At 29.7% G+C, this 50934-nt stretch overlaps 2 protein-coding genes across 2 annotated transcripts; one reads left to right on the top strand and one right to left on the bottom strand.

Moving 5' to 3' along the window:
- Positions 1–18142: 18142 nt before the first annotated feature.
- LOC122524166 (tyrosine kinase receptor Cad96Ca) lies at positions 18143–32129 on the bottom strand. The gene is made up of 8 exons (XM_043646266.1): positions 31060–32129; positions 22436–22686; positions 21654–21766; positions 20782–21205; positions 19837–20013; positions 19137–19487; positions 18611–18916; positions 18143–18527 (listed from the first exon to the last, which is right to left on the bottom strand). Exons 1-8 carry the CDS (start codon positions 31112–31114, stop codon positions 18291–18293), a joined length of 1914 nt encoding a protein of 637 aa, XP_043502201.1. The 5' UTR covers positions 31115–32129; the 3' UTR covers positions 18143–18290.
- Positions 32130–35647: 3518 nt separating this feature from the next.
- On the top strand, positions 35648–38318 carry LOC122524163 (non-homologous end-joining factor 1-like). Its single transcript, XM_043646260.1, is given in 5 exon segments — positions 35648–36346; positions 36416–36734; positions 36818–36965; positions 37049–37161; positions 37834–38318. Coding segments are annotated over 5 exon segments (927 nt in total). The 5' UTR covers positions 35648–36163; the 3' UTR covers positions 37998–38318.
- The last annotated feature ends 12616 nt before the right edge of the window (positions 38319–50934 follow it).

Here is a 50934-nt window from a genome sequence, read left to right as displayed (position 1 = left end):
CGTACGGCTTCCGGTTCCGATTTCAGCAACTATCCATGCGGATACCTTTATCAAGAATCGTTGACGTTCTACGGTAACAAAAATCCGGATCCAGTGGCGTGCAAATATGTGTATCCAATGTGTATGAACATACACGTACAATATTTATCACTGTTCCCCCCCCCCACCTCCCGTATATGTGCACAGGGTGTTCCGTTTAATACTTGGAAATTTTTATAGACCGTCTGTAAATATTATTCCATTTTTATTATCTATATAATATATATTCTTTACAATTCCCTTTTTCAATAAAATTTTCTTACATCAATAATTTCGAACGACACATATTATTATTATAAATTTTAAATAGATATTATAATAATAACAATTTCTAAACGGACCTTTTTTCTTATATAACATTATGAACAAATAATTAAAAAAAAAATATATATTTATATATAGGAAAAGTAAAATTAATAAATAAAAATCCAAAGATTTCTTTCTCTTTTAACAATCTACAATTCAAGTTAATTATATAATAGAAAAAATAATTGTTCGATGTATTTTTTACAAATGAAAATAACAATGTTAGAAATGATGAATAATACGTTATAAAAAAATAAGAAAACAGATATAGAAGAGAGTTGATAATAAAAGAAATCGCGCGCATGTGTGTGTGTGTATGTGTAACGTTTATCTATCGATTGCTGAACGAAAGTAAAGTCAACGTAGCAGAGAAGGAAAGGGGGAGAAAGGGTGATGAAAATTCAAGTAATCTTTATCACTCACTCCGATATCCTTCTCGTATTTGCGATCTCGTTGAGTAGAGCGTTACGAAAATCGTTGTCGTTTAACCCGAGTAAACTTCTCGTCTGATGTGAGTCACCGTTCTTGATGCATCAACTTACACACATATCTATAAGTACTTACACGTGTATGTAAATGCATACACGTAAGTATGAGAAAGAGAGAGAGAGAGAGTAATACTGTTGCACGAGGTGCAATAGAGAAAGAAGGGCAAACAACCAGCATGGAAACGGGTGGCACACACCAAGGGGGCGGCCTTCGAATTTATGGTCTTCGTGGTCTACACCATGGTATATATCGTACGCCATAAACCAAGCATATTAAGCGTCAAAGACATTTACGGTCTTTCCTAGTTTGCCCTGTTAGATAAGGATCTTCGTTAGTCATTCGGTTGTGTTTTCGTAGTTAAGGGGAAAAAAAAAGAAAAATAAAATGAGAGAGAGAGAAAGGAATTAAAATAAAAAAGAAAAAAGAAAAAAATCTCACTCGGAAAACCCTTAATTGCAAGTTTTTTTTCCCGACTAATTGCCCCCTCGCGAAAACGGGCTCGCGTTGATTTTAAAATAGCCCCCACCCTATTCCCCTCCCTTTGTAAAAGCTTCCACGATTATGGAAATTTTGATGAATTATTGATAATCAAATAGTCCCCGGTGAAAGGTTTAAACGTTCACTCGTACATAATAGTACCTTCTCGTTTCTACAATTTATTCATCCATTCCACGAAACGGAGAATAAAACTACGCTAAACGTTTTGCGTATTTTTCTTCAAATGTTCCTGAAAGAGAAAGAGGAAGAAAGAGAGAGAGAGAGAGAGAGAGAGATAGGATTTATTGGTAGGTATTATAAATGAGCATTCGTGGGTATTATACAGAGACAGATGCTTTTCCGAGAAATTCTATACCGAGAGATAAATTATATAAAAGAATGATTTAGAATCGTTTAAGATGAATATTATTTTATACCGTTAATGAGATAAGTACACGGTTAATTGTTGGGCAATATTATTTCAACATGAAAAATAATATTACGATTTCTCTGATAAAAGAGAAGACCAAAAAAATTCCTAATTTATGTTATACACGTTGAAATAATATTCAACGTTACAAATTATTCTCTTAACCTTACTACCCAAAGATATAAATGAACAAAGAAAAAAGATAGCGATCAAAGGTGAAGCATTGTAAAAATATTATTTTCATTTAAAGAGAATGATCAGAGGGAGAGAGAGTGTCCAGGTATATTATTTCGTTGAAATTGAAAGAAAAAAGAAGGAAAAATAATTCTTAAATATCGTTCATATTATTTGCAGTTATTTTCAACAACGCGACTAATTAATTTCCAATTTCTCTTTTCGAGTAGATAAAAAAAAAAAATAAAATAAAAATTAAAGTATTACGAAAAAGTCTTGATTGTTATCCCGTAATAAATAAAATAATAATAAATTTTTCACAAACTTTCTACACACACACACACACATACATTATATTAATATTATTAACACGACGAATATAATAACTTGACTTTATCTCTTAAAGAAAAAGAAATAAGATAAAGATTGAAGATGAAGTAGGTATTGCGAAAAGTCGTTATTCTCGTTGAGAGGGAGAGAGAATGTGAAGGGTTGAGAGAAAGGGAAAGGGTATAGCTCGTTAGAAAGGAAGCTTTTGGCGGTAGGAGTGCCAACGAACTATTATTTATCGATGGTTATAACGATCAGGAGGAGGACCTATTTTACGAGACTGCCTACGTGCCTCTGTCTGCACTTCTGTGTGTATGTGTGTATGTATGTATGTGTGAATGGTCTTTCGATTATATTATATATACATATGTATATACTATATATATATACATAGAGAAGAGAATGACGTTCGACGGACGCTAATTGCCCAGCCAAAGAAAACTAATTTACGGATGGAGATGAGTCCCGTTTGTCAAGCCCTTCTATTTGCACAACGAGAACGACATTCTCCGCTTTCGTGATCGTATACACTCTAATAGCTTTGCTAGTAGGAGTCATCGAATTGCTTGGAAGACACTCCAAGTTCGATCTAATCGATATCTAAAGTACCATTATACCTAGACCATTCCAAACGAGTCCTTAGAATTTTCTTTTAACATTGTATATTCTGTATATAGTTTGTCTATTCATTTTATTATCGTATTTTTTTAATCTGTTGTTTATATATTTGATTATTCGATTATAAGTGATTTTCAAATGATTGATTAATCGTATAGAAATTTTTTACGTATTTTTATCTGAATTTATTTGAATTTATTCACAAGTGTGGATGAAAGTAAGGTCAATTAAGATACTTTTTCATGTAAACTTTTATTCGTTTTTTTGTATATTTTTCTGTTCATTAGGTATTAAGAAACACCCTGTATATTTGCACTTGGTTAAAATAATTTCGAATATTATATCTTTACTATTTTCATAAATCTTTGAAATTTTTAAAAGTTTGCAAAAACGAATATATATATTTTATCTATTGTCCATTTTGCAATTTAGGTGCATACATTTAATAGATTTATTATTTGATTTAAAATGATATAAAAAATGATGGGAAAAAAAAAGTTCTATTAGAATACGACGTTATATAGTACATTTTCAGTACCTGGCCCTTTTCAACCATGATCATTGATATGCTAAAATGGATATAAATTCTTTTAAGAACCTTTTCAGCTGTCGTCGTATCTCTCTAGCTTCACTACGACTCGATAATGGCTGATAACTATCTAGGTAAGTGAAAAACCTATGACATTTGGGCTCTATATCCTCTATCCGTATAACATATAGAAAGCTAAATTTATTTTATATTTTGGTTGGGGAAATTATTATCATCGTCGCTTTAAACGACTCTCTCAGAATATTATAAACTGTTAGATACATTTTTATTAAAGAGAAAAAAAAAAGAAAATAATGATATAAAACGATTAAACGAAATAAAGTTTTATGAGAATAACTCGAAACAACTTTGCGATTTATGTATCACGACCTTTGAATGTTGTCTATCATCGAACACAGACGTATACCCCCTCCCCCACCCCACACACATACACACTAAAAGATATCCCACACATTCCGATAATCGTCGTTTAAGTTTAAGAATATTATTTTCTCGGAAGGAAAGAAGCTGGGTGAATAAGAGGTCTATCTGACCGACAGGGTCAAAATGTTACTCTCTCACGGATGATATGAAAGAAATATGTTCATGCACATGATTCTTATATATGAATATAAGTATAATTTGCATTCGTCGAAGGAATCGAGTGTAGTGGTCTAAGGAATACTCTTAAATGTCAAGGGTCGTCTGACGATAACTGATAAGCGATAAAGTTTCCCCTGTTTAATCAATATTCTTTGTAATTCCTACGGTATTAATAATATTCGAGAAATGATTAACGAGACAATTAAGTAGAAAGAGAAACGAGGAGAATAAGAGTGCTTGATTATGAGATGAACGTAAATTGAATCGTCGACGTTCCAGTTTTTACGCTCGATCTCCCTTCGTCTATGATATCTAATTATAAGTACACGATATAATATACATATGCATGTATACGTGTGTCCTAAATACATGTCATATCTTAAGTTTAAATGAGAATGAAAAAAAATAAATCAATCGTTGCGATATCATTAATTATTTATTCTTAAATTAAAAAAATTAGAATACGCGTTTTCGTTAGTTTTAAATGGAAATATTTTAATATCGATTTAAATACGCGCGTATTATAAAATCATTAACACCGATATAGGAATGTTGTAAATAAATTCTATTCAAACTAATAGGATTTTCTTTTATTTTGTAATAAAACAAATTGAAATAAAACATTTGAAAATTGAATAAATTCTAATTCACCGTAACACGTATCTCTGTAATGGAGTTAAATTTAATGCAACATTAATACGATAAATTTTAAACATCGTAGTGTTGAATGTAGAAAAAAAAAGGAGAAAAAAAAGAAATAAAAGAAAAGTACAACGCTTTAAATTTTATCGATCGGGGCCTTCGAGTATAATGCGAAGGCGTTAACAAGACAAGTTATTTTTTTTGGGGTCCTAGATATTCCATTGAAATTAGATTCTCATGTACCGTTAATTCTGAACTCATAAAGATCCCTGGTAGATAACAGCTGCACTACACACGACGAACACGCAGCTGATCGTTAATTATTTAACGTACATGAGTTTAACGGGTTAAAAGGAGTGCCGTGTAGTTAAAAAAAAAAAAAGAATACAAAAATAAAACAAAGTAGTCAGTAAAATTAACGACACCACAATATCTGCGTTAAATGTTCTATTTCAAAGTTTCTAAAAGTCCTACTTTATTTGACAGAATTAGAAACTAAGAAGACAACGCAACGTGTAACGATAGTTGTAACGATGAAAATTGATTTAAACGATCAACGATCGTACAAATAGAAACGAATAAATTAGAAATAGAAATAAGTAACAGAGAGAGAGAGAGAGAGAGAGAGAGAGAAGAAAATGATAACTGATAAAGAGAATAAAAAGGAAATAAAGTAAAAAGAGAGAGAAAGATATAAAATAGAAATGTAAGAGAGAAAAAGGGGAACAAAGGTAATGAAAGTATTGTTCGAGCTTAAAAAGAAAGAAACCTGCGTACTTGCTTGCTCTTAAAATCGTTGAAAACAATCCTTTGTTACGGCTACCAGTTCGAGTTCTTCTTCGATTCTTCGATAAGCTTTTAATTAAGATCCTACGGAAAATCGTTGAGAGATGATAAAAGTCAGATAGAGAGAGAGAGAGAGAAAGAGAGAGAGAAAATAAACGATATCTTCTCTCTCTCTCTCTCTCTCTCTCTCTCTCTCTTTCTATCCATCTATCAATCTTTTTATTTTTAGCGATAATAATTAAAAATACTTTGATTGAACAATACGAGAATGTTTGAAGGCTATAAATTAAAATTGGCAATGGGAAATTAAAAGAAAACTAATATCTTCTACTTACTTTCTTTAACTTTTATCTTACGGAATAATATAAAATTTCTACGAGGAATCGACAAGTCGTGTTAATTTGTATTTCGGAATGTTTTTTATTTCTTTTTAAAATATGTATATAGATAGATACGACAGTTACACGATATCTTATAACGTACGAAAAAAAAAAAAAATGTAAAGTAAAATTTATTGGATTGAACACGTTATAATAATGTTATAAATAAATAACTTAACTATATTACGCATGTGTGTGTGTGTGACGAAATTATTATTATTATAGCTGATGTATCGATAACACGAACATTTGTAATTAGTATGGTAATTCGATTGGCGAGTAATAATCATTGAATAAATAATTAACGGATATAATTATTCATGTTTGTTAGAGGAGGGAGACTGCACGCTAATCAAACACAAAATCAACAAGTTATTTTCGTGATTGGTATGTTCGAAATGATCAAAGGAGTATACCGAACTAATGGAAGATGACGAATCTAAAAATAAGAGAAAATAAAATAAAAACAAAATAGAAAGAAATTCAGACGCATTTTGACGAAATGCGCATTGGTAGTCCTCGTCGTACGTGTTTAATTTATTTCGTAGACGATCTAAGAATTTTAATTACAAATTTTGCGTTTATCTACATTTATTTAACATATTTTCGAAGAAAATGAATTATTACTTAATTCATTTAATATTTATTATCGTGGAAGCCAAATTATATATACTCTGCGCGCAATTTTAGTCATGAAATTATTTAGAATATAATAAATATAATAATAGATGAAATATATAATTTAGAAATGATTGAATAGCAAGATGTTAGCTAATTAGAAAGTTATAATTTATATTTTTCTAGGCTTGTTTATTATTTATTTATATCAATTAAAATGGTACTAATTTTATTAATTATCTAATATTATAATACGTAATATATATTATTTATAATTTATATAATTTTGAAATTTCATATCTTTAACTTTATATATCAAACATAATTTTGCATTATTTTTAATATTATTTTAATTATTTATTACAGTATCCACACACAAACCTGCAAACGATAAGGAAAAATAACGATGGAAAAATAATAATTTTTCTTCTTCCTAATATATATTTTATTTATATCATCAAACCAAAAAAGAAAGAAAAAAAAAACACAATTAAGACCTTACTTCGATAAAGCAAAAAAAGTATTTCAAAACTGCACATTCCAACGAACGAGATTTCATTCTCACCACCTCCATCAAAAAGAAATATCTGTCTCTCACTCGAATACTTTTCTCTCACTACTTTTCTATTTTTCGCTTTATCATTTCCTATTTCCCCCTGTCGTAAAACTGGTATGCACGGGTACCAATCGGGGATGATCTTAGGATACAAGAATCAGAGAATAAAAGAGAACGAAAACTGAACAAGAGTGAGTGAGTGACTGAGTGAGTTAGTGACTGAGTGAGCGAGAGAAAAAAAAATAAAAAGAGATAAAGATTATTCGACGTGTTCCTTCTTACAACTGCCCTGGAATAATATCACTGAGGAACGTTTGGTAAAGGCCTCCTTGCCGCGTTGAAATAATATTTTCACAAGGGCGCCTGTCCACGAGTCGTAACCCAGAAGTCGGCGTTACGATATCGCTGTTTTTCGACGAGCAACTTCTCTCTCTCTCACACTCTCTCATTCTCTTACTCTTACATTTTCTCTTTAAAGCTATCTCTAGTTTTCTCTCTCTTTCTCTGTACCTCTTTACCCCTCTTGAGAACGGTTCCTCGACTTTCCCGGTCGTTGACATTCCCCGGCAATCGATCCGCAGAAATTATAAATGTACGGATGGCCTTCGTTGGAGACGAACTTCACGAACTTCTCTCTTCCTCTCTCTCTCTCTTTCTGTCATTTTCTCTCTCTCTCTCTCTCTCTCTCAATCTCTCTCTTTCTGTCATTTTCTCTCCCTTTTTTTCTTCTCTCTCTTTCTCTCTCTCTCTCTCTTTCTGTCTCTCTGTCTCTGTCTCTCTGTCTTTTATATCTCATTTTTCTATGGGGCTTAACTCTTAAGATTAATTATGTCGAGTTTTATAATTACGTCGTTAGTATTGTGTCTCTTAAATATATTACGTGTATCTTCAAATTAACTCGATGTTTTATACTCTCGGTACTACTCATCTTCGTTTTAATAGAATTAACGATAAAATAAAATATCGAATTCGTGGAAGGGGGAAAAGAGACTGGCCTGGGAGAGTTTGAAGGTTTGGATAAAGTTTTATATTCGTATTTTAAAGGTAAAAATAAAATACATTTATAGAGATTTATTTCCGTATCTTCTTGTATCCACCCCCTTCTTCCCCCAGTTCTCTTCTTCGAATGGTTTAAGAACGTTTCCCGATCGATATGGTTTCAAGTTTATTGCAGAATATCGTAATGTGCTACTATTCCTGTTCAATTTTTCTTTTGTCCACGATTTTGTCATCGATTTTTGTATCTTCGATGTTAAAAGTTTTCAAATTAAAAATATATTCGAAAAATAATCGAACGTTTGTAAAAACATAGCAAATGTTTCTTATTTAACAGTTTCAATCGCGTTATTCATCGAATTTCTTTTTGTTTTTATTTATTTTCAAGAGACAATAAATTTTGATCGAATAAACGAATAATTGTTTTTTCTTTTTTTTTGATTCCAATTACTCTACGAATATTTCAGTTTTTCTAAACGTAAGGAAATATTTATCGCGAGAAATTATTTTCTTACTATTACTTGTCATTTGTTCTTATATTTTATTAAATGCGAACTGAAACGTTAAATTTTGTCCATCATTAATACTCATATCACTTTTCCTTCTACATATTCGCATACTGTATTCATTATATAAAAATGTTGACAGACAAACGAGTTGAACACTTTGCCAGAATTCTTTCTTCGTTTCTTTTCTTTTTTTCTTTTTTTTCTTCCAAATCCTTTCGCAAGTACCTTTCGTATTTTCCTTTTTTCGAACATTAACAGTCAAAAAAGAAAGTAAGAAGGAAAGAAAGAAAGAAATAGATAGAGAAGTGTTCACGGATAAATACGAGACTCTGGAAAAAAAATTTCAAGATCGTTTGGCCTGTCATCGAATGGAAACATGCGTGTTGCTGGTGGGACGGTTTTTGAAATTTCCATGACCGGAAGCCAGTAAGGGACTGAATTGTTCCAGTAAACGCCCTCTTTAACACACATTTTATCTCTTTCTATCTGTCTTTCTATCCATCTATCTATCCTTCTCTATTTCTACACTTCTTCTTCCCTCGTGTAAAAGAGAGAAACTAGCTAAGTTAGCTTGCTAGTAACACGTCTCGCTTCTGGTTTTTGTACCGGAGCATTAAATTTTACGATGACCGACCCGAAATACGATAGATCGATGTAGACCACGTGAACTGGTCTACGCAACCAACGGATGTCATCAAAAAATATATAATATTTTACCAATAATTTATTCATTATATCGATCGTATCGATTGTATTGATTTTTTAATATATTGATTGATTGATTTATTTATATATATATTATAATTTATATATTTTAAATATTATATTTATTAAATAACAAAGAGATTGAAATTAATCGAGTGTTTGTAGGTTTAATAATTTATTAATTGTATTAAATGTATTGATTTTTTAACGCATTGATCGATTGATTAAATATATTTATATTTTAAATATTATATTTATTAAATAACAAACAGATTGAAATTAGTCGAGTGTCTATAGATTTAATAATTTATTAATTGTATTAAATGTATTGAATTTTTTAACGCATTGATTGATTGATTAAATATATTTATATTTCAAATATTATATTTATTAATTAACAAAGAGATTGAAATTAGTCGAGTGTTCGTAGATTTGATAATTTATTAATTATATCGAATGTGTTGATTGATTCATTGATTATTATTAAATATACAATAATTTATTCGTTATAACGATTAATCGATCGATAATAAGAAGAATAATGTGATAATTATAAATATATTTTTAATATATCCGTAAAATATAATATTTATTTATTAAATAACAAAGAAATTAAAATTGGATGAATGAATGTGTGTGTGTGTTTGTAGATTAAAATTGATTGATATATCGATCGAATAAATAACTCATGTTGGATTTAGCCTTCGATCCAGCAGTTTGAGTGGATTCATTAGACAGGACTAATTAACATGTACGTAATTATAATTTGTGGGTCTCCATACGCAGTACAACCTCCACGTGGTGGAAACCTGGGTCGATATATTACAACCGATGTGATCAGATATTGTAATGTTGTAAACAATACAAGTACTGTCCGGTCTAATTAACTTCGTATTTACTGGCAGTTAACTAATCTTTCTATTCTTTTAACATTTATCTAATCGTCGCCTTATGCGCCTTATTCACAGTTGTAAATAATTCTATCACAGAAATTGATATTACGTTGTCTATAATAAATCAACGGAATTATGCGGTCTAGTTAAAATTTATTGATCATTTTTCGTTATTTAAAAAATACGATAAGTTTATTATAATAAACGATGCAACTAACATTTGAGCTAATCAATCGAATAATACGACGCGTTGACAAAATATTTGTATTTTCTTATTGGTAGGCTTAATATTCTCTCGGAAAAAAATTGATAGAACATTTTGCAAATACAGATTACGTTGTAATTAATTTTTCTAAATAAAAATAGAGTTCTTAAAAAAAAGAAACGGGGCAAGAGAGGAGAAAAAAGTAATCGGTTAGAATTTTAAAAAATTCATACAAAGTAATTAGGGCGAGAAATCTTAAACGCGTTAAACGATGAGAAAATGAAAAAGCTTAGCGGAAATAAAAAATAAAAAGAGAAAGAAAGAGAGAGAGAGAGAGAGAGAGGCCGATGGTGATGCGGATTTTAACGAGCAATGGAGAGAAAGAGAAGGAAATAGAAGGAAGAAAGAGAGTCATGGAAAGAGGGGGTTGGATGGGAGAGGGGGGGGCTGGTTTATGCATTTTACGGCGCCCACACACGTCGGGGGGTCGACGTATAATTTTAGCATCATCAACGCGGTCAGAAGTTCTTTCCTTCCTTCCTTCCTTCCTTCCTTCCTTTCATTCCTTATGAAAGTAAAAGAATACATAAAAATAGAAAAGTAAAAATATGAAAAAATGAACAAAAAAAAAAATCCGAGAAAGAAAGGAAGAAATAAGGGCCCCGTGACGGTTTGAATTGTGCGTGACCACGCAGACCGATTGATTTAGTGAGCTTTCGGGACTAAGCTAATTGCGGACAAAGCATTTCAAGCTGCATTTACTCTCGCACTTGAGCCAGCTTAAGCTCGTCTTACAAATCGATCGATCGTCCAAACCAACCCTGTCACCCTCCCCCCCTCCTCCCACCCCACCTTTACCCCGTTTTACCCCCTTCTTCCGCAGTTAGATGGTGTCGGACTGAACCTAAACCTAAACCCCCCATCAACGATCGATCCTCCCCTCTCATCTATTTCTCTTTTTCTTTCTTCTTTCCATTTGTTTTCCACCCTATCTTTTTTTCTATTTCTTTCTTTCTTTATCTATCTATCTATCTATCTATCTATCTTTTGATTTATCTATCAATCTGTGTATCCGTCTACTTGTCTCTTTTCATTTGTCTCTATTTCTAACAAACCTTATCCATGGTCCATTCTCTTTTTCCCCAACTATTCGTATTACTTTGTTTTTCTAATTATTTATAAATCTATGTATCTCTCTCTCTCTCTTTCTTTTCATTTGTCCGTACTTCTATTTTATTTTTTTTATTTTTTTTTTTTTGTTTTTCCAACTATCTCGGCGTCCGTGTTTCTTTCTAATTGCCCGTACGTTTATCTCTTTCTAATTATCCTCAATGTCCGTCTCTTTTTATTTTCTCAGCACATGTCCGTCCTACTTTTTTTTTTTCTTTTCTTTTATGTCCCATTACATCCACTTATTCCATTCACGACACAAAAACGTTTCAAATTCTATCTATCTCTCATTATTCTTTTCATTTCTTCTTCTTTGGTAACACGTAATTTCATGAATATTGGAGAAACACGCAAAATGACAATTTTGTTTTTCTTCATAGATTTGTATCGATTAAATCAATGCATTTGTAATATCTTGTTTGGAAATTCGTCTGACATTTGGGATCAATGTAATCTAGATGTTGTAACCCCTATGCACTTTAACGCGATAGGGCGGGTACAGCTGTTCGAACAACAGCCACTGTTCAAACTGCAATGAGAACGGGAACATCGTCGAGGACAAATTACTCCTAGGAGAGTCGTGTGCACGTTGATTGCTACGAATAAATTTTCTACAAAGATTTAGTTAGTTAGTTAGAAAATAGGATTAATTAACATTGCAAATATATACCATTTCGTCGAAGACGTTTCCATTCCAATTGATTTCTATAGTTTTCTATGCGTTCATCGAGGATCTCTTTGAATAATATTTTCATAATATTCAAATTTTATTTTATAAGAAATGTGTAATAATTATTTGATGTATTAAAAAGAAAAAAAAAGAAGTTTCTGTAATATTAATTTTTTATCTACACAAAAATTCGTATAAAAACATTGATTTACGTTACATTGAATTTCGCAATATAAATTTTAATAATTATTAGAGATACTCGTAGATTCGATTAATTTATAATATTATATGCACGAAGTTAAGATTAATATTTAATATCCGTGTTATGAATAGAGAGATTTTCAAGGAAATTAGTTAGTTAAAATAACACGAGTAAACATTTCAAGCATATTTCGCCGAAGACGTTGTGTAAACTTGGCTCACAATGTTTACGAGATATCTTCCATAATATTTCCAAGATTAAAATTACTTATTTTCATTAAAAAATAATACCTATTTTAATAATAACAATATTTTTCGCTTAAAAATAAAAACCCTTTAATCACAGCAACTACCGTTGTTGAGTAATGCATTTAATAAACTTAAAATATTTATTATAAAACATATAACATATAATGAATAAAATGAATAAATAAACATGTCAATTGATGCAATATTAAACACACGGTTTATAATTTTAATTAAAAACGTAGAAATATTCAATGAATTTATAATATCATATATATCACATCGAACTTAATATTATAATTGATTCCTTAGTCATCTTTCAATTATATTCACCTAATCGAATACTTTTGATCTTAAAAATGAATAAACATATCAAGATTGGAACCACGGTCAATCATTTCAATTACAAACGCATAAATTCAATGAATTTATAACGTAATATACGTTACATCGGAATAAATATTATAGTTGATTCCTTAGTCATGGTTAAACAATTCGCCTAATCGGATACGCGTGGTGATACGCAAAAGAAAGAGAAAAAGAGAGAAAGAAAAAGAAAGAGGAGGCGTGATATCGGGTTAGGATCGATAGAACAAGACGGACTGCATAGTGAAACGTGAGCGTATCCGTTCCAATTAATTCGATGGCTCGCAAATGGTGTACCTTGCTCTTACAGGCAGCACGTTTGAACAATGCGGGGCTGTGGGTCGTGCCCTGAGGTCAGGAAGAGCTCGTAAAAATGTTTCTCATTGGATCACGAAGGCGCGACAACGATCAACTAAACTTTTCCCCCTTTTTTTTCCTCCCTCTTCCATTCTCTCTCTCTCTCACTCTCTCACTCATTCATTCACTCGTACTCTTTCTCTTTTTCACTCTCGTTCACTCACTTTTATTCTTTACCACGCTTGTTCCTCGATTTACGCGGGATTATTCCTTCCTTCTATGGGGTTTTTTATGTTGTTTTTTTCTTTGACCACGGAAATTGAAACTACTATTATGCTATTACAAAGAAATGAAAAGAAGAAAACTGATATCAAGGTCTATAAGATATTATACTAATATTTATTTCATATATTTGTGATTTAATAAGTAGTCCATTTTGAATTGATAAGGAAAAATTCGATTATCTGTTTAATTTTAGTTTAATCCACTGTGGCATCGTTTTATTTTTTCTTTAACTATGGTATTGTACATTACGTTATTTTTGGATGATTTTATGGAATTTTATATTTGAACTTTTACAACAAATATATATTCATTGTAAAAAGAATGATGAAAACTGTCGAATTAATTGTCAATCATTGATGTTGACATAACTTTATATAAATTTTATTTTCCATAATCTAAACATAAATTCAACATCTTAGAGGGTCGAGATAAATTATGATAATCTCAAAAACGTATACTTAACGTTTCGAAGTTACTTACACTATAGTAATTAGCAGCTCATAATAATTGTTGGTACGTAGATCCTTTTATTTATTATTTTTTTTTTGTTTTGTTTAAAAACATTTTCAATGCTCAGCACGTATCGCGTCTTGTTTCGTTGAAACATCTACCCGCTTGCTAAAACTCTCGAGCACAATCGTCTTGAAACTTTATGCATATCGTTATGCCACGGCACGGTTAGAGTTCAGTACGAAGTTGAAGAGTTTGGAATATACTATGCGAGTCACGTATATATTATATAAACGTATACATATATATATGTATATATACATGTGTAGACGATTTGACAACGAATATTTACATCGTTTAATATACACCGATATGACATCGTCAAATCATTTATACAACACCCATCGTGTATTAGTATAATAATTACACCATTTAATTATCCTGTCGTTGCAATTTACACACCGAGATCAATTATTTTCTCGACGTTATTTAAATTATTCATTTGTTCAATAGACTAATACGATTGTGTCTCCTTTCTCTCTCTCTCTCTCTCTCTCTCTTTCCTTGTTAAACGAATATATTTCGATCTCATAATTATCATTTACAAAATTAATAACAAAGTGAAAATAATTATACGAATATACAGTATCGCGTCAATGAATCACGTACCATTGTTTTTGTCTAGCAATTATAAAAAATTAATTCAATAAATTTACAACGTACTTACGAAATTAATTTCAACGAATGATTTAATAAAATCGTGTCAATCTGATTAATAATAACAAAAATATTGTTCGCATTGATGTAATAATATCGTAGACTTGTTAATCATATCTCGAATCGTTTTATTATTTCGATAGGAATCATTTTGTAGACATATGCTGTAATAAATCATAGAAATCAGTTTTTTATTGGAAGATATTTCGTGAATCATTGACGATTTCATTTCGTAGGACAAATACCTCCACTTTGTGGTGTAATATTTACGAGTATTGAATGTATTATATATTTCATTCGAATATATTCGTTCGCATTCTCCTTCTCCCTTCACTTTCTTCATTTTACTTTTTCCTCGTCGTACGAGATTTTACGCCGGAAGTTGCAAGGAAAATTTATCGTCGCGAACGATATCGGATTTACGGGGGCAGCTTTGAGGGTAATTTACGAGGAACACACCAAGTGCCACTCGAATTATTAAATCCCACGCGTATGCGACAACGATAAAGTCATTTGATGCTTGTTACAGAATTTTGATAACCAAAAATAGAAATTTTTTATCATTATTAATGTATATTCAAATATACATATATTTTATTTTATATACTTAGTGGGGAGGAAGGGGGGAGGTATTAGAAATATTATTACATTATATATATGCATAAATCAACAAATCTATAAATCAATCGATCAATCAATAATAATATTAGAAATTTGAAAAATTAACAGAGATCTAATAACAATAATAATAATTCTACATACACGAACAATTGATAACGAATATCAGAAGATATTACCATCATAAATTATCTTTAATTTATTTTAATATTAATTATTTATTTATATATTTATATTAATATTATTATTTTAATTCATTTATATTTATAATTTTAATTTATTTTATTATCAACGCTGTATATTACATTTTCTATTAATAATAATAACGATATATAATATTCATATATAATATAATAATAATGAAATAATATTTTTTGAATTTAGACAAAAACACACGTATATTTTGGTAACGATCTAGTTTATCGATAATAGACACTGGAATACTCGATGAACGTCCGGTTGACAGATGAATCATCGACGCCTTGGACAAGAGGGGTGCTCGACGATTGACTTCGATTCGATTCGAAGTTGGTATACGGGGAGAATGTAGGAGACTTTAAGTGGGGTGGAGGGGGAGGGGGCGGAGAGGGTAAAGAGGAGGAAGAGGCGTTTGCACGCTCTATAAACGATTAAATGCACGGTAGCTCTTCACGTCCCGCGTGTCGAGTGACGTTTCTCTCAACAAACTCACACGTGCGACGTTTTCACTAAAGAATATAATGCACGTTTGCTCTATGTACACACATATAGCTGTACATATATGTATGTATGTATGTATGTATGTATTTGTATGGATAACTATATACATGTATTGTAGGTATCTATTGTAAGTATATATACTCTTCTATATATGTACATTTTATATAGGTATGCATATATGTATTTGTATGGATAACTACATACATGTATTGTTGGTATATACTCTTCTATATATATACACATTTCATTACACAGGGTTCATTAGTAATCATGATATCAATAGGAAACTTAAACAAGAATAGTTTGAAATTATTTGATAAAAATTTGATACAAAACATGTTAAAATAATAAGTTGTTTCACTTTAGAATTAAAATACGAAACAATTTTGTATTCCAACCATAAAGGGTGTTCTGTAACTAATGGGTACATGCGAACAACAGATGATTCCTCGCGAAAAATTATAATCGAAAATGTTGAATCAAATTTGTTCTTATTAATCTTTTTTTTCTTTTTTTATTATCGTAATAAATATGTTTGCAAATTTTGTCTCAAGTATTTGTGAAGTTTACTATATATATATTTTATGAAAGAGTGTATAATGAAAAAAAGAAAGAAAGAAATGAGAATACAAAATCGTGATCACTGCACACACATTGTTTTATTGTTCACGAGGATGAACACGTTAACTCCTGGAAAAGCAACGAGCACGATGACGATGACGATGACGATGACGATGACGATGACAATAATGAAGACGATATAGCTTCGAGGTGCGTATACACGATGACAGCGGGGAAGAATGATGAGAGGGTGGATTTCTTATTGGCTACGGGTGAATGAACACGCTCTGAAATTTATATTCGTACTTTGAAATAGATCTTGGAGTCACTGAAAGATGTTCTGTTTCTTCTTGCTTTCTTATTGCCTACTGATTCATTCGAATATTTTTGCTTTTTTTATCGTGCTTTTATTCTTTTACGAATGTCTCCAAACGTCGTGCAACACATTTTTTTCTTTCTTTATATTTAAAATAAAAAATAAAAGATTAGAAAATATAAAGGATGACAGAACACACACAATTTATCTCTTTATTTTTATTATTATTAAAAATATTTTGTTGTATTCGAGAAATTGCCTAAAAGTCAGATTACTTGTCATTCATTTCATTTTGATATGAAATCTATTTAATTTTAACAATATTTATTAATAATCTATCGTTTAGCATTTGTAGATATGTGTGGTGTCATACAATATGTGCCATTTAATAGTAAAACAGTGAATTACAAATATATTATCTATAGTAGGTAACATTTATTGATAGAAAAATATAAAATAACTAAAATGAGCTCTATTCTTTTTGTTTTAATAAATATCTTAGGCCCATTCGAAGTTTGAAAACTTTCAATTTCAATAGTAAAATAATTTAATTATATATACTCCCCCCGACATCTTACAATTAAATCATTATTCTTTGTTATCAGAATATAGTGTTGATCATAGTAGAACTCTATCTTATCGATGGAATCATGATTGATCTTATAAAATTATAGGTTATGTGCACCAACACTATATCTAGTATTTAATTGCTTAAGTTAATCTATATATATAAATAAAATAAATGTTTTATAGATGATGTTAACATTTTGTACAAAATTCCCATTATTTTTATTTCCGAACAATGTCTAATAATATACACACACGCACACGCGAATACAGGAATATAATTAGAATAAAAAAGAACACAATATAACAATAATTATTAATTATTCATATAAAAAGAAAAAAAAATAAGATAATTGTACAATAAGTTATAAGAAACAATTTAATACATACATATATACACACCGCTTAAGTTATACAAATGGATCGTACGTAGAAACTTTAGAAAAAATTTCAATTATAATTTTTTGTTCGTATCACAATTAGCAAATAGGATCGTTCGAATCCGTTTAACGCGTAGATGAAAAACGCGATAATATTCGAATAAATAGAATATTATTAAATATAAAATCAACAATTATACATCGTTACAAAGCTAATGATTCGGTTACAAATTGTTTTTAATAATCGGATCAAAGACTATCAAACTTTTTTATGAAAAAATTGAATAAAATTGAATGTAACGTTCGATGTACGTAAACGTAAAATCCTGAGATATTTACATTCGTACGAATATTATAAAAAAAGAAAAGAGAAAAAGATAATAAGAATAAATTGACAATACGTAGAAAAAAAAAACAAGAAAAGAAATGGAAAAAACAAAGCTAATAATCATCTGATTTCGTTTAAAGTTTTTCACCACTGAGATTAAGCACATTGTAATAAGAATGATCAGGAAACCTGTCTAATTCAATGTAATCGGTTTCATCGAGTAATAGTCCTTCTGCCAAACTAACAAGCTCAGTAAAGGATGGCCTACATGCTGGATCCTTGTCCCAACAATAGTACATAATATTATACAATTCACGTTTGCAGTGTTCGGGTCTATCCAATCTGTATCCTTCTTTGATTCTCCTCATTACCTAAAAAAAATAAATAATAATAGATGAAACACGGATCTAATAAAACTATTACAATAACTAAAACAACAAAAAAACATTATTACCTCAGCTGCTGCTAATCCAGGATATGGTGTAGACCCTAACGTTACAATTTCCCAAATGAGAACACCAAAGCTCCATATATCTGATTTAACGGAAAATATATTATCGTACAAGCTTTCAGGAGCCATCCATCTGATCGGTAATCTTCCTTCCGATTTTCTTTCATAAATTTCATTGGCAGCCATGTCTCTTGCGAAACCAAAATCTGCAACTTTGCAGGCACGATTCTCGTCTATTAAAACATTACGAGCTGCTAAATCTCTGTGAATTATACCCTTCGAGGTCAAGTGTTCCATTCCTTTAGCGATCTAGATAAAAGTAAAACGAAAAAATCGTAAATAATTGATATTTTAAACATAATCGTATTATCCTAATATTGCAATGTTGGAGATTTGGCAAAAGCCCAAGTAGCTAATTCAAAATATTTAATAAAAAGATAAGAAAATAATTCGATAACAATTTCATTACTACCACCACAACAACAAAACGTAATAATATTAAATTTTCAAAGTAATCATAACAATTTACTTGATAAACGAATCCAGTAAGATCTCTGGAAGTTAGGCCAGGTCTGCCATGATTCCTTTCTTCCCTCGATGCTCGGAGAAAACTTTGTAATTTTCCACCACTCACATATTCGAGAATAACGAACATGGGTTCCCTTTCTGTACAACATCCAAGTAATCTGACAACATTAGGATGAGGTTCCAAACTCTTCATTACTCTTAATTCTTGTGCCAGATCTAGTCGTTCTCTTTCAGTTGCATTTTCTTTCAATGTTTTAACTGCTACGACCGTGGCACCAGCTTTACCATCGATGTCCAAAGCTTCGCATTTCCAAACTTGACCGAAACATCCTTCTCCGAGGATATTGAAAACCTAATTGAAGGATCCATTCAATTATTAGCTTTGTTTAATCGATTTAATGAACTCAGCGTGCCACTTTGAGAGTTGTAATTTTGTATTTTTGTGTATGAATATATTTTGATAATAAATAAATACAAATTCTTATTAATAATAGATAAAACATACAAAATATTTGCACATTTTATTTTATGAAAATCATTCGATGTGGAATTCTATAGAATTTCTAATAGAAAGAATTGAAATCCTTAAAGCCTTAGAAATGCTTCACCAGAGAAATAAAATGGCGCATTGGGTTCAAGACAATTGATGAACGGTGTTAAACAAGAGCTAATGTTAGATAGATAAATTATCTGTTATCTACCTTCAATCTATGTCTGGGAAACTCCCACTTGTCGTCCTGCTTGTTCAGAATACCACCTTGATTTTCCTTCTCCCACGCCTCGTATCTATTATTGTGAGCCTTCGGGCCTCTCCAACGTTTCAAAACTAGTGATGGATCGTCGGATATATTCGACACGCTCACTGAAGCCTGTTCTTTCTGTAAATAATGCAAAATTTAACATCTATTTTATAATACAACGGTATTTCAGAAAATAACCGTGAGAAAACGCGATTTTTTTTGTTATATTGTCTATTGTATTATATTATTTATTAGCAATAGTAAAAAATAGTTACAGTTGTAATATAATTTTTTGTAAAAGTATAATGAATGTATCAGAGAATTGGCAATCTACGAATAAAAAGATTCGAAGATTTTGTAATACGTCTATAAAATATTATACAAGAAATTAAATCTGTAGTAATGGCTATAGTGATTTATATATATATGTGGATTATATTAATTATAATGCAATAGAATTTTGATCACGAGGATATTAGTAATTATTTTCAAAATTATGAATATATCAGTATTGGTGTGTATAATAATGCAATTATATATAAGAATAAATTGATGCAATGGTTTTATAATGTGTCTATAAATTGTTACATGTATAGTATGTAATATGGTATACAATGTGTATAGTGATTGTTAAAAAGAATAGTCATTTTATCTGATTCATGTAGAAATTATGCAATTATCAATGATTCACACTTATTATATAGGAATAAAATGAATCAATGATTTATCCATATATATATACATATATGTCAGTATATAAAGAAGTATATACATTTCTAATAATTCATAAAACAAATAAATATTGTAATATGATTAAACTTGATCAGAATAAAATAAAAAACCTTACATATACATATATATTTGATATTTAATCGAATATGAAATTACAAGGAGTATCAAATTTACCGTATCTTCCTTGGACTTTTTGCTAGCACACATTTTGCTCCTGCAAGACCAGGCACTAACACCAAGGCCGAGAACAAGAGCAAAAACCGCCCCGATCGGTATCAAAGTCATCACGATCTCGTTTGAAGGCAATGCTTCCTTTGGCGCAACCTTGGAACTTAACGTAGCTACTTCGATTTCATTACTATCGATAAAATCCTGCGCCAACTTAGGTGACTTTAAAGGATTTTCCTCTCTAGTCGATTTGCTACCTTCCGAAAGTTGTAATTTCGTCGTTTTCGAGCCGGTCGTTGAAGTAGATGGTGAATTAATTGATGCTTGTTGATGAGGTATCGATGGTCTTGGGTATGGTGGTAAATTATGAATCGGTATTATCGGTGGCCTGATTCGTCCACCCGAGCCATGTTGATTTGGAAACGGTGTCCTGGTAAAAATAAAAACAAAAACAAAATAAATAAATTATATATATATATATATGAAGTAATTCCTGATGGAAAATTTAAAGGGACCACTTTTTTTCGTGGATTTCACGATGAACGATAATGAATAATGTAACAGTGTGGATTCTTCGTGATTTATCGAGAAAGTCTCAAGAACATGTTTGCCGTTGATCGACCCTCTTCGATGTACACTGTGATCGTTTTAAAAAAATACAAAAAAAAAAACACGAGGAAAGTATATAGGATAAAAACTTGAGGGGGACTCGTTGTTCGGGATCAATTTTGAACGAGTCGTGTTCCCATTGGTATTATGATATAATCGTAATAAAACAAAATAAAATAATCATGATTTGTTTGTTTTTCCCTTCGATCATATTGTTCGATTTATTTATTTCTTACTCGTGTAAATGAAGAGTAATAAAATGTGATTACCAGGTGTGTCCACCGCTAGGTGCCGATGTATTTCTAATATTAACGTAAACCTCGGCCTTTGCTGTGAGTTGACCGTCGGAAACGGTCACGTAAAGGAACAGGTTCTGTCCTCCCTGGAAAGAAGAAGCAAGAAGTTCAATCTTGGTATCTCTCTCTCTCTCTCTCGACATCAGGACCATACGTGGCTCGTGTTACGTTTTCAATACTCGCAAAACAAACGTTCAAGTTATCTATGTCGATGTTCTCTTACGATACTTTTTTGTATGTGAATTGTGTGTGTATTTGTATGCATGCATTGATGCATGCGTGTATTATTTGTTGCTTTGATGGTACATGACTTCGTGTTATCGACCGAGTGTAGCATTTATTCTACGCTTGTTCCTCGAAGACGATCTTGACCTTTTAACAAGCTAACTATGTTTGAGTTGTTGAAGATGTATTTGTTACATTGATTATGGTTTGTATTTTAATAATTACCCAAGTGAAATATAAATATTTAATGTATATAACTTTAAATTTGATATTATTATGCTTATATTAAGTATTATGTTACTTAAATTTGGCAAATTATTTAAAAAGAGAATTTTTTCTTATACGAGCTAACAAATAATTTTGATAAAATGATAAAAAAATAATTATATTAAGATAAATTCTTAGAAAATATATTTGTATGCAGTATTACAGAAGATTAATTATTGTCAATATTTGGCAAGACAATTATTGATTATTTGTTAATTTACTTGTGTGTGTGTTTGAATTAGGTCAAAATATTGTACACTTACTCTTCCTTTGAGAGTTTCATTAAGAAAAACAGTGCCAGTACTATTGTCTATGTAAAATGGCAATGGTCGTTGAGGACTATCGTCGCCATTGTAACTATGTCCAAGTGGTTCGAGTCCATAGGTCAATTCGTCCTGTTCATTGTCCTCGGCACGTACTCTCGTCACAATACTACCTACAGGTTCCGAATCAGGAAGAACCCAATTTCTTTCCAAATACATAAAGGGTGGTGTATTGTCGCTCAATTGACATCCTGTAAAAAAATAATCGTAATTGAATTACCTATCAAATTATTATAAAATAATGTATTATATTATCTAATCGTTCATTGTATTCAACAATTTGTATAACGTTGAACGAAAGAATATTAATTAATTATTATGAACAAATAAATTGATTATTTTAAAAAATATTCGATTTATACGGTATTAATTATATGATAATATTAAAATATTTATATGATATGACAGTGATTTATTTATGAAATTAATACTTTTATTTTTGTATTTATTTTAAGTTTATATATTAATAAATAATATAATAAATATAATAATGAATTAATAATAATTATTATATAAAGTATTTTTAATAATAAAATAAAATAATTATAATATCAATCGTATATATATATATATCCATATGGATAATTTCGAAAACGATTTGCATGGATGCAAGGAACATTTTTTTTTAATTTTTTATTTGTCGAACGTTAATTAGCTACGAGTAATTTATTTTTATTATAATTAGAGAGAGCAGCGGGTGTATGCAACGCGAGAGATCGGCCTTGATATGCATTCTTTCTTTATATTATTTTGAGTACGTATCGTCAATTAGAGTGTGACCCTTTAGGCTATTTTCTCTTCCATCACTTTTCAATTCCTTTTTTAATATTACGATTATTATTCGATCACTGTGAAATTTCGTAATCGATTATGGTTGCGATAGTTTAAAGTTCACGCGAGTACTAAGTTATATAGAAATTTATTTATCGTTCGGTATTATTATTCGAATAAGAGATCAAACGATTAGATTATTTTAGAAAGTTTCAACTATCTAATTGTTGTATTTTTCATCTGATTAGGATAAACAATTTTATGATTTATATATATAGGATAGAAAGTTGAACTGTTTAATGTTCGATTGCTCGATTTCATTAGAATTCGAATATGGATTATAAATTAGAATATTTTCCGAACAAAGTATTTGTACAATTTTCATTTAAATTGAGATAACAAATTGACTGATTAGTAATCGTTCAAAAATTTCCCAGTAAAATTGTATTCTTTTAAGAACAATTAAATTTTATTGAACATTTAATAATAGGATAAAAAAACATGTCTAACGGATTTTTATGTAATTTTACATAACATTCTTCATGTATTATATACATGTAGAGACATAATATTACCTATACACAAGAGTCAATACTAATTAAACATTCTAATAGCGTAGACGGGGTTTCATCATCGTTATTATCTTGTTATCTTTCAATAAAGTCTTTATAACCGATTATGGTAGAACTTATTGTGTTTGAAAAGGCGCAACGGGAAGCAACATTCGATGTGAGGCATACCGATGAGTTTTCGTGCGAACAAGAGAAAGTCGTTTCTTCGTATAGAATGAATGTATACTTCCGTGTCTCCAATTTAACGATTTTCATTAATTTCCATGAGAATTATTTATGCGATAATCGAATGGTTTGTTAAATCTATTATAAATCCTATACTATCGTAATTAGTCGCGAAAGAAAATATTTACTATCAACGCCAAACGAAATTACAGTAATAGAAAATAATTATTAAGTATTTTGCGGTTAAGTACAACACATTTTTCCATTTAACATAGTTTTTCAAGGTTGATTAAAAACTAATTACAATTTTTTTCTTATTTCGATATAAATAAATGAAAATGTTATAAATACTTCGAACGAAAATCCTCTAGTTTTTAAGAAAAATTATATTAATCATTAATAATTAAATCAAATAATTATTATAGTCAGATTATAAGTCAATATATTATCACACAGACAATAACAATTACATTTTATTTTTATAAATATAATCACTTGGAAATTTCGTAATAACTTACAAGCAAAAACATCGAGATTATATTAAAACGAGATAATTTAAATAATTAATGTTAATAAAAATTAATTATCCCTTATACATATACACACACACACACACACAAACATAGCATATTAATTATCATAATTTTCACCATTGACAAATGACAATTACGTTTCTTATATAAATAATATAATTAACCAGAAAAAGAGAAGTATGCTAAAAACATTTTGTTTAAACGAACATTGCGGTTCCTTAAGATAATATAATAATTTCATTTAAAATGAAATAATAATCTCTCTCTCTCTCTCTCTCACAAGAAGACACTTACGACAATTTGTTGTTCCCTCGTTTCTATTATCCGTAATATAATTTCTCTGTCTCATTCTTACTAATTCATCTGCTCGCAGGAGCCATGTGCCTTATTTAAAAACAGTAATCACGACTATTATTCATGAGAATACCGTGTAACTGTATTCTCACGGTGCAGTGACTTTGCTACCAGCTATTATGCACCGCATTCGAGAGAGTGCTCGAAATAAAGAATCAGAAGCCGCGTGGTTAAACCAATGACGACTACGACGACGACGACGAAACAAGACGTAAACTTTAAACTAAAAAACTAAATGCAACTACGAATAATACAACCTACAGACGGGAGGACTCTTATTGTTAAAGACGATCCTGCTACGCATTGTAATAGTTTTTAAAACCGCAATAGGGAAACGTATAATGATAGTTCGTGCTTTCTGAACGTTCACCGTTTTCTCTTCAATTTCGAAATAAACCCTCCAGATATAAAAGTCCAGAATTTTTTATTATTTTTATTTTATTATATCTAATATAATATTTTTATCATTTTATTTTATTATATTTAATATAATATTTTTATAATTTTATTTTATTATATTTGATATAATATTTTTATATATTATATTATTTATTATATTTATAATATATAAGTTATTAATTTTCTATTAGATATATAAAGCTACAATTAAGCATTCATTATTATTATTTTTATTATTATTATTATTATATTATTATGATGATAAGAGAAAGAGAGAGAAAGAAAATGATGGCAAGGTCGATCGTTTTATTCGTTCGTTATTTTATTTATTCGTTCTCTTTTGAAAATGGAAAAATAAGAATAAGAAGAATATGTAAAAGCATACGGTTATGTTCGTGCGTCGGTTAACACCAATGCGTTTGGAAGAACAGCATGGAGAGAAAGTGGGACGATGAAAGTGCGACCGAACGGCTCAACTGACACTCCGAGAGCTTATATGCTTTTTTTTTTTTCTTTTCTGTTGGCTCGTCTGTGCTTCACGTCTGCTGCTTCTTGTATATATTCATCTCTTTTATTCGCATAGCAAATTTGTGGTATTTCTTTGAGGGAAAACTGTTTTATAATATTTTTTTTTTCCTTTTAAATATAGTATAATTAAATATTTATTTAATAATAATAATAATAATAATAATAATAATAATAAGAATAATGATATTTAATTTCCAGGAGTAATTGAATTTTGTTAAAATATTCATTTGTAGTTTATTAATTTTTCCACAATCGCAGAGTATATATATTTTGTTTGTTTTATCGACAGGTTAGGTTAATTATTTATTTAATAAATAAATATAAATTTTGTCAAGAGTAATTCTTTAATTGTTCTTCTTTTTTCTTTTTGTTTTTTTAATTTTTTTGATACATTTCTTCAAAACAAATTTCGTTAGTTATTCAATTAGGAAAAATAATCTCTTTCAGGTTTATGTTTAGGAAGAGAGTGTATAGGTTGTTTGTAAAGATCTAGCCATAAGGTAAGCAGCAGTTGCCACTAATAGCTAGAAAGTCAGTCCATCCGCTGTGTTGGCTAGTTTGATTTATGTTTAAGATACAAGACTTCAAACCGGTTTTCACGAAGCGAGAGCTTCGTTGAATCGAAAATGACAAAATCTCTTGCAAGGCCACAGGAAATGATGGACCAAAGAGAACAGATAATATAAGATTAAATCGAATCAACGCGTGTGCTGTGTTCACTTTTTATCGAATCACTAGAAAAACATATGAAATCATTTGCAATGTGATTTATTCGATTGTTAACCCTAACGCGTTAATATTAATCGAAAGAAAGTATGTGAAATTAAATTGAAATTCAATCGATAAATAATATTCTATATAAATAATTATCGAAAAAAGAAAAAAAAGAAATTGAGGTATTTTATTATAACGTGTTATTTGGAAAATAATAATAAATGAATGATATTCGATTAGATTTTAACGTTTTCAAAGTAAAAAAAGACGTATCAGTGTTTTTTTTTATAAATTATTAGTATAATGAAAAATCGATAAGAAATATTATTAAATAAATATACTTTGGTCGTATGTTCTATTAATTAAAAAAAAACAATCAATGATCTCGTCGTCAAAAGTGAGTATTTTAAAAATGGTACTTTAATGAAATTCGTTGAAATTTATTTACAATATCGAACAAAAAAATCAATAATAAATCATTAACGAAAATCAAAAATACAAAAAATAAAACAAAGTATGCTCAAAATAAATTCACTCGAATTTTACTCTCGTGAAGTAAACCACGTTACGTGAAATAAAATATATGAATTATCCTAGAAAAAGAAAAGGTATCGACACATAATTTGATATTTGAAAAAATAACAATGTTCGATCATTGATTAATATTCGATTCGCTTTCAACGTGTCTCAAAAGCATTAACCGTATCGAATAATCGTTTTAAACATCGATACTAGATTTTCGATATATTGAGAACGATTTAAAAATTCTATACTTTCTTATTAGAAAAAAATAAAAAAAGGACAGATTAAAATCTAGCAAAGATGTTGCGTGTATATTCGATTCAGGCTTGGTTGGTGCATTCGAAAGACAGGTGCGGTTTTCGTCGAAGGACTCGAAGAGAATGGTGGTTGTGCATTGGCTTCGTAAGTAACGCAAGACGTAACAGGATTTGAAAGTGAACTACTCGATTTCTGTCGTTGCTGCCATGGAGATTTCGATTCGAGAAGGTGCAGGCCTTTCCTTTAAGAATCCGAGCTCTCTTTTCTCTTCGACTCTCCAATCGAAGATAGAGATAAAAAATCAAATAAAAAAATTCGAAAGAGAAAGGAACACCTTTTTTTTTTTTTCTTTTATATTCATTAATAATTTTCTTATTATATTATTATCGTACGTTTTTAAATAAGAGTGTTTACACGTATACGATAATTATATACGTAAAATGTTTATAATAATAGCACACATGCATATACACACGTGGTGTCTTCCTTTTTTAATATTTGCCACCCCTGAAATAATGTTTATTTTCAAAAGGAAATAATGTCAATTGAAGATGAAATGTAAAATTTAAAGTTGCATTCATTTTGTCCCACCTGCTACTACTTGAAAATTTTAAAACACCCCCTTTTCTTGTATCTTGTGAAATATCATTTTAAAGATAATAAATATCTATGTTAAACTACGTTTAAAAATATAAAATTTAATTAATTGTGATTTACGAGATATAATTTGAAATAATGAAAAATAGTCCTTAGCAATATTTATTTTTTAGTAAATTAATAGATTCAAAAACAATTCACTTTCCTAAGCGTGTACCATGTTTGTATACATGTATGTATATTTGTAGGATGTTGAGGGAAAAAAAAAGATGGAAGAACTTCCAGGAATATCGGAGCTCGAATTTAACGATTCTCGAAAGAGGTCGATGTTTTGTTTCTTTTTCTTTAACTTTAGCTTTGCTCTCTCGTTGTATGGCTACAGAGAAACGAAGGAAAGAACTTTCACTTTGGTGAGGTCACCGTCGGACCTTAAATATTCCTTACCGTGACGCTTCACTTTCATGCGTTGGACTCGAAAATTCTTTTAAGATTGAGATATGTATCGAAATGGAAAATTTCATTTTAAATTCGAATACTTAGAAGAAAAATATATATATGTATATTTTTTTTTTCCAAATTTTCCTCCGTAACTTTTATTTTTATAGTAGAAATTTATGTATCTACGTAATTATAGAAAGAGAAATATATTTATACACTTGATATATATAAAAAAAATGATTATATTAATTTTTATTTATATATATATATACTAATTAAAGAACAAATTATTATAATTATAAAATTTATATAGGTCCTTCATTCTTAAAAATCCTTATTGAAAATAGAAAGAAATTTTCTTTAGAAAATATTTATATATTTATCTTTCAATCATCGTTAACATTTATTATTTATTCTTTTGAATCTATAATGTTTTATACCGTAATATAAATTTATGTATCTATATATTAATAAGAGGAAAAAGAAATATATATATTTGTGCTAGATTTGTAGAAAAATAATTAAATGGTAGTTTTTTGTTTTTATAAACTGATATAAGAAAAGCATAACTATTATAAATGCCATATAGGTCGGACATTCTCAGAGTTCGTTCTTGAGCCTTGATATCGCTCGGAGGTAAGGTATGGGTTCTTGCTCGGTGTCTGGCGACCCGGTTATGCGGCTGGTTTCAACGTTAATTCGTCTGGCCAGTTTCCGATCTCGTTACTTCTGCTACTTTAATTGCGACCTCGAAGGATAAACCTTTGCTTATACTCTGTTATTCTTTTTTCAAAGAACACTTTTTATTTCCCAACCCCCCAACAAAACTAACAAAATATAAATCTAACCTAGAATATGTATTTTTTTCATGAAATATAACAAAATGTTCTATTCAAAATATAAACTGATGATCACATTGAAACGATGAAAGTATATTTGGAGAAACCATCAATTAGAAACAATATTACACAATTGATTTTATCAAAGCTTTCTGCTTCCTTCAAAAAAAAAAAAAACTTCCAATTAAAACGAGCAACGGTCGTGAACGGTACTACGGTTGACACGGTTCAGCTCTTTAACGAATAAGCCATTAATGATGTTTCTAACAACTGTCAAGGAAATGGATAATCAAACGTTTATCAAATAAAGAAAAAAAAAAATAAAAACAAGATTTCCGAAGTTGAACGATTTTAATTGAGCCTAAATGGAAAGAAAATTGGAAATCTTATTTGGAAATCACGATGTTAAGAGATGATTTTAACGAACGTTTTAAAAAAGGGAATATACTTGATGATTCGAAGAAGTGTAAAGGTTTGCAATGACGTAATTTAGCACAAGTATGTCTGACGCAACGTCGGTGGCTCCTTAGACGGAAGTCTGAACGACGCGTCGTTCGAATTTTAAACAGAACCGGTCCTCTATCCCTTCGTTTCAACCAATCCTATCTTTGCTTCACCTTTCTATCCTATTATCAAAGCTTAGAAATCGTTCGATACTTGCTATGTGATCTAACTAATAAGAATTTATACTAAATCAAACGATCAAATAAATATTTTATATTTATTTTTTCCTCGTTACGTATATATATATATATTTGTCCTATTTATTTTTCATTTTTAAATACAAGAAATTATACGTTTCTTTTTATAACACTCGTTTAATCCTCTTACGTTAGACGACATATATATATTTTTTTGTTGTAATTATTTTCATTTCAAATACTACTTCGTAATTGCGTTTAAATATTATTTCATATATATTCTTGTTAGAATACAAAATCTCGTATAAAAAAGAAAAAGATTATTGTAATTAATAAGTAAACATATTTTTTGTTTTCTTTTTTTTTTCTCGTTATTCTCACAACCCAGTTTCGAAGGATTATTTTAAATTACATTTATTTACATATATATATAAAACATCAATATTATTTGTAATCTATATAATTAAAATGAAAAACCTTGAATCTTAACAATAATAACAATAATAAAAATTAGAAAAATTAGAAAATGATCGATGAATGCAACACATATGTATGTATGTAATGTAATATAATGTGCAAGCTCGCGATTTATTTAACGGTACATTTTTCTTAGACGTGGCTACGTCCGTGGAAAGGATTGACGTGTTTCTTTCTCTCTTTTTTTCTTTTGTTCCACTATATTTGTTTTTAATTTCTAATTTGTTATTCAAGCGAAAAGTTTTCCTACGCTATTATTAAATAAAAAATCTAATTTTTCATATTTTTTAATATAACGATATTTTTGAATAGAAAAAAAAAGTAAATGAAATTCGTGGTACGTTCGTAAGAAATAAATTTTATTTATAAAAAATAAAAATAAAGAATTATATTTTAACGGACGAATAAGAATCCGTAATATTTTGTTGTAAATTGAATCATCGTTTTACAAATGTGTTTTAAACAGCGTGAAAATTTCCATACCAATGGAAGAGATTAGAAGAAATCATTCTTAGAATAATTTCTCTTCTTTTTTTTTTTAATTTTTATTCCATTTATCGGAATGATAATGTGTCGACGAGAATAGTTACGTCAATGGAATATTTTGTTTAATCGGTTAAAAGATAATTTTCTTATATAATTATTTTCTCAGAAGATTGACATTAAAATTAATTCCCGTATAGAATCTTTTCAAAATTTGCTATATGTAATTCCCTGTCTCTGTTACGTCATTAAAACGAAAAATCTAATACTCACCAACACCTATTATGAGGCCAACAGCCATAACGATGATGTTCCACCGTTTGAACATCTCGCTACATTGGTTTAAAACGATTCAAACGATTCAATGTCACTTCCAATCGTTCGATTAAATCCAATATCGGTCAAGTTAGACAAACGAGACCTTTTTAAATTGATCCTTCTCTTATCTTCTCTTTTCATCGAAGAAATAAACACTTCACTTCACTTTTCGTACAAATTTTTAAACTAAATCTTTCTCTCCCGCCTTCATCCATCCTCGCAAAAAATATGTGAATCGAAAATTTTTCGTTAAAAAAAAAAAGAAGAAAAAAAAATATATATATAATTCCAATCAAAGGAAATGAAAACAACAACAACAACAACAAGAATTAAAATATCACTCAATCCGTAAGTAAAACAGAGTCGTCAACTTTCTCTTAATTCGAATATCAATACCAGAGCTGCGTATACGCACTTAAACCCACATACACACCTAGAAACACACTATCTTTCTAATTAGACAAATTTTGGATATACGACAAATCGATGATGACAAATCCTTGATAGGTTGGATCGTAGATCTTCTTTGATTTCGATCGATCACGTTAAATCATCGCTGTCATCGAACAATGAATCACTTTTAAAATCATATTTTTTTCTTCCATTTATTTCCCTATCCCTCCTCTCTTCCACTCATTTTCTTTCTCACTTTACCGATATTATGATGATGATGACGATAATAATAATAATAATAATTATAATGATTATAATTATAATGACGATAATGACGATGACGATGAACAAACAGATATCGATCAAAGTTTACTCAACTCTTTGATATTCGTTTCGTTATTATTTATTTGTTCGTATTTTCGTTGGACATAAATTCGATCACATTATTTTATTGGTAGAATATATTGATTAAATTGATTATTCTACTTATTATAAATGTGTATGTCCTAGTTGATTTTTTAAATGACGGCCACGTAAACGTATAACGAGACGGCTCGCGTTCGAGAAGCCGACTGTGAGCACCTTCTTGCTCATGCCCGGCCAAGGTGACTGCCAGCGCCGCCATTATTATGATCATGCTACGAGAAAGGAGAGGAGGACGATGGAAAGCGTAGAAAGAGTCTTCTTTCTCTCTCTTCTTGTCTCCTCTCTACGCATTGGCGTCAAACTTTTATTCGTTTTTCCATCTATTTAGTTTTTCTTTACTTTTCCGAGAAAACAAAATGACAGTTGTTGTATGTCAGCAAAAAGGTGCAAAATTTTTCTATAACATTGTTTGATATAATATTTATATAGGAATGAATTTTTATTAGAACGTTGACAAATTAATTGAATTATTTATTCTGTGCTTTTATATCGATTTACAATTTTTATCTAATTTTATATATAATTATTGTTTTTATATAAATGATATCTGATTGTGTGTTTTGTTAAATTTTACAGTTTTAATAGTATTGTTTTTGGATTAATGTAAAATTAATAAGTATTCATTGGATATTAGATCAATTTATTATGATCTTAGGAAAAATATATTGATACTTAAAAATAGGATACTAGGTTCATGTATGGAAAGTATACAAATGATTATATTGTTTAGATGAATTCAAAAAAGGTGATTAAAACTTTACAAAATTATTTAGATTATTTCATGGTTTTCACTTTAGTTTGAAATCTTTATTCAATTATTTTGTAAAATATAAAAATGTTAATTAATAGATTTAATTGAGAAATTTATTGTAGTTTTAAGAAGGATAAGTCGACGCCTATGGTGATACCTGCTTTCATACTTCGCGAGTACATAAATCTTACATCTGAGGACAAGGTTCTTTCTACTTTCTTCTTCCATTGATCTCTGAATTGTTAATTACTATTTAATTAATGTTTAACTGTTTAATTATCAATATACAGAATAGGATATATATTTTAAAAAATGCTATGATATCTATTCCAGTAGTATTCGATTTGTTCGTTTCTCTTATTAAAGAGATCATCGGAAATAAGAGAATATATGGAAAGACTATACCTTGGTGACGTAGTGGTAGTAAGAACCACGAATGCGGACAGGTAGCTGTGGTATTGTGGGATTTAAGAATATCATGCTTACCTGAAATGAAGATCAAAAAATTGTGGATTCAAAAAGAATGAAAATAAAAGCAAAGAAAATTTAAATTTAATGAATTATTATAACTTTATATAAAGAAATAAATAATTTATTTATTATTTTATATTATTTTGTAAAAACATTAAGTGTATAATCGATTAGTGCAATTAAATATTCTTGTAATTTTCGATAAAATGTGTTTACGTTAGATCGATAGTTCCTGTCGAAACGTGTTTCATTTGATTTCTCGTGTATGGCATGTCGAAATATTGTAACCTCCTTTGGTTGTCGGTGACTCTCCAAATTGAACGTTCAATCTCTTGTGATTTCGATTTGTCTGTTTGTTTGTAATGGCTGTCTACGAATCACGTTCAAGATTCGAATATTATAATCGTTTGTGCTTTTCATTAATGGGTGAACGAGGATTCTGTATATCTGTAATTAATTAATTAATTAACATTTTATAATATCATTTAGATATCGACAATAATAATAATAATAATAATAATAATAATAATAATAAAAGGATATATAAAAGAATAAATAAATTTTATGCCGGTTTTTAGATATTAAAAAATTTAAGTGTACGCACTCGTTGATAACGTGAATACCGGTGATTTCGATGCCCGCATAGAAAAACACGTATACAAGTAAGTAATATCCAAATATCATTTTAAAGAGGGGAACGATCAAGAACGAAATGGAATCTGGAGACACGTCGAACTTCTCTTTGCCTTCGAGAAAAGATCTTCGAATGAAGAAGAAAAAAAACCACAAAAGTGATCCCACGCAAAAAGCAACGAACCAAAATCTTTCGTCCGATTTCACTTCCGGCTCGATTTTCACTAACGAATTTCGTAAATCGAATAATACCGATATCGTTTCTTCTGCTACCAGTCTTCCCCTAGAAAGTTACGGGTTTCCATACTACAGGTGAATATTTTTAAAATGTTAAATTAATAATTTCAAAAAATATTATTTGTTTTTTAAATCTTTAATAGAAGTTATAGAAATGGTGGACGTTCTCAAGATGCTGTACTAGTAAAAGATATTGGAATATCGTGTACGTTGTTAAACGAGAAAATATCTTCTTCTAATTTTTCTAAAGATTCTATCGTCGAAAGTTATCTTGTAAAACGTTTGAAAACGGAATACAATGACTTAACAGAAATCACGAAGAAAATTAGTTCTTACACGAACGATATTATACGTAATTTGATACTGAGAGATCGAAAGAAGAATGAACAAGTAGAAAATAAAATTGTAAGTTAATTGAGAGTCACTACGACAATTATATTAATTATTTTACATTAATTTAGACAAAAACACAAGAACAGAAAATTGTAACTGAGAAGAAAACTAACGAAGATTGTGTCAAATTGAGATTGAAAAGTGATGCTGAAATTCGATGCTTGTATCGAAAGGATGCACTTAATCCTTCCGGTTAGATATCCTTAATTATAATCTATTTTTTTTTTTAATTTTATTTTAGATATTTTATATTTTCTTGATAAAAAATATTAGATATATCGAGATAGATAAACGTAAGGAATTCAAATCAATCAATCGACTTACAAAGGATGAGAAAAATCAACGAAAATTATTCTCAAACGAAGCACGTAATTATAAAATCAAAAGTTCTACGAATTCTGATAGTTCGTCCGTCGTTTACAATTATTTAATGACTAATAATAATAATAGTAGTCAAGGAAACACTTATAAATTAATTGATAAGGGAACGAAACGAAAATTACGTAGAAAATTCGATTCAATTCAAAATAATGATGAAAATATTCATACACGCGAATCGATTACTTTGACAAATTGGAAAAAAATATCGAGAACGAAGATGAGGAAAAATAAATCTGCACCAAAAATTTCAAAACACACGGTTGTATTTTCAATTAAAATATAATCAATAACATAATTACGCGAGATTGATAATTAATAAAAATATTTCTTCTGTTCAAAACAGATCAATGAAAAACTTAGACGAAAAAATCGAAGAAATTATCGTCCCGAATTAGAAGAAAACTTCAATGATGATTCCAAGAAAAATGTAGTCAATGGATTTTTACAGGATACTAATTTTCATACGGTTAACATACGAATTTTAAAACGTGAACAAAGTTAATTTAAAAATTATCATTTTAGTAATATAAATTACTGATATAATCGATATTTTATATATTTATATATATATGGCTTTGAAATATGTTTTTAAACTTTTTATTGTTCATAATTTGAATATACGCGTTTCTATCCATTCCTATATTCGATGAATTCCAAAGTTCATCTTTTCATTTTTTTATCTGGAAATAAGATAACGTAGGCACTTGTTTAGATGATGGTGCAACAAATTGCAAGAACGTTATCATAGCCAATAATATTATGACAAATTTATTTATTAATAAATATAATTCTAATTAGAGAATTTTTTAAGTGAAATTTTTCTTGAGAGGAATCAAAAATTTTCAAATAAATCGAAAAGTGAAAGGTTTCGAGGAGACTGTGTTATTTTAGCGTGGGTGGTGGGGGGAATCGATCGTTCTTTATTTTCTATAACGTAAGGCATTATAGGATATTATACGTTCATGGTGTTTATGTGTGTACCTATACGTATTAACGTTAAGAGGACGAATAAAAAGTTCATATAATTTGTTTATTGTTAATCAAGCTTAGATCGAATATGAATTTTTCACACTATTTCTCACTCGATTTTCCCCTACTCTTACGCATGTCTCGAAAACAATCGATCAGTATTCACATCAAATGGCAACATAAGAAACTCTCTTCACTTGATTCGCGTGTGAGTTTTTCTTGATTTTTAATTTTGTTTAAATTATTGTTAATTAAGTATAAATTTAATATATTGTGTTATATATTCAATTTATATAATCCTTTATGAAGTGATTTCAAACGTTCATTTACAAATGTACAGATAAATTTAGGTTATGGTGAACAGAGCTTGTGTTTTAATGTGACATATTATATATTTTATAAGAGATGGCTGTAAATTTATTAAATCAAAACGATTTAGGTAAAGTTTGGAAAGAGATTATTATTGATAATGAATCTTTTATTATTTGTGTTACTAAAGAACACAACGCGTGGAAAATTTTACTTTCCAATTTTAAAGAAATATGGTCGGAATGTTTGACCGATGAGAAGATTTTAAACAGATCTAAGGTATATTGGGAATAATTTAAACAATGTGAGATATTAATTGAAGATTAATTATTACTCGACTATTTCCAGGAATTAAATTCTGTTTTGATTATCGATGACAACGAACTCATGGAAGTTGTGTTCGACACGTTGACCGATATTCCCAAATATGCCAACAAGTCATCCAAAGATCAAATAAAGTTATTAAAAAGCTTTGAAGGTGGTGGGTTTAAATTTGAAATAAATCTCTCCAAGGGAACTACGGAAGAGTATTGGGATAATATTACAAAACCGTTATGTTTATCTTCTATGGAACTTATTCGTAGACATAATATATTATGAGATTTGATTAAAAAGAAAGATCAAGAAATAGCAGAGTATAAAGCAGAAGGAGCAGAATTAATAAGAAGTACGTTGTGAAATATAAATATGAGGAAGAATTCTTCTTATTGATAATATTTCATAACAATTGAAATACTTTTCTTTCAATAGAAAATATTGAGACTGAAGTTTTCAATGAAAATCAACTTAATGCGCATGCGATTAAAATTGATGAAAGGAACTATGCGGATCCATTTCAAAGAGTGATTGACTTTTATAATAAGACTATTTCTAACAATTATGTAAAAATAGAAGGAAAGTAAGTATTCTTCTAATCATTTTTAATATATATTAATTCTATATAAATGAGTTATAAATTAAGTTAAGTTTCTGTATTTTCAGTTCTGTTGGATCAAAAAATCCAATAAAACAAGAGCGTCAAAGTATTTCTGATATTCCTCAAAGTTCTGGATGCAATGTAACTGTTTTAAAAGAAGAAACTGACAACGAACTTGGTAAGTCTAGTTTTCAATCAGGTAGTAGTAGTAAAAGTAAACGTGGTAAAAGAAATAAAATCAGTAATATGAACATCGTTCCAATTGTTATACCATCGAAGAGAAATAAGAATAGTATTACCGATAATATTTTATAATGTTTGCTATAACTAATATATGACAAAACAAACAATATTTTTATAATTCTTTTACATGGATAATGTTAGTTGGTTATTAATTATTTTCACAAAGATGTTAGTTTAGCATAGGTAATAATATTTTTATAATAATTGTGTTAGTAGCAACAGTTATATTAATTATAGTATGCTTACATTAAATATATTTATATTAATGCTTCGTTTACAATGGTGAGACGTGTGAAACGATTGTTAAGAAAATGGATCTTTCCAACTCGTCAAAAATAAGAGTAAGAGAAAGACAAGTTTAATAATTATTTAAATTTATAGATAATAATATATAATAAATAAATATATTATATACTATTTATTACAAATAAAATATTTATATTTACGATCTATTTAAATACATTATCTTAGGAGTAATTAATTGTACAATACCAATATGTAAATACCCAGATAAGATAAAATGAATTTATACAGATAAATGTTAACTTTAGATGTAATTTTGTCATAGTTAGATAAAGAAGTTTACATTCTTATCGACTGTTGGCAGAAAACGAATCGATACAGAAAACATTTACAAGTTTAATGCGAAGCTTAGCTAACAATAGAATTAAAGGAGATCTTTTGCATCTACCGATTTGGCTGACGTCATCGAATACCCGAAGACATCGCGAGGATGCGCAAGTGAGATCTTTGCTGAATGTTAGCAGGTAGCATCCGCAAAGCTACGATCCAGGTAAGAACCTCTTTGCAATCGTTGGCATCTTCGATTGCAGCACGCTTACTAACACTTAGAATAGAGTAGAAAGAAGAAAAAGAAAGAGAGGAACACACAGATAAGAAATATGAACAAAGAATGAGCAGGTCCTGTACAAAGAGTCCTTGACGTAGGCCTCGATCCCAGAGAAAGATGAGCAAACTGGAGATCCGTGAGAGATCTACAGTACTTCCTTAACACGTTTAATGCTATTTTTTCACATAAATTTTAATTCAGGTGGCGTGGCCCATGGATTTGGTGATCATACTTCTTCTTTCTGGAAAAAATAAAGAACTAATCTGAAATTATTCTACAGGGAAAGAGAAGCAGATTGGATTGATTTATTTAACAATAATTAATCAGCTGTAATGTTAGTCCACGATTAAGAATATAAGTGATAATGTTTTATTTCAACAGCTTGGAAAATTCGATTTGGGTCACCGGTGGCCCACGCAGTATTTAACTTTGAAGAATGACGTTGTTTGTAACGGTGTTTTTTCTTTCTATTTTTTTTTTTATACATCATAACATTAAGTAATTTTACGGGATATTTATTTCCTCTATCGGATTATTCAACGTGTTAGTCACTTGTTATTATTCTCGATTTTCTTCGATTTATAATCATGAAGGAACATGTTTATTATTATTAAAGATTTCTATGATTCATTTTTGCCCGTTGGTTCAAGAGTCATGCTGGCACGTGAAATTATTCTAACGGTAGAATCAAACGATCTGGCAACCTTGACAATCTCGGTAAACGTGGAAATATTGTTAAGGTTTCCTCCTCCCGATACTTTCACTTTCCTTCCTACTTTTTTTTCTTCTTTTATTTTTTTTCCTTTTTTTTCCATAACGAGTAGTACGGTACTCAAGAACGATTGTAGAAAATCGAAACGTCCGATATACTGTCCTATTTTTATATTATATATACATATATTTATCTAGTATATATCTATATATTTATTATCTATATATATATATTTATCTAGTTCTATTCATGGAAGAATACGACTTTCGTAATACCGAAAATTTCTACGTCATAATTAACAGTCGTGGAGCACGTTAAACGTCTACATCCTTCTTACCGTCGTTTGCAACCAGGGCTGCAATTTCCCATGAAATGTTAGACAGCTCTACAAGTGAGCACACATACGTATATACTTACTTATACTGACATACGCGGACAGGTTGCACCTATACGGTTTTTTGCAAGACATTTCTAAAACAAGTACGAGCAGAGAGTACCAATAAAGACGTAAAGGAACGTAAAGTAATATATATATAGAGTGTATGTAACAACAAGTAAGTACAAGTGTTTCCTTTGACGCAATCCAGATTTAAAATTGGCTCGAATGTTTAAACCGAAATACCAAGGATTCGTTCAGGAATACATAAAGAAGTCTTTCTTATTTTAAACTTCGAGCATTGAAGTCTCCAAACTTGCATGTATAATAGTACCGTTCAGTATAGGTACATATATTTATTATTCTAGTACATACAAAGTCAATTCTTTGAAATCACTTCTTTTGTCTCTTCGTTTCGAATCACGGAATTTGTCTACGTTTTTATTCTTATTTATTAACGAACAATACAAATTCTATCGTTTCTTTTACACATTAGTATCCTTCAAACGCGTACTTATATATATATTTATAAATATATATATCCACGTATTTTACGTGTAGGCGTTGAGATATGACGAATAGCGGTTCTCTCTCATCTCCTCGTAGCATATTGTACATTATCTTCATTATCGTTGCACATTTTTCAGCGTCTACGATCTCTTGAAAGGACACCAAGCTTGTTTATAAAAAAAAAATAAAAAAAGGATGTCAGAGGAAAAAGTAGAAGGCACCGGGCACCTGTCTCTCTCTTACTCTCTCTCTCTCTAATTTACCAGTTTTTTTATGATCGAGCAGTACCGGTTGACGACGCCGTTTTCTACATCAGTGATAAAAAAAAACAAGTAAGATAATTAATCGAATTTTATTTATAAAATTATGAGAAGTGAGAAATGTAATGTGAGAAAAAAAAAAATTGATCGAAAATAATTTTCGATAACTTTTTGCGACATATTTTTTATTTTTTTTTTTTAGTCGCCTTCTGTTTGCGGCTTCGCACAGCTGTTGTGTTTTTTTTTTTCTTTTGTTATAATAATAAATTTTTTTCTCGTTGATACTGGTTTTTTCTTTCTGATTTTTTTTTTTCTTTTTTTTTTCTTATTGACTTTTGAAGGTTTCACGAAAATGTCGAGCAAATCCGAGGACGTTACTCGGAACGTTATTAATCTCTTGGTGAGAGGTGGTCCCACCATGTCGTTTCTCATTGTACGTCTCATCGAGCGAGAGCACTCTGGCTACTGGCTTCGAAAACCTGTCGGCAACCGCTTTTTGTGCACGGTAGCAGATATTATATGCTCGTCGGTCACTTTCTTTCGACGCGGCTCGTCCTATCAAAGCACCACGCGAGTTTTTCCTTTATTCTCGGGGCTCGTTTGCTCCACATCCTTTGTTTAGTATTCTTTTTCATAACTTTTTCTACTATTTCATCGTGAAAAATATAATAATTTGTTCATTTTTTTTTTTTTTTTTATTTTTCTTATAAGTACAAATCATCTTGTTGTACATTTTTTGATAAGAATAATCGAATTATTTTTCTATACTTTTATATGTTAGACACGAATCGTTTACCGTGCGTATAGGTTTTTCTATACCGGTTTGGTTTGTATATTAGAATATTGGTTTTTGTATATAAGTATTGTATATTGATATTACAACGTGGATCGAGGTCAAATACTTTTTCGATTTTTTTTTTTTTTTTTTATATTTAAATAATGCATAAATTTTAAATGACTTTCAGAAAGTTATTTTCTCGAAATTAGCAACGAATACGAAAAGAAAAACAAATTTATTCTTATCGACAACGTCACATTTATTTTTTTATTTTTTTATTTTTCTTCCAATTTTCCAAAATAATCAACAAAAAACAAATGTTTGCAATTTCATATATAAAATAATATCCTGACATTAGATTATTCCATTTTTGTATTTGTTACAAGTCGCGAACTGTGGGGGTGGTATTCAATTAGATTGAGAGTAATGACCACCCTAATTTATGTACTTACATACATACATACGATACTTAAATACATTTTAACAACGTCTGCACACGAAGTAGATCACGCGTTTTGTTCCACTATCTGCGGGTAATTTACATTACAGATAGAAAACGTAATACGCTGCGACAAGCCTGTTGGATGTTATCGTTAAGACCTTAAAAAGGAAGAAAGAAGGGGAGAGAGAAGAGAAGAGAGAAAAGAGAGAGACAGAAAAAGAAAGAGATAAAGAGAGATAGAGCGATTGTGCGAGCACGAACAGCTCGGTTAGGTTATCACGCGTTTTGTTCCACTATCTGCGGGTAATTTACATTACAGATAGAAAACGTAATACGCTGCGACAAGCTCTGTTGGATATTTATCGTTAATACCTTAGAAAAGGAGAGAAAGAAGGGGAGAGAGAAAAAAAGAGAGAGACAGAAAAAGAAAGAGATAAAGATAGATAGAGCGATTGTGCGAGCACGAACAGCTCGGTTAGGTTCAGCCGGTAATTACATTTACAGCTCTGTGCAACTTACAACCGACTGGTTGTAAACTTTTAATGTTTCTTAATTATATACCCCTCTCCTCCTCTCCTTCCACCCCTCTAAGCATATGCGAGATCTGGAATGAAACCTTGTAACTCTCTATCGCGTATATATTTGTAAGATATATTTGTAAAATTATTTCCTATGAGCTTCTCCTGTTTCTTCCTTTTTTTCTTCCTCGTCCTTCTTTTTTCCTCTTCGTTCTCTTCTTTATTGACAACATTATATCACAAAGACGATAAATAATTGGCTTATCACATGGTACAGTCAAACTGGGTAGGAAATTAAAATTCCAAACCGATCGATGTAACCCGTAACATTCACCATGCGAGATCAAAGGTTATCTCGGATCTATTCGTAATCGTCGTTGTCGTCTTATTTCCCTTCATTTTCCTAAGATAAGTTTGATAAAATTGTGTTAGATGTATCTATTCGTTTAATAACATATTTCTTGGTAAGGTTAATTGGTGAAATATTGTTAAAAAGAATTATTTTCTTTTGTTTTTTTTTTGTCGAACGAAGAAAAAAATTATATTTAGATATTTTATTCTATTTTTTCTTTTACCTTTTTTCCTATTCGATAAGTATAATAACAAAAGCGTTAAGTATTTGTTCATTCGATGAGAATATTTTTTGGACGTTATTGTAAATTGAAATTTATACGAATTTATAATTCGAATGGAAAGATAGAAATCATATTTGTATATTATTTCCATTGAAGTTATATGTACATGATGCTAACCGGCAGTGTAGTCATTATTAGCTCGAATAACGGTAATCCATCTATGTTTATTCGTAAAGGATACTGGGAAAAGGAAAAGAAGAAGAAGAAGAAGACGAAGATGATGATGATGATGATGATGATGATGATGAGGATGAGGATGATGATGAGAATGAAGGAATAAGAGAAAAAGAAGATAACAAATTTCTGTTTGTTGAAAAATCTTGAAGGGAGATCATTAACACTTTTTGAAACTCAACTTCGATTTATATGAAATGCTCGATTAGTGTGATCGAAAGGAAGAGAATTTTGCCTCGAGTTAACGTTTCTCACTCCGGACTTCCGCTCGTCCTCGATTGTTAAAGTATTTACTTCCTCCTATTTTCTGATGCTCATCCTTCTAGATTTTTTTTTATAGGATCTCGAACAATTATCATCATATGATTACTATTATTATTATTGTTATGTTTCATACTGGATGATATAGGTTCGTTTGAGCTTTTAGTTTAATTATACTTCGAAGAATTTTTCTGATTATTTGTTCTTGAACAAGTTTAATGTAATAATTTTTTTTACACGGTTGATCGGTTAAAAATTTATAATCGTGAGAAAAGCTTTTTGTTTTTTCTTGTTTATATTTTACGATATTAAAATATTCTATAATAAGTAAACTCTGACGTAAAAACTGATTTAGAAAATATTTTAATATTTTACATATCAACACAAATTTAATGATATTTCAATATAATATTAAATAGTAAAATACTTTAATATATTTCTTTTTTGCATAAAAATTATATTAAATTATTTAATATTCAAATATATATTACAAATCGATGTATTTTTCTTCTTATTTCTTTTAAAATAATTTTTCTATTCGACTTTTTCGATTTTACGCTCTAAGCCCGAGCTAATGCAATGATTAATTTGAAACGGAAGTATAAGTAAATAACCCACTTGCTATCTGACTGTGGATATCAACCTGCTTCTTCTTATCTCTTCTTACTGTGAACAAAGTGGGTGTTAACATTCCACCTTCTTCTTCTTCTTCTTCTTCTCTCTCTCTCCTTCTTCTTATTTATTTATTTTTATATTTTAAATTCAACATAAAAGATCAAAAATTTCTAGAGTATGAATAAAAAAAAATGAACAAAAATATATATTTCTTGATATAATTTGAAAAATTGATCATTCTTTTTTCCAGATTCAATATCTATTTAATTATAACATTTATAAATAAATTATTATGAAATTTGTCGCGTATATGTATATTCGATTTTATTTTTAATTGAAAGTTTCGAATTTACTTGACGATATTTAAAGAAATTGTTAACTATTGAACATGTTGGGTGTTAGGAAAGAACTCTGGTTCAAGGTTCCGTAAGTTCCCAGATGTCGGTGGTAGTATTACAACAACGTCGTAATTTACTGCGTCCACTTATTTTATATCTAGGACATTGCGAACTTTGCTCAGTTCTCGTTGTCCCCCTAAATGGACTAACTATGATAGAATTTCAATAGAAACAGGATACACACACATATATATATTGTCTACTTTTTTACATGTACATAAAATCAAGAAATGATTTCATTACGTGGGTGATTTACAAAGGTGATCGACATTAATGGATCGATCATTTTCAAGTTAAATTGTGTGTTTTTCATTTGGAGCTGTCAAAAATTGAATTGACATCGTAATCGCTCGTTTTTGAATGTATTGTATAAGATTAAGTTGTGATCTTGGAATATTTATTAGTCTTCTTATCGAATTATATATATATCAATATAAATGTGTTAGTTCTTTCAAAAGAGAAAATCGTTCGAAACTAATTATAATGAATGTAGATATCGAACGATGTTTAAATCATCTTCCTTTTCGGATATCGATCGATCAGGATAAAGATACTCGAGGATAACTTTTAAGTGAGTCTCAATTCGGTGGCAGCTTGATTATACAGTGTCATCCTTTCCAAGAGATCACGAAGATCCCAAAAAGAGGGTATTCTATTTTTTATTTTTTTTATTTTTGTTTTCACTGATCCAGGTTATATATATATATATATATGTATGTATGTATGTATGTATGGAACGTAATTACTTCTTTGGCGAATTTGTAAGTGAGATCGATACGTTGCTAGAAAAAGAGAACGACGACGAAATGTAATTGAGTAAATATATATATATCTATATGTGTGTGTAAGTGTGTGTGTGTGTACTTGTACGGTGAGTTTAAAAAGAAAAAGAAACCTACCTGACAAAATGTATCTACCGAGTTATTTCTGTATTATTCTGAGTAAGAATGAAGAGAAAAAAAGGAGAATAATATTGTTTTATTTATATCGATTTTATTTGATTTTAATTGATTTTATTTTATTTTATTTTTATTTTATTTTCTATTTACGTTATGTAACGGGAGAAAAATTTTTTATGAACATTCTATTTTTCCGCGTAACAAGAAATAATTTAACGCACACACATATTGTATATATGATATAACGATAGAATGAATTGAAAAATACTTGAAATATTTTCGAATTTCTTGTCATATAATAATAAACAAGGATTCGTCGAAGTTATTTTGAGAGAAAAAAAATGGTCGGGATATAAGTGTACACGGTTTAGCCGACGACAAAGATTTTTTGACGCGCATGGTTGCTTCTTTATCTTTCTTTTCTGGACCACATTTTACAATTAACCGTTCTTTTGTACATACCGACTGTTCTAATCTCGAACTAAATCTCACTCGTAACGACCATGGCTACTACATCGACGATTATCTCAACTCTAACTTTCCACGTACGAGAAAGACAATTTTTTTCTTTTTTTTTTTTCTTTTTCGAATTCTTCGAAGCACAATTTTGTAAAAAAATAAAATACCTCGAGTGTGTTGGACAATAATATTATTTGTATTTCAATTAAATTCGGGGTTAAATAATAATAATAATAATAATAATAATAAAACATTAAAAAATATGCTAACGTTGAACGAGAGTTTTATTTATATTTAAATACAACGAAGTAGGTTTATTTTAATTGGAATACAAATTTGTTGAAAATATGTTATTTAAGATATTTTTATCTACGAAAGATTACGTTTGCCGTAGTATAAGCCAGCGGGATACTTTAATTAATTTTAATTTTACGGTGACATAAAAAATATTAATTTATAAAAATACTAATTTGTACGGAGAAGATTTGTGGAATTTAACAAAGTTAACGTGGAAAAGTATTAAAACCATAATTGGAACCGACTTTAATCGTAGAAATCGTAATAGCGGAATCAGAATCTAAATCAGAACCTATAGTTCGCGTTTCGATCTAAATGTGTAAAGTATCGATCGATGGGAAACGATAGTGTATAATCGATAGGTTGGACTTTTGAGAGTAAAAGAATTCTTCGGTGGTTTTTCTCGTCGGAAAAGCACGCGGCAATCGTAACCGGTTTCTGTAAAAACCGGGACAGACATAGTTGCAACTTGACGGAGGTCTATTTCCTGTTCAACACTTTTTACCATCTAGATTGCGCGTCGATACACCGATTTCTTTCTAATGGAATGCCAATCTTCCGACGCCTTCGATACTTTTTATATTTATATTCTCAACTTAATATCTTTCTTTCTTAGTTGGCAAACTATGTTAAAACTTCGTTTATCGTTTTATTATACCTACCTCTAATCATCTATCAATTTACGAAAAATTGATCGACTATTTAAACTATTTGGCTAAGTATTTTAATCGATTCAATATTAAAATTCATTAAATTGACTTACTTCTTTTCTGTTTTTCTTTTTTAATTTAAAATTAAATACAGTCAAATATATTCTGAAATAGTTCGTGTAATATGTTTATCTACTAACACGCACATTTCTAATTTTTTATCAAATACGATAGATCTATTTTATTATGCATGTTTTAGAATACTTTCTTTTATGAAATTACGAAATTTGATGATATCTGATAGATAATAATTATGTACTTATATATATTTATATTCCTTGAATTTAGGTATATATTTTCGTCGTTACTGTTCATCAAGATTAGAATTTAGTCGATTAAATATATTTTAGTTGATTTTATATTCCCGATTATATACATATATATGTTATATACATAACATATATATACCTATACGTATAAGGACAGTCACGTAGTCAATATATAACACGATAATACTAAACGGTAATAGGATAATATGCTTATAATAATATATCCTATATACGCACGAGCACATTACTGGATAGATTAGTTGAACAGATAATGCAAGGCCTTATTTTATCAACCGGTCACGTTTAGATTTAATTTCATCTAATTGCGATTAGTTAGTAAGCGGCGTCTCCCTTTTTCTTCGCGAGTTTACCGTTCGTAAATCATTACTTCTTTTCTCGTTTGTTTATTTTTTTTTTCTTTCTTTCTTTCTTTCTTTCTTTCTTTCTTTCTTTTTTTATTAATTTTAAATTATCCAAACTTATCTTTTTTCTCACACGACCTAGAATTATCTTTCGCGCGAAACCTTTGACCAGTTTCTAATCTCGATTTTCTAATTTATCGACGGAGATATCGAACGACGTAATTGATTTCAAGATAAATTAGTTATTTTTAGAATTTACGACGGGATATTTTTTTGATTTCGATTCTTTCTTTGTTTTTTTGTTTTTTTCTTTGAAAATAAGAATTAAGAGAGGAACCTAATCGAATGTAGGTATTGAACGATTGATTAAAAAAGGTAGGGGTGAAAGTAGAAAGAGGAAGTGCATGTAACGCATCAGGAAGATGAAAAAGGATTAAAGAAGCGGTTTGTAGGAACAAGAAGTCGACTGTGTTATTTCTCAATTAAGTCATAGAAAGAAACAGAGAGAGAGAGAGAGAGAGAGAAACAAATAGATCGATCAAAAGAAAACATACAAAAAAAAAAATATATTTATTATAAAAAATAAATATATTTATATTAAAACTACCAAAAATTAATTTTCAAAAAAGTCATTAAAGTAAACCAATAATTTTTGTTCTATTACAAATATGTATAAAATGATATATATATTTTCTCGATAAATATTCTATTTTTATTTTTTTTTTTTTTTAAATTAATAAATTAATATTAACCCTTTGTACTCTCTGTCACACAATACCGTTTCATGAATGCCTTCAAAAACACATACTTGCAAAACAATATTGTTAATCTTTAATCTTATTAAATACGTCATTTACATGCAATAGTGGTAATAGAAAATAATTATGGAGTCCAATAAGTATGAAAAATACGATGAAGGGAATTAGTTAACAAATGAAGATGAGTTTGATTTTGTGTCGATCAACTGGATGAAAAAAAAGAAATAAATAAAGAAAGATATAGAATAACGTATTGGTAATCCCAGTTGTTGCATTGGCGCCTATAGTTTTGTTTGTATCTTTCTCACTTTCTCGTTAATGTTAACATAGTCGTTATTACGTTCGATTATCTAGGTGTCTCGGGACAGAAGAGATATCGCCATGAACAATGGCCTGTAACTTCACATGAGAGTGAGAGAGAGAGAGAGAGGGGATAACTTGATCCAACAAAGTGGCATAATGCAAATCGCTAAGGAAATTCTTATCTCATTTCTTTTATTCGCCGATCGCCATTAACACCCCCCTCCGCCAACCCACCCCCCCGCCACCCACATGTCGATTCTTACAAGTTACTGAGAGAAGCAGTGGAAGAAGAAGTGGTGGTGGTAAAGTAAAGAGAGAATGGAAACAAAAAACAAAGAGAGAAGGAGAGAGAGAGAGAGAGAGAGAGAGGGAATGTGGGGGAAAAAAAAGAAAAAATAAATAAAAATTAGAAGAAAAAAAATATAAAGGAAAAAAGAAAAATGGCGTCGTGCAACGTTCGATCTCGTATCTGTCAGTAGATAAAATCGAATTCCAATGGCGGACTCACCCACTCATACTGCGTATACACTCCGTTTTCTATGAGCTTACATATATATATGTATATATATTTATATTATATATATATATATATAGTACAAATAAACACCGACGCTTAAGGTTTAGTCATAAATCAATTTAATCGTGCGTACAGAAAACGATAACCATCGGTTCATGAAAGTTAATATAATCGTCCGAATGGGTCCGAATGGGTCCGTTGATCCTCTCATAAGTGCACAATATTGTATGACGACTGTATATATATATAGACGTTTAACAAAAGCAATAATGATTGTTAAATATATATTCTATTCTTTGTAAATTGTTTTTTATTAAGTTTTGTAGAAACACTTTTTCATCTAAATTCTGATCTCGGGATTTATAGGTGTTCTGTGTATGCGCGTATGATTTTATATACATAATTGATACACAGAAATATATTGAAAATGATTATAAATGTGTTGGCAATATCCAGGTATTTATAATATGCCCTAGTTACTTCAAGTTGAATAATAGCACGCAAGAACGTCTACCTCATCGTTTACGAATGATCTTAGCCAAGAGCTATACCGATATGCTTTAATTACGAGCTAATGAACCTCAAACGCGTTCTACGAAGAATTAATCGATACACTCTTTGGGGGGTACTTTATCCTTCGACGATCTCATTTGTTGTACGTTCGTTTAAAAAAAAAAAAATAAAAAAATAAAAGATACGAGTAAATAAGTAATAAATGAAATCGGAAGATAATTTGATAAAAAGAAAAAGAAGAAAAACAAATTGAAACTCATGAACGGGTTAAAGAAGAAATTTCTCGAGACAAGTATGATAGAAAATTTTCTATTTAACATAACCGCGTGCACGGTTGTGTTTGGAGCAATCGTTTCCTCATTTTTCATTAAAAAGAGAGAGAAAAATAAAGAAAGAGGGAGTGAAAGAAGGAGAGAGGTCAAAATCGTGACATCGTCGATGCGACGTTGTTCCACGCCTGCTGGCACGATAATCAGTTTTACTTGACAGCCTAATAGTGTCCCTTAAAACGACGTTAACAACTAGCCATTCAATTGCAATTTATAATTACGTACTCTTGCCGTATCGCCGATTACGATGACGAGGGGTGATAATATAAGAGACACGGGGAAAGTTTCTTAATTGATACATGCCCAAGCTCGCGACTTTTTCACCTCTATTTATGTATCTATCTATCTATCTATCTTTATATATCTATATATTTATCTATCTGTTTCTTTCATTTTCTTTCTAACGTTTGAATAGCTCGCCTAGAACTACGACGACACTTTTCCCCTGTGACATTCGTAAGTTTGTCCTCCTAACTGTTATTATCTCTTTAATAAAAAATCTTAATCGTTAATTTCATTTAATGCAATAAAAGATAATCAAATAGAAAAATAATATAACGTTTAATTATTATTCAAAGAAATATAAATGAATTATTCTTTTCAACACGTTTTCTAATCACGTAGAAAAATAAAAGTTAACTAAGAATGAGAATGATTTTTCCGATACACGTTAAGCTCATGACTTTTCCACTCAACCATTGTAGATATATAATTTTATAAATATTTAATATGTTAGAATAATTTTCAATAATTTTAAATTACATTTGACTCGATCTTATAATTGAATGATCGAAAAGTAATGGATTATAAGTAACATTTTGACAAAATTTCAGACAAGTGCATAACTAAGAATATAAACGATGCACTTAATTATGCACTTGTGTTTCAAATTATACAAAAAAATAAAAATAATATTACTCGTATCTCTTTTCCTTTTTCAGCTAATTAAATAGAAACAAATTTGATAATGTGAAATAATAACGAAATTATTTACAATATTATATATTATCTATTTATAATTATTACGTAGAGCCTGTGTTAAAAGTCATTCCAAAATTTTTTCAAACGACTCGATAATTATACTTACTAATTGGTATCTAATGAATATTAAGTGAGTGATATAGAAAGAAAAGAAGAAATGGAAAGAGAGATGAGACAAGCGAGTTATACCGTTAGATGAACGAGTCATTACTCGATGCATCGCTTTGATTTATATTCTTTACGATTGATAAGCAAAATAAGCCTAATCGAGTATTGTATATATATATATATATGTATATATATATGTGTGTATTATTTTCTTACATGTAAATATTCTTCCACATACGTATGCACGTGGACCCCGTCGCAATATGTACTTATACTTTGGATTAAGACTTTCTTATTCCCGTCAAGCATTACTTCTGGCCCGTCTATTAAAGTAACGCGAGCTGACTGCACCTGACTCCTTTTCACAGTGCACATTAATAAGTAGGTGCATCGAGGACGGTCCAATCAGTTGGAGATCAACGACGGGGACGTTTTAAATTAAAGCCCGTTTTATATAATTTCTTTTTTATTTCTCCCCCACTTCGGTTCCAACAGTTACCGCCTTTCTTTCTTTCTTTGAATTTCTTATTTTTTTTTTTTTAAAGTTCCATTTAATTTTTTTTCCCTGTATTTCATATTTTCTTTCATCATTCATATGTATATATATATATATATTTTTTTTTACGGGTTATTTGCTTTTTACTCGTATTACATAGTAATTGTCTTTATTGGTG

Source organism: Polistes fuscatus, unplaced genomic scaffold (assembly GCF_010416935.1).
Source record: "Polistes fuscatus isolate 324 unplaced genomic scaffold, CU_Pfus_HIC Scaffold7, whole genome shotgun sequence".
Lineage (NCBI taxonomy): Eukaryota > Metazoa > Arthropoda > Insecta > Hymenoptera > Vespidae > Polistes > Polistes fuscatus.
The sequence above is the reverse complement of the archived record's forward strand: the minus strand, read 5'-3'. Positions and strand labels throughout refer to the sequence as shown.

Excerpts from the sequence above, each read along its gene's own strand:
- LOC122524166 (XM_043646266.1), bottom strand. The coding sequence starts at position 31,114 with ATGTTCAAACGGTGGAACATCATCGTTATGGCTGTTGGCCTCATAATA. Across the intron at positions 22,687-31,059 it reads TGGCCTCATAATAGGTGTTG|GATGTCAATTGAGCGACAAT; the intron begins GTGAGTATTAGA and ends ATTTTTTTACAG. Across the intron at positions 20,014-20,781 it reads AAAAGTCCAAGGAAGATACG|AAAGAACAGGCTTCAGTGAG; the intron begins GTAAATTTGATA and ends CATTATTTACAG.